We start from the raw sequence: 72,089 nt of genomic DNA on the forward strand, positions 1-72,089 counted from the left end.
TGGTTTTCATATAAGCCTTTGGCCTTCCGACCACTGTTATGTATACACTACTGTTACGTATACTATAGTGTTATCTATACTGTTATGTATACACTACTGTTACGTATACTATAGTGTTATCTATACTGTTATGTATACTCTACTGTTCTACTATAATGTTATGTATATTCTACTGTTATGCATTTTTATTTCTTTACCAGGCAAGTCAGTTAAGAACTGTATGCTCTACTAATATACTCTACTGTTATGTATACTACACTGTTGTACTCTACTGTTATGTATACTATACTGTTATAATATACTGTTATGTATACTCTATTGTTATGTATACTCTACTGTTATACTATAATGTTATACATACTATACTATTATACGATACTGTTATATATACTATTCTGTTATATTATACTGTTATACTCAACTGTTATACTATTCTGTTATGTATACTATACTGAGCAAGAGAGAGAGAGTTAAAGAGAGAGAGAGAGAGAGAGAGAGAGAGAGAGAGAGAGAGAGAGAGAGAGAGAGAGAGAGAGAGAGAGAGAGAGAGAGAGAGAGAGAGAGAGAGAGAGAGAGAGAGAGAGAGAGAGAGAGAGAGAGAGAGAGAGAGAGAGAGCGAGAGTGTGGGTGTGTATTTATGCAATATACTTCTGCATTCAACTTAATTGTCCCCTGTAAAACATATTATCTGTGAACAGTTACTAAATGAACAAATCCTCATGCTGATTGTTGATCTTTACTGAGAGGTAAATATCAGTGACAATTATTATAAAAAAAAAAAAATTGTGATTAATGATAAATTCATTCATATTTTTTTAATTAGTAGGTTTTGTTACCTTTTTTATTTATTTTTATTTATGTATTGCATATTGTTTTTTTATGATGTTGTATGTATACTCTACTGTTATACTCTACTGTTATACTCTACTGTTATACTCTGCTGTTATACTCTACTGTTATACTCTACTGTTCTACTATACTGTAATGTATACACTACTGTCACGTACTGTATACTCCTATGTATACTCTACTGTTATACTCCACTATTATGTATACTATACTGTTCTACTATACTGTTATACTCTACTGTTATACTCTGCTGTTATACTCTACTGTTATAATCTACTGTTATGTATACTATATGGTTATACTGTTCTACTCTACTGTTATGTATACACTACTGTCATGTACTGTATACTCCTATGTATACTCTACTGTTATACTCCACTATTATGTATACTATACTGTTCTACTATACTGTTCTACTATACTCTTATACTCTACTGTTATGTATACACTACTGTTATGTATAGTTCTATGTCCCGTGTAGCTCGGTTGGTAGAGCATGGCGTTTGCAACGCCACGGTTGAGGGTTCCATTCCCACGGGGGGGCCAGTATGAAAATGTATGCACTCACTAACTGTAAGTCGCTCTGGATAAGAGCGTCTGCTAAATGACTAAAATGTATGCTCTACTAATATACTCTACTGTTATGTATACTACACTGTTATGTATACTCTACTGTTATACTATAATGTTATACATACTATACTATTATACGATACTGTTATATATACTATTCTGTTATATTATACTGTTATACTCAACTATTATACTATACTATTATGTATACTCTACTGTTATGTATACTCAACTGTTATACTCTACTGTTATACTATACTGTTATGTAAACTTTACTGTTATGTTCTACTGTTATGTATACTATTCTGTTATGTATATTCCACTGTTATGTATACTATAGTTTTATGTATACTCTACTGTTATGTATACTATAGTTTTATGTATACTCTACTGTTATACTTGTCACGCCCTGACCTTGAGAGCCCTGTTATTCTCTAGTTAGTTTGGTCAGGGTGTGAATGTTGACATATCTATGTTATATATTTCTATGTTGGCCGGGTGTGGTTCCCAATCAGAGGCAGCTGTCGATCGTTGTCTCTGATTGGGGATCATACTCTGGCAGCCATTTTGCCTACCTAAGTTTTGGGATCTTGTTTCTGTTTCTGCTTGTTGGATGTTTAGCCTTTAGAACTTCACGTTCTGTTGGATTTTGTTATTTTGTTGGTGTTTCTTAAAATAAATGACTATGTACGCATACCACGCTGCACCTTGGTCCGACCATTTATACAACGAACATGACAATACTATACTATTATGTGTACTATACTGAGCGAGAGAGAAAGAGTTAAAGAGAGAGAGTGATAAAGTGTGTGTGTGTGTATTTATGCAATATACTTCTGTATGCAACTTAATTGCCCCCTGTAAAACCTGATATCTGTGAACAGGTATAAGCTGAGTTACTAAGAAATCCTCCTGCTGATTGTTGATCCTTACTGAGAGGTAGATATCCGTGACAATTAATATTTAATTATTTTGTCATTACTGGTCAATTTATTTATACATTTATAATTAGCAGGTTTTGTTATCTGTTTTAACAAACCTTTTTTATTTTTAAGTATTGTATATTGTTGTCTGGTTTTCTTGCAAGCCCTTGGCCTATACTGTTATACTCTACTCTTATGTATACTCTACTGTTATACTATACTCTATTGTCATGTACACAATACAGTATTTTTTTTTACTATACTGGTATGTATACTTACTGATATGTATACTCTACTGTTATGTATACTCTGCTGATATACTATACTGTTCTACTCTACTGTTATGTATACACTACTGTTATGTATACTATACTAATATACTCTACTGTTATTTACATTTTAGTCATTTAGCAGACGCTCTTATCCAGAGCGACTTACAGGAGCAATTAGGGTTAAGTGCCTTGCTCAAGGGCACATCGACATATTTTTCACCTGGTCGGCTCTGGGATTAGAACCAGCGACCTTTCGGTTACTGGCACAACGCTCTTAACCACTAAGCCACCTGCCGCCACTTTTATACTATAATGTTATGTTTACTATATTGTTATTCTATATAGTTCTACTCTACTTTTAGACTATACTGTTATGTATACACTACTGTTTTGTATACTCCTATGTATTCTCTACTGTTATATTCTACTGTTATACTATACTTTTATGTATACTATAGTTGTATGTACACGCTACTGTTACACTATACTGTTATGTATACTATACATAGAGAGGGAGAGGGAGAGAGAGAGAGAGAGAGAGAGAGAGAGAGAGAGAGAGAGAGAGAGAGAGAGAGAGAGAGAGAGAGAGAGAGAGAGAGAGAGAGGGAGAGGGAGAGAGAGAGAGGGAGAGAGAGAGAGAGAGAGGAGAGAGAGAGAGAGGGAGAGAGAGGGAGAGAGAGAGAGAGGGGAGAGAGAGAGAGAGAGAGGGAGAGAGAGAGAGAGAGAGGGAGAGAGAGAGAGAGGGAGAGAGAGGGAGAGAGAGAGAGAGGGAGAGAGAGAGAGAGAGAGAGAGAGAGAGAGAGAGAGAGAGAGAGAGAGAGAGAGAGAGAGAGAGAGAGAGAGAATTTTTGCAAAATACTTCTGCATGCAACTTAATTGCCCCCTGTGAAACCTAATATCTGTGAACAGGTTCCCGCTGAGTTACTAAATGAACAAATCCTCATGCTGATTTTTAATCCTTACTGAGAGTTAATTATCAGTGACAACAAATTAAAAAAACCCTCCTGAGGTAGATATCCGTGACAATTATTATTACTTTTTTATTTAATACTGATCAATTCATTTATACATTTTTAATTAGTAGGTTTCGTTATCTGTTTTAACAAACCTTTTTTATGTTTGTACTTATGTATTGTACAGTGGAGAAAAAAAGTATTTAGTCAGCCACTATTTGTGCAAGTTCTCCCACTTAAAAAGATGAGAGAGGCCTGTAATTTTCATCATAGGTACACGTCAACTATGACAGACAAAATGAGAATTTATTTTCCAGAAAATCACATTGTAGGATTTTTAATGAATTTATTTGCAAATTATGGTGGAAAATAAGTATTTGGTCAATAACAAAAGTTTCTCAATACTTTGTTATATACCCTTTGTTGGCAATGACACAGGTCAAACGTTTTCTGTAAGTCTTCACAAGGTTTTCACACACTGTTGCTGGTATTTTGGCCCATTCCTCCATGCAGATATCCTCTATAGCAATGATGTTTTGGGGCTGTCGCTGGGCAACACAGACTTTCAACTCCCTCCAAAGATTTTCTATGGGGTTGAGATCTGGAGACTGGCTAGGCCACTCCAGGACCTTGAAATGCTTCTTACGAAGCCACTCCTTCGTTGCCCGGGCGGTGTGTTTGGGATCATTGTCATGCTGAAAGACCCAGCCACGTTTCATCTTCAATGCCCTTGCTGATGGAAGGAGGTTTTCACTCAAAATCTCACGATACATAGCCCCATTCATTCTTTCCTTTACACGGATCAGTCGTCCTGGTCCCTTTGCAGAAAAACAGCCCCAAAGCATGATGTTTCCACCCCCATGCTTCACAGTAGGTATGGTGTTCTTTGGATGCAACTCAGCATTCTTTGTCCTCCAAACACGACGAGTTGAGTTTTTACCAAAAAGTTCTATTTTGGTTTCATTTGACCATATGACATTCTCCCAATCCTCTTCTGGATCATCCAAATGCACTCTAGCAAACTTCAGACAGGCCTGGACATGTACTGGCTTAAGCAGGGGGACACGTCTGGCACTGCAGGATTTGAGTCCCTGGCGGCGTAGTGTGTTACTGATGGTAGGCTTTGTTACTTTGGTCCCAGCTCTCTGCAGGTCATTCACTAGGTCCCCCGTGTGGTTCTGGGATTTTTGCTCACCGTTCTTGTGATCATTTTGACCCCACGGGTTGAGATCTTGCGTGGAGCCCCAGATCGAGGGAGATTATCAGTGGTCTTGTATGTCTTCCATTTCCTAATAATTGCTCCCACAGTTGATTTCTTCAAACCAGCTGCTTACCTATTGCAGATTCAGTCTTCCCAGCCTGGTGCAGGTCTACAATTTTGTTTCTGGTGTCCTTTGACAGCTCTTTGGTCTTGGCCATAGTGGAGTTTGGAGTGTGACTGTTTGAGGATGTGGACAGGTGTCTTTTATACTGATAACAAGTTCAAACAGGTGCCATTAATACAGGTAACGAGTGGAGGACAGAGGAGCCTCTTCAAGAAGAAGTTACAGGTCTGTGAGAGCCAGAAATCTTGCTTGTTTGTAGGTGACCACATACTTATTTTCCACCATAATTTGCAAATAAATTCATTAAAAATCCTACAATGTGATTTTCTGGATTTTTTCTCTCTCAATTTGTCTGTCATAGTTGACGTGTACCTATGATGAAAATTACAGGCCTCTCTCATCTTTTTAAGTGGGAGAACTTGCACAATTGGTGGCTGACTAAATACTTTTCCCCCCACTGTATATTATTTGTTTGTGGTCTGGTTTTCTTGCAAGCCCTTGGCTTTCTAACCACTGTTCTGTATACTCTACTGTTATACTATACTCTATTGTCATGTACACGATACTGTTTTTTTTTTTTACTATACTGGTATGTATACTTACTGATATGTATACTCTGCCGTGATGTATACTCTACTGATATACTATACTGGTATGTATATTATACTGTTCTACTCTACTGTTCTACTATACTGTTATGTATACACTACTCCTATGTATACTCTACTGTTATACTCTAGTGTTATACTCTACTGTTATGTATACTATACTGTTATACTATACTGTTATGTATACTATACTGTTCTACTATACTGTTATGTATACACTACTGTTATGTATACTCCTATGTATACTCTACTGTTATACTCTAGTGTTATACTCTACTGTTATGTATACTCTACTGTTATACTCTACTGTTATGTATACTATACTGTTATACTATACTGTTATGTATACTATACTGTAATACTATACTGTTATGTATACTCTACTAATATACTCTACTGGTATACTCTACTGTTATGTATACTATACTAATATAATATACTGTTATACTCTGCTGTTATACTCCACTCCCTCCCTCTCCCTACACAGAGAGGGAGAGGGAGGGAGGGAGAGAGAGAGAGAGAGAGAGAGAGAGAGAGAGAGAGAGAGAGAGAGAGAGAGAGAGAGAGAGAGAGAGAGAGAGAGAGAGAGAGAGAGAGAGAGAGAGAGAGAGAGAGAGAGACATTTTTGCAAAATACTTCTGCATGCAACTTAATTGCCCCCTGTGAAACTAATATCTGTGAACAGGTTCCCGCTGAGTTACTAAATGAAGAAATCCTCATGCTGATTTTTAATCCTTACTGAGAGTTAATTATCAGTGACAACAAATTAAAAAACCCTCCTGAGGTAGATATCCGTGACAATTATTATTACTTTTTTATTTAATACTGATCAATTCATTTAGACATTTTAAATTAGTAGGTTTTGTTATCTGTTTTAACAAACCTTTTTTATGTTTGTACTTAGGTATTGTATATTGTTTCTTTGTAGTGTGGTTTTCATATAAGCCCTAACCACTGTTATGTATACTCTACTGTTATGTATACTCTACTGTTATACTCTACTGTAATGTATAGTATAGTTTTATGTATACTATACTGTTATTTATACTCTACTGTTATACTATACTTGTATGTATACTCCACTGTTATGTATACTCTACTGTTAAAGAGAGAGAGAGAGAGAGAGAGAGAGAGAGAGAGAGAGAGAGAGAGAGAGAGAGAGAGAGAGAGAGAGAGAGAGAGAGAGAGAGAGAGAGAGAGAGAGAGAGAGAGTGTGTGTATTTATGCAATATAGTTCTTTATGCAACTTAATCTCCCCCTGTACAACCTAATATCTGTGAACAGGTTCCCGCTCAGTTACTAAATGAAGAAATCCTCCTGCTGATTGTTAATCCTTACTGAGAGGTAAATATCAGCGATAACCAATGAACAACCCCCTTCTGAGGTAGATATCCGTGACAATCATTATTACATTTTTTTTGTATTACTGATCAATTCATTCATAAATGTTTAGTTAGTAGGTTTTGTTATCTGTTTTAACAAACCTTTTTTATGTTTGTACTTAGGTATTGTACATTGTTTTTTTGTGGTGTGGTTTTCATATAAGCCCTTAGGCTTCTAACCACTGTTATGTATACTCTGCTGTTATGTATACTCTACTGTTATACTATACTGGTATGTATACTCTACTGTTATACAGTAGCTTGTGAAAGTATTCACCCCCCTTGGCATTTTTACCATTTTGTTGCCTTACAACCTGGAATTAAAATTGATTTTTTTGGGGTTTGTATCATTTGATTTACACAACATGCCTATCACTTTGAAGATGCAAAATATTTTTTGGGGTCAAACAAACAAGAAATAAGACAAAAAAACTGAAAACTTGAGCGTGCATAACTATTCACCCCCCCCCCCAAAGTCAATACTTTGTAGAGCCACCTTTTGCAGCAATTACAGCTGCAAGTCTCTTGGGGTATGTCTCTATAAGCTTGGCACATCTAGCCACTGGGATTTTTGCCCATTCTCCAAGGCAAAACTGCTCCAGCTCCTTCAAGTTGGATGGGTTCCGCTGGTGTACAGCAATCTTTAAGTCATACCACAGATTCTCAATTGGATTGAGGTCTGGGCTTTGACTAGGCCATTCCAAGACATTTAAATGTTTCCCCTTAAACCACTCAAGTGTTGCTTTAGCAGTACGCTTAGGGTCATTGTCCAGCTGGAAGGTGAATCTCCGTCCCAGTCTCAAATCTCTGGAAGACTGAAACAGGTTTCCCTCAAGAATTTCCCTGTATTTAGCGCCATCCATCATTCCTTCAATTCTGACTAGTTTCCCAGTCCCTGCCGATGAAAAATCATCCCCACAGCATGATGCTGCCACCACCATGCTTCACTGTGGGGATGGTGTTCTCAGGGTTATGAGAGGTGTTGGGTTTGCTCCAGACATAGCGTTTTCCTTGATGTACCAGAGTACCTTCTTCCATATGTTTGGGGAGTCTCCCACATGCCTTTTGGCGAACACCAAACATGTTTGCTTATTTTTTTCTTTAAGAAATTGCTTTTTTCTGGCCACTCTTCCGTAAAGCCCAGCTCTGTGGAGTGTACGGCTTAAAGTGCTCCTATGGACAGATACTCCAATCTCTGCTGTGGAGCTTTGTAGCTCCTTCAGGGTTATCTTTGGTCTCTTTGTTGCCTCTCTGATTAATGCATTGCCTGGTCCGTGAGTTTTGGTGGGTGGCCCTCTCTTGGCAGGTTTGTTGTGGTGCCATATTCTTTCCATTTCTTAATAATGGATTTAATGGTGCTCCGTGGGATGTTCAAAGTTTCTGATATGTTTTTATAACCTAACCCTGATCTGTACTTCTCCACAACTTTGTCCCTGACCTGTTTGGAGAGCTCCTTGGTCTTCATGGTGCAGCTTGCTTGGTGGTGCCCCTTGCTTAGTGGTGTTGCAGACTCTGGGGCCTTTCAGAACAGGTGTATATATACTGAGATCATGTGACAGATCATGTGACACTTAGATTGCACACAGGTGGACTTTATTTAACTAATTATGTGACTTCTGAAGGTAATTGGTTGCACCAGATCTTATTTAGGGGCTTCATAGCAAAGGGGGTGAATACATCTGCAATCACCACTTTTCCGTTATTTATTTTTTAGAATTTTTTGAAACAAGTTATTTTTTTCATTTCACTTCACCAATTTGGACTATTTTGTGTATGTCCATTACATGAAATCCGAATAAAAATCAATTTAAATTACAGTTTGTAATGCAACAAGGGGGATGAATACTTTTGCAAGGCACTGTACTATACTGTTAATGTCAATTGTTTAAAAATGGCCTTTTTGTCTTTGTGCAGATTGCCATGTCTCATCGATTAAATGAAAATTAAAGCTTGTTCAAAGTATCTCTCCTTTTCAAACAAGCATTGCAGAGCTGGTTACAATTTAAATTTCATCCCCCAGAAAAGATAGAACAAATATTACAGCAAATATTATGGCTGAACTCAAATGTGCTGGTTGATTAAAAAAAACCCAGTATTTATGGAAAATATATTTGAAAAAGGTATTTTGTTTTTAAAGGATATTGTATATTGGGATGGTAGAGTTATGTTTCGGAATTGTATGGGAATGTCTGCTCAGTCCAAGATTACAACCAACTGATTACAGCATTACCCCAGAAATGGAGGAGGCAGGTGGCAGCTGGAGGAGGTAGGGAACTGGTCTGTCTGCCCAATATAAAGGATCAAAACTGGCGGAGGAATAAAAATAGCATATATAGGAAAGTATACCAGTTTCATTTGAGGACCAGGATGTTGACAGCTGTGCCATACAGATTGCAAAATAGCTGGGAAGAGATTTTTGATGTACCGATTCCAATGTACAGGGTGTACGAATTGATATATAAAAGGACACAAGATTCAGGACTTCGTGCCTTTCAGCTAAAATCATTGTACAACATTTTTGCCACCAATTGTTGAATATTTGCGGCATACAATCATCGCAGCTCTGCAGATTCTGTTGTTAAGATACAGAATCGATACACTATTTGTTTTGGTATTGCCCTCAGTTAGCCTGTTTCTGGTCTCAGGTTCAGGAATGGCTGAAAAAGGATAACATTAATCTAAAATTGAAATAGCATTGTTGGGATATCTGGAGAGACCTAGTCAGTCAAATACTAATATACTAATACTCTTAGTAAAATTATTTATCTTCAACTCGCAATCTGTGGACTCTATTTGATTAGATAGATTCAAATTGTATGTTAAACATCACAGCATAGTTGAAAGATATACTGTATGGCGCGTGAAAATCCGAAGAGGGTGGCCAGGCAGAGATAGGTGGGATGGGCTGAGGGAGGCTGAGGGGTGGGATGGGCTGAGGGAGGCTGAGGGTTGGCATGTGGAACTGGAGAGAAGTGGGAGTGGGGTTGCTGGGGATAGAATGACGGTCAAAGATAAAAGTCTAAAATGAAGTCACCAAAAAAAAATCAAAAGTATGTTCGAATGACACTGAGAGGCAGTGACATCTTGGATGGTTGGTGGCATGTGGGTTGGGAGTTTGGACCGGTGGCCGACAGGTCGCTGGTTCGGGTCCCCATTTTGACTTGGTGGGAGATCTTTTCGACGTGTTCTTGGCTCTTGACACTGGTTGTTCCTGTGGGTCGCTCTGGACGGGAGATGGTTAGATTAAAACGTGCTTTTCAAGAAGAATGATTTGCATATATTAACATATTTCTGTATGTGTCAGTCAGTGTGTGTGCATGTGCGCGTGCTCATGTTACTGTGTCAATGTCTTAGTGTTTTATGTACGGATTTTGTGTTATCTATATGACTCCAACACCAGTGTTAAACAAAGCTCAGTCTATTACCATTAACAATCTTCCTAGGGCATTTATAAATGAAACTAGGCGATTGAATCAAAGCAATTAAATCAAATCAAATTGTATTCGTCACATGCTTGGTAAACAACAGGTGTAGACTAACAGTGAAATGCTTACTGACGGGTCCTTCCCCCCCAACAACACAGAGAGAACAGGAGAAATAACAGAAAGATAATAACACGAGAGTGGATTTTTAACGAATCTGAGTTCTAATAGAACCAAATTAAAAGGAATATGATGATAAAATACCAAGGGGGGAGATAACATGAACAAAACAATGGCATTGTGAGAAAAAATGAATATGATTAAGAGTGTAGAAAAGGGGCCAATTTAATGGAAAATGCTCACTGACTTAATAATCAGTCATTCCATTCTGTTCATTTCTCCACGCTCTGATTGTTTGTTTCAAGAGATAGAGACAGAGAGAGAGACAGAGAGAGAGAGAGAAAGAAAGAGAGACAGAATGAGAGAGGCAGTGCCAGCTCCCATCTCTCTCCCCTCTGATTAATTAGCTTGAAGTTGTTCATGTTAGTATTAACTGTGATAAGACCTGCAACAAACACAACACAATTACACAGACAGACAGCCCCCCCAGACAGCCTCCTGATGGAAAACGTCCAACGTTATCTCTCTCTCTCTCTCTCTCTCTCTCTCTGTGTAAAACATTTAGCATTATCTGTGTTTGGTCTGATTGGACAGGTGTAATGAGTGTAGTTACTGCTCTCTGTGCTTCACGGCACAACAACCCACCAAGCTCCTTATTTATCAGCACACAGACCAGCCAACCAACCTTCTCAAGTTGTTTTTATCGATGATGGGGTGGGATATAGGAGTTGTGACCTCATGTTAAAATCTCATCTACAGACCACAGCTGAGATGGAAGGAAACCTCTGAGCCCTGAGTCACATTACATTAACATTTTAGTCATTTAGCAGACGCCTAGTCGGCTCTGGGATTAGAACCAGCGACCTTTCGGTTACTGGCACAATGCTCTTAACCACTAAGCTACCTGCCGGCAAAAGCCAGAGAGAAATCGATAAACCCTACCTCCCTCTCCCCACTCTGTCCTCTCAAATCTCGGAGAAATCTAAGGCCTACCTCCCTCTCTCCACTCTGCCCTCACAAATCTCAGCCAATAACAGGGATTTGTGGGTACATACGACTCCTCTTCGGTGTGTGTGTAGTGTGTAGTGTGTAGTGTGTTTTGTGTGTGTGTGTGTAGTGTGTTGTGTGTTGTGTGTGTGTGTGTTGTGTGTGTTGTGTGTGTGTGTGTGTCACGGTTTCTGCCGAGGCTGCTCCTTCTCCTTGTTCGGGCAGGCTTCGGCGGTCGTCGTCCCCGGAGTACTAGCTGCCACCGTTCGTGTTTTCTGTGTTCGTTTGGTTTGGTCTGTTTTGTACACCTGTTTCTCATTTTGTCTTGATTATGTGTCCTTTTAGTTCTCGTTGTTTCTGTCTTGTGGTTGTGTGTAGTTGTTCGTTGTCAGCAGGTGATTCTATGTCTAGTTTGTGCTCATTTTGTCTAGTGAGAGTTCCGCACATTTGTGCGTGTTTGTTATTTACGCTTAGTGCGTTATTTTCCTTGTGCCTCCGGCTCTGTTTATAGCCGTTCTTTCTGTGGACTCTATTAAAGCTTTTGGACTACTTCTGCATCCTGCATCTGATTTCCACACCACCCCTACGCCAGCTCTGACAGAACTACACACCTACTCATGGAATCAGCAGGAGCAGCAGCAGCGACCAAGTCATGGGAGGAGCGCGTCCGCGGACAGGATGACAGGATAGCTCAAATCACCAACGCTCTGCAGGGAGTAATGAATACCCTGCATCGCCTGGAGACCAGTTGGGCACCCACGCCTCCTCCCACATTACCACCAGCACCGGTCAGTCCATTAGTCCACGCTCCGGAACCCAGTGGGATTCGGCTCTCGCTCCCGAGGGCGTATGATGGTACCGCTGCCGGGTGTCAAGGTTTCCTCCTACAAGTTGAACTCTACCTCGCCACCGTACACCCGGTGCCCTCGGGACACGAGAGCGTTTCCGCCCTCATCTCCTGTCTCACCGGCAAGGCGTTGGAGTGGGCCAACGCCGAATGGAGGAGAATAGACCCCGCGACGATCACCTATGCGGAGTTCTCCCGTCGCTTCAGGGCTGTATTCGATCATCCACCTGAGGGGAAGGCGGCGGGAGAACGTCTATTCTACCTCCGACAGGGGAAGAGGAGCGCCCAGGAGTTTGCACTGGAGTTCCGGACTCTAGCGGCAGACGCAGGGTGGAATGAGCGGGCCCTCATAGACCACTTCCGCTGCAGCCTACGGGAGGACGTCCGTCGTGAGTTGGCCTGCAGGGACACCACCCTCACGTTTGACCAGTTGGTGGATATGGCCATTCGCCCTAGACACCCTGCTGGCCACCCGCGGACGTCCTGAGTGGGGGTCGTCCATTCCACCCTCCAGCACCTCCGAGCCTAGTCCTATGGAGCTCGGGGTGCTGGCGCTAGAGAGGAGAGGAGAAGGAGCCCCAGGGGGACCAACCCCTGTACCAACTGTGGCCGTGGAGGACACACTGCGGCCAGGTGCTGGGGGGTCTCCTAGGGGACGAGACGGCAGGCCACGCACTAGGGAGTCCTTCCAGGTGAGTAGGCGCCCCACTTACCCAGAGCTCTCTGTTGTGCACCTAACCATACCTGTTTGCTTCCCACAGGTTGCACCTCGTTCCCAGCATAAGGCGCTAGTAGATTCAGGCGCAGCTGGGAATTTTATAGATCGGAGATTTTGTGCAGAGTTAGGGATTCCCCTCCTTCCTGTCAATAATCATTTCCCTGTACATGCTCTAGATAGCCGTCCGTTGGGATCGGGGTTGATTAGGGAGGTCACAGCTCCACTTAGGATGGGGACGCAGGAGGGTCATGAGGAGACTATACAGCTATATCTTATTGACTCTCCTGCATATCCGGTGGTGCTGGGGCTTCCCTGGTTGATTACCCATAATCCCTCTATTTCGTGGCAACAGAGGGCTCTTAAGGAGTGGTCTGCTCAGTGCGTAGGGCGATGTCTGGGCGTTTCCGTAGGGGCGACCTCGGTGGAGAGTCCAAACCAAGTGCCCGCATTGCACATTCCCCCCGAGTATGAGGATTTAGCACTTGTGTTTAGTAAGGCGAAGGCAACGCAATTGCCACCACATAGACAGGGGGATTGTGCGATAGACCTCCAGGTAGGAGCTGCGCTTCCGCGGAGCCATGTGTATCCTTTGTCTCAAGAGGAGAAGAGAGCTATGGAGACTTACATAGCCGAGTCTCTGAGACAGGGATACATACGGCCCTCCATTTCCCCTGCGTCCTCAAGTTTCTTTTTTGTGAAGAAAAAGGATGGAGGTTTGCGCCCGTGTATTGATTACCGCAGTCTCCATCAGATTACTGTGAAATACAGTTATCCACTCCCTCTGATTGCGACTATGACGGAGTCTTTACACGGGGCACGGTTCTTCACAAAATTGGACCTCAGGAGCGCATACAACTTGGTGCGTATTAGGGAGGGAGACGAATGGAAGACAGCGTTTAGTACCACCTCGGGTCATTACGAGTATCTCGTCATGCCATATGGGTTAATAAATGCTCCTTCAGTCTTCCAATCCTTCGTAGATGAGATCTTCCGGGATATGCAGGGGCAAGGAGTGGTCGTGTACATTGACGACATTCTGGTGTATTCTTCTACTCGAGCCGAGCATGTAGCCCTGGTGCGCCGAGTGTTGAGGAGATTGTTGGAGCATGACCTATATGTCAAGGCAGAGAAATGTCTGTTTTTCCAGGAGTCTGTCTCCTTTTTGGGTTATCAGTTGTCTGCGTCAGGGGTTAAGATGGAGGTTGACCGTGTGTCAGCCGTGCGTAATTGGCAAACTCCAACTACTGTTAAAGAGGTGCAGCGGTTCTTGGGCTTTGCGAATTACTACAGGAGGTTTATCCGGGGTTTTGGACAGGTGGCAGCTCCCATAACGTCTCTTCTAAAGGGAGGTCCGGTGCGCTTGCAGTGGTCTGCTGAGGCGGATAGGGCTTTTGGGAGACTGAAGGATCTGTTTACCTCGGCGCCGGTGCTGGCGCATCCGGATCCCGCGCTACCATTCCAGGTCGAGGTAGACGCGTCTGAAGCCGGTATAGGGGCCGTGCTCTCGCAACGGTCTGGCACGCCACCGAAACTCCGCCCCTGTGCTTTTTACTCTAAAAAGCTCAGTCCGGCGGAGCGAAATTATGACGTGGGGGACAGGGAGTTGCTAGCCGTGGTCCAGGCCCTAAAGGTGTGGAGGCATTGGCTTGAGGGGGCTCAACACCCTTTCCTCATTTTGACCGACCACCGAAACCTGGAGTACATCCGGGCAGCTAGGAGACTGAACCCTCGCCAGGCTAGGTGGAACATGTTTCTAACCCGGTTCGTTTTTAAGATCACGTACATCCCTGGGTCCCAGAACGGTAAGGCAGATGCCCTGTCCCGGCGGTATGACACGGAGGAGAGGTCCGTTGAGCCCACGCCCATACTCCCGCCGTCTTGCCTGGTGGCACCGGTGGTATGGGAGGTCGATTCCGAAATCGAGCGGGCGGTGCGTACCGATCCTAGCCCTCCACAGTGTCCTGCGGGTCGGACGTACGTTCCGCTCGAGGTTCGGGATCGACTTATATATTGGGCTCACACGTCACCCTCCTCTGGACATCCAGGGATTGGCCGGACGGTGCACTGCCTTAGCGCTAAGTACTGGTGGCCAACGTTAGCCAGGGATGTGAGGGTTTATGTTTCCTCCTGCTCGGTGTGTGCCCAGTGTAAGGCACCCAGACACCTGCCCCGGGGTAAGCTACAACCCCTGCCCGTTCCACAACGACCCTGGTCTCACCTCTCGGTGGATTTCGTTACTGACCTTCCCCCTCCCAGGGAAATACCACCATCCTGGTCGTTGTGGATCGGTTCTCGAAGGCCTGTCGTCTCCTTCCCATGCCGGGTCTCCCTACTGCCCTACAGACCGCTGAGGCACTCTTTACTCACGTCTTCCGGCATTACGGGGTCCCCGAGGATATAGTGTCTGATCGAGGCCCCAGGTTTACCTCTCGAGTCTGGAGAGCGTTCATGGAGCGCTTGGGGGTCTCGGTGAGCCTTACCTCGGGGTACCACCCGGAGAGCAATGGGCAGGTTGAACGGGTAAACCAGGATGTGGGTAGGTTTCTGAGGTCGTATTGCCAGGGCCGGCCGGAGGAGTGGGCGAGGTATGTTCCCTGGGCCGAGATGGCTCAGAACTCCCTTCGCCACTCCTCCACCAGACTCACTCCTTTCCAATGTGTACTAGGGTACCAGCCGGCTCTGGCACCTTGGCATCAGAGCCAGATCGATGCTCCTGCGGTGGATGAGTGGGTGCGGCGCTCGGAGGAGACATGGAACGCTGCTCACGTACATCTGCAGCGGGCCATCCATCGACACAAGGCGAGCGCCGATCTCCACCGCAGTGAGGGACCGGTGTACGCACCGGGAGATCGAGTCTGGCTCTCGACCAGAAACCTGCCCCTCCGCCTGCCCTGCCGGAAGCTGGGTCGGCGGTTTGTGGGGCCTTTTAAAGTCCTGAGGAGGTTGAACGAGGTGTGTTACAGATTACAACTTCCTATTGATTATAAGAATATTAACCCCTCGTTCCATGTGTCTCTCCTCAGGCCGGTGGTAGCTGGTCCACTCCAGGACTGTGAGATAGCAGAGACTCCTCCGCCCCCGCTGGACATCGAGGGGGCCCCGGCGTACACAGTTCGGTCCATCCTGGATTCGAGACGCCGGATGGGGGCTCTCCAATATCTCGTGGAGTGGGAGGGGTACGGTCCGGAGGAGCGGTGCTGGGTGCCGAGGAGAGATATCTTAGACCCGTCTCTTCTGACTGAGTTCCATCGGGGTCATCCCTCGCGCCCTGCTCCGCGTCCTCCTGGTCGTCCCCGAGGCCGGGGTCGGCGCACGGCTGGAGCCGCACGTCAAGGGGGGGGGTACTGTCACGGTTTCTGCCGAGGCTGCTCCTTCTCCTTGTTCGGGCAGGCTTCGGCGGTCGTCGTCCCCGGAGTACTAGCTGCCACCGTTCGTGTTTTCTGTGTTCGTTTGGTTTGGTCTGTTTTGTACACCTGTTTCTCATTTTGTCTTGATTATGTGTCCTTTTAGTTCTCGTTGTTTCTGTCTTGTGGTTGTGTGTAGTTGTTCGTTGTCAGCAGGTGATTCTATGTCTAGTTTGTGCTCATTTTGTCTAGTGAGAGTTCCGCACATTTGTGCGTGTTTGTTATTTACGCTTAGTGCGTTATTTTCCTTGTGCCTCCGGCTCTGTTTATAGCCGTTCTTTCTGTGGACTCTATTAAAGCTTTTGGACTACTTCTGCATCCTGCATCTGATTTCCACACCACCCCTACGCCAGCTCTGACAGTGTGTGTGTGTGTGTAGTGTGTCCGTGTGTGTGAGCTAGAGATGCATGTGTAATGTCTTGTTACTTCTGATAGCTGCAGCCTAGTCAATAATTGCTTTCCTCCCGCCTCGCCGGTGCCCTTTGACTGAGGAAGTGGGTTTTTCTACAAATAGCCAATCAGCCAACAGCTGGCAGCAGCTGCCATGGTAACACTATAATTACAAATTGATCAGCAGGTGAATAACCTCAGCATCGTTCTACCTCAGTAAAAATGTTCTGTTTCTGTCTCAGGAGAATCGTACCATCCAGGTGTGATAATAACAAACAACACCTGGTCCCAGATCAGTTTACGTTGATTTATAAGACCTGCATGGGTAAGTATAACCTGGTCCCAGATCTGTCTACGTTGATTTATAATACCTGCATGGGTATTTAGAAAGACATTGAAACATCATTAATCTCTCCAATGACTGGAAGAGAAAATTACTATTTTTTTGGGAGTGCTATAGTGCAAAGGCAGCCGGACAAGCAGGATTGATTTGTCACTGTGGAGTCTAGTGTCGTAAACCTGGAGGGGCCCTGGGGTGTCAACAATATCCATTGGCTAGAGGAGAGGAAGAGAGACTCTGTGTGTGTTTCTGTGTGCCTGTGTGTGTGTGTGTATGTGCATGTGTATGTGTGTGTGTGCGTGTGTGTTTGCGCATGGTGAATGATGCTAAGTTTCCATTGGATTGGCCTGTCACGGTCAGATCATTGACTGTCAATAGGGGACAGAGAAACAACACAGGAGTCAACCGGTCGGCAGTAAATCACCAGCTGTCTGTCTGTCTGTCTGTCTGTCTGTCTGTCTGTCTGTCTGTCTGTCTGTCTGTCAGGGCAGACCTTGGGCTCTGGATCTCTCTCCTCTTCTCTCTCTCTCTTTCCCTGTAACACTGTCCTCTATTCCCCTCTCGCTCTCTCTCTCGCTCCCTCTCTCTCTCGCTCTCGCTCTCTCTCTCTCTCTCTCTCTCTCTCTCTCTCTCTCTCTCTCTCTCTCTCTCTCTCTCTCTCTCTCTCTCTCTCTCTCTCTCTCTCTCTCTCTCTCTCTCTCTCTCTCTCTCTCTCTCTCTCTCTCTCTCTCTCTCTCTCTCTCTCTCTTTCCCTGTAACACTGTTGTTACGAACCCCGTGGCTCTAAACATCTAGGGTGGATGGACATGAGACCCGTAACATAAATTCATGCAAATTATAAGTGTGGCATGGAATAGTGAGAACAAATAAGACACAACTACCATGAACTACCGTCAAACACAAAGTGTTTATTACTAAACACACGGTAAAGGTTTGGGAAAAAGGGGCTGAGCAGGACCCAAGAAATGAAACAATAATGTAAAACCCCCTAAACTGATCTAGCCTGCCTAAAGAACCGCTAGGCTACTGCTACCATACAAAAATACAGTGGGTGGTCCGCTCAGGTCTAACTGGTGTTTATAGACAGATTTCTTCCTACGGGTAATGTACGCCCAAGGGCAACTAGCTTAAACTCCCCTTTTCCCAAAAACACACAAAACTACTAAACAGGGTACTCAGCAATTAAATAAGTACACAGGATACACCAGTATCCACACTCAGGTAAAGAAATATTTTCTAATAATGTTACCAATAGGGTAACCAACAACTTAGTGCGTACACAACACACAGGACACCACCGTGTCCATACTCACATATGGCAAAAAGTCTCTCTCACTTGCAACAAACACAAGTCTGGTTTTATACAATGGGCTGTGTGATTCAACAAACGAGTAACAGGTGGTGCTATTCACAGGCATGTTCACTGATTGGTCCAATCAGCAGACACCTCAACGACCACCAATCAGGAACATACAGGACACCTGTGATTAGGGCAGAAAGAGTAGAAACACACAAAAACACAGGATACCTGTATCCGTAACACTCCCCACCCTTAAAAGAGCAAACCAAAATGGTTTGCGACACACGACCATCACAACACCCAAAATTCAATAATCCTCCTGCCGGGATAACAAAAAAAAACCTAGATCATAACACACGAGACAAAGCATCTGCCAACACATTATCTAACCCCTTTTTTGTGGCGGATCTCCAAATTATAATTTTGCACGACAAGTGCCCAACGCATAAGGCGTTGTTTCTGGTTGTACATCCGGTGGAGAAAAACTAAGGGATTATGGTCAGTATACACTACCACTGGTAATGCACTGGAACCAACATAAACTTCAAAGTACTGCAGAGCTAACAACAAAGCTAGAGCTTCTTGTTCAATGGTGGAATAGTTTGTCTGACATTTGTTAAATTTCCGTGAAAAATAACAGACAGGATGGTCCACTCCACTCTGGTCTTGCTGCAGTAGAACAGCACCAGCACCTCTGGCACTTGCATCTACCTCCAGTTTAAACGGCCGCTCAAAATCTGGCGCAGCAAGAACAGGAGTACTACACAAGAGTGCTTTAGCAGTGTTGAAAGCAGTACAACAATCTTCAGACCATACAAATTTTCTCGCCGGACTGAGCAAATCCGTTAATGGAGCAACTACCGCAGAGAAATTTTTACAGAAACTACGGTAGTAGCCAACCATCCCTAAAAAACGGCGTAGCTCTCTTCTGGTGGTAGGTGCGGGAAATGCGTTTATAGCTGAGACCTTGGCATCTACAGGGCGCACCTGACCATGGCCGACCTGTTTACCCAGATAAGTAACAGTGGCCTTCCCAAACTCGCACTTTGCTAAGTTCAGGGTTAGAGAAGCGGTTGCTAGACGTTCACACACTACCCTTAGAGTGTTAACATGATCAGACCACTCAGTTGAATAAATGACCAGATCATCAAGGTAAGCACTACAATTAGGAACTCCAGCCAATACTGTGTTAACCAGGCGTTGGAAAGTGGCTGGTGCGTTCGCATCCCAAATGCCATGACAGCATATTGTAGGAAGTGATCTGGGGTCACAAAGGCAGAGATGTCGGAGGCACGTGGGGTTAACGGCACCTGCCAGTAACCTTTTAGAAGATCTAGTTTGGTTACATAAGTAGCAGCACCAACCGTATCAATACAGTCATCCAGTCTGGGTAACGGGAACGAGTCGGGCACTGTGACAGCATTGACTTTCCGATAGTCCGTACATAATCTGGATGTCCCATCAGGTTTAGGAACCAGAATGCACGGAGAACTCCAAGGACTTGAACTTGGCATAGCCAGGTTATTCTCCAGCAAATAACCGACCTCACCCCTCATTATCTTTCTCTTAGCGACGTTGACACGATAAGGATGTTGCTTGATAGGTGCAGCGTTTCCAACATTAATGTCATGTTCTAACACATTTGTACATGTAGGAACATCATTAAAAAGACATGGAAAGCTGTGTAACAGTCTCACAATATCATCTGACTGTCTGTCCGTTAAATGAATCAGGCTTGACGGGAGAGACAGCAGCATCTCTGAATTGGGCAATCTAGCACACTGCTGCTGAGTATTGCGCAACTCCAAACCATCTCCGTCCACATCATTAACATGACCTCCCACTACAGCCGTAGCAGCAACAGAGACAGCCGACTCGGCCAGTTTCTCTGGACTGTCTACCTGAGTGACGGGTCTGTTGTGGTATGTCTTCAACATGTTAACGTGGCACACACGAGATTGGCGTTTTCTATCAGGAGTCTGTATCACATAGTCAGTTTCAGTTAGTTTCTTTTCAATGACATAAGGCCCAGAGAAACGTGCTGACAATGACGCTCCTGGCACAGGCAACAACACAAGAACTCGGTCACCTGGCTGCAGTGAACGAGAAACAGCCTGTGTGTCATAGTGTCGTTTCATCCGTTTCTGTGAGGAAGACAGCGCTTCCTTTGCTAGAGCACAGGCAGCATGTAGGCGCTCACGAAAGCGACTAACGTAGTCCAACACATTTTCTTTCACACACAACTCTTGTGACAAAAACTGATCCTTAAGGACTTTCATAGGTCCTCTCATAGTGTGTCCAAACACCAGTTCAGCTGGGCTGAACCCTAGGGATTCCTGTACTGTCTCACGGACAGCAAACAATACTAGAGGAACTCCCTCATCCCAATCTTTCTCAGATTCCAAGCAATATTTACGGAGCATAGACTTCAGGGTCTGATGCCAACGTTCAAGCGCACCCTGAGACTCTGGGTGATATGCGCTTGACACACGGTGTGTAACTGACAAGGATTTTAACACTTGTTTGAAAAGTTTAGAAAGGAAATTCGTACCCTGATCAGTTTGTATCACCTTAGGTAATCCAAAAGTTGAGAAGAATTTGATCAACGCTTTACTCACCACCGGAGCAGTAATCCTTCGCAGAGGAATGGCCTCTGGGTACCTGGTGGCCACACACATAATTGTCAACATAAACTGGTTACCAGATTTTGTTTTCGGTAATGGTCCAACACAATCAACCATCACATGTTCGAATGGTTCACCTATGGCCGGTATGGGACAAAGAGGCGCGGGGAAATAACCTGGTTCGGTTTCCCAACTACTTGACAGGTGTGGCAAGTCCGACAGAACTGAGCCACATCTTGTTTTAAGCCAGGCCAAAAGAAATGTCGCAAAACTCGATCATAAGTCTTGGTGACTCCCAGATGTCCGGACCACTGGTGATCATGAGCGAGGGATAAAACATTTTGTCGAAAGGCTGTAGGAATCACTATTTGGTAAACAGCATTCCAATCTCCGCCAGCGTCAACATGGGAGGTCCATTTACGCATGAGGAGATTACCATCAATGAAGTATGCCATGTTTTTCTTCTTTAGCTCGTCCTCTGAGACAACACTAGAAAAACATTTAGCCAAGCTAATGTCAACCTGTTGGTTAGCGATCAGCTGCTCACGAGTAACTGGTAACTGTATTGCCTCAGCAACAAGTTCCATTTCCTTCTTCCTTTCTCTGGGCTGTTGGTCAGACTGCACCAGCTTACCAGAGGTAGCACCCGAACTATCCTCTGGGTCACACTCTCTGAATAGAATCGTGTCTGACAAATCTACCACTTCACCCACTTGTCGTGCTTGAGCACGTGTGACAGCACAAGCGGGGAACACATCTGGATAACCCTGTGCCAGCTCCTCGGAGAGAGACTGGTCACTTTTATCCAATACCTCCAATATGGGTATTACCTTTCCTCCGGCAATATCGTTGCCCATTATAAAGGTCACCCCTTTTACTGGCAACATCGGACGTACGCCAACTCTGAACAATCCACTGACTAACTCAGAGTGTACGTTCACAAAGTGCAATGGCACTGGGACGAAACCCATTTCAATTCCTTGTACTAACACACTGGAACCACAATATGTATTATTAGACAAGGGTAACACATCAGCTAGTATGAACGACTGCGCCGCACCAGTATCTCTGAGGATTCTAACTGGACGCTGAGACGCTTCATCATCTGATATAGAAACAAACCCCTCAAAAATGAACGGTTCATAACTGTGATCTGGGACAGGGACTTTCAAACCACATTCACTATGAGGCTTCTGTCTTGATTCCGGCCTTACAACCGTACGAATCAGCCCAACACCCGTTGGCGGCCTGGCGTGCTGAGGCATCCCCTGTTTGCGTTTTAGCAGAAAGCAATCATTAACTATATGTCCCACCTTATGACAATAGAAACAGTGACGCACATCTTTTGGGCGTGCTGGATGTACTGCTGGTCGACTAGGACTAGAAGTTAGCAACTCCGCAGCCCTGCTCTCCGTACGAGCCGAAAACACGCTCTTATGCGTCAACACAAACTCGTCTGCCAATACAGACGCTTCCGACAGTGAGGATACTTTCTGTTCGTTCAGATAAACTACAATGCGTTCCGGTAAACAATTTTTAAACTCTTCTAACAAGATTAACTCCCGTAGAGAGTTAAAATCAGTTACCTTACTAGCACTGTGCCATTTGTCAAACAGATTTCCTTTGTCTCTAGCAAACTCCACATAAGTCTGAGTAGGAGACTTTTTATGAGACCTAAATCTCTGTCGATATGCCTCAGGAACAAGCTCATAGGCACGAAGAACAGTAGCTTTGACCATCTCATAATTCAAACTGTCTTCAAGAGGTAGCGCTGCCAGAACCTCTTGGGCTTTACCTGTTAGCTTACACTGAAGTAATAGGCACCATACCTCGTCGGGCCATTTCAATGCTACCGCTATACGTTCAAAAACACTGAAATAGGAATCAACCTCTGACTCCCTGAACACAGGTACCAAGGTGATCTGCCTACTAATATCAAACGTAGCAGATGACACAGCTGGTGAGGATGGCTCACTAGCAGGCATAGTATTAGCAGAGACTAACCTCGCTGTTTCTGCCTCTAGTTCCATTTTACGCATCGCCAGTTCTTGATCAAGCCTACGCGTCTCCAGTTCTTGATCAAGCCTACGCGTCTCCAGTTCTTGATCAAGCCTACGCGTCTCCAGTTCCATCTTACGCGTCTCCTGTTCTATCTTACGCGTCTCCTGTTCTGCCTTACGCGTCTCCTGTTCTGCCTCTAGCTCCATTTTACGCATCTCCAGCTTGTCTTGCCTGATTTGTGCCCGCTCTTCCGCCTCCATTTGGAGCCGCGTCGAGCGGACATCGATCCTGGCATCACTGTCAGTCAGTGGGGAGAGTGGGTCATAACGGGGCAATGTGGCTGGAGCCTTAGCCTCGTCCTCAGACACTGATGGGCTTACAGAAACATCAACCACATCCCCTACAGGAGCAGCAGACTCAGGCGGCGGTAACTCAAGCACTCGCTCGTTTAACAATATCGCTAGCACTACTTCCCCTAACTTCTGCTTTCACTATACCCCTCGGTATGGGTACAGAAAAGTGGTCAGCCAAAGCCTGTAGATCCACTCTACGACAATTCTCAAAAATCTCCCACGTAGGGTTTTCCAAAAATGCTTCCAAATCAAAAGTAGCCATCCTACTAACTACACGAGCCGTCGACTACTGAACACACACAAAAAAAAACAGGTAGTTACAGCTGCTAAGCTCAACACTGAACCAGACACTTACTAATTTGCACGAGTAGCATGGGATAGATCCCGGACGAGCCCCCACTTTATGTTACGAACCCCGTGGCTCTAAACATCTAGGGTGGATGGACATGAGACCCGTAACATAAATTCATGTAAATTATAAGTGTGGCATGGAATAGTGAGAACAAATAAGACACAACTACCATGAACTACCGTCAAACACAAAGTGTTTATTACTAAACACACGGTAAAGTTTTGGGAAAAAGGGGCTGAGCAGGACCCAAGAAATGAAACAATAATGTAAAACCCCCTAAACTGATCTAGCCTGCCTGAAGAACCGCTAGGCTACTGCTAGTCATACAAAAATACAGTGGGTGGTCCGCTCAGGTCTAACTGGTGTTTATAGACAGATCCCTTCCTACGGGTAATGTACGCCCAAGGGCAACTAGCTTAAACCCCCCTTTTCCCAAACAACACACAAAACTACTAAACAGGGTACTCAGCAATTAAATAAGTACACAGGATACACCAGTATCCACACTCAGGTAAAGAAATATTTTCTAATAATGTTACCAATAGGGTAACCAACAACTTAGTGCGTACACAACACACAGGACACCACCGTGTCCATACTCACATATGGCAAAAAGTCTCTCTCACTTGCAACAAACACAAGTCTGGTTTTATACAATGGGCTGTGTGATTCAACAAACGAGTAACAGGTGGTGCTATTCACAGGCATGTTCACTGATTGGTCCAATCAGCAGACACCTCAACGACCACCAATCAGGAACATACAGGACACCTGTGATTAGGGCAGAAAGAGTAGAAACACACAAAAACACAGGATACCTGTATCCGTAACACTGTCCTCTCCTCCCCTCTCGCTCTCTCTCTCTCTCTCCTCTCTCTCTCTCTCTCTCTCTCTCTCTCTCTCTCTCTCTCTCTCTCTCTCTCTCTCTCTCTCTCTCTCTCTCTCTTTCCCTGTAACACTGTCCTCTCCTCTCCTCCCCTCATTCTCTCTCTTTCCAGGTAACACTGTCCTCTCCTCTCCTCTCCTCTCCTCTCCTCTCCTCTCCTCTCCTCTCCTCTCCTCTCCTCTCCTCTCCTCTCCTCTCCTCTCCTCTCCTCTCCTCTCCTCTCCTCTCCTCTCCTCTCCTCTCCTCTCCTCTCCTCTCCTCTCCTCTCCTATCCTCTCCTCTCAATTCAAATCAATTCAATTCAATTCAATTTAAGGGCTTTTTTGGCATGGGAAACATATGTTAACATTGCCAAAGCAAGTGAAGTAGATAGTAAACAAAAGTGAAATAAACAATAAATATTAACAGTAAACATTACACTCAGAAGTTCCAAAAGAATAAAGACATTTCAAATGTCATATTATGTCTATATACAGTGTTGTAACAATGTGCAAATAGTTAAAGTACAAATGGGAAAATAAATAAACATAAATATGGGTTGTATTTACAATAGTTTTTGTTCTTCATTGGTTGCCCTTTTCTTGTGGCAACAGATCACAAATCTTGCTGCTGTGATGGCACACTGTGGTTTTTCACCCAGTAGATAAGGGAGTTTATCAAAATGGGGTTTGTTTTCTAATTCTTTGTGGGTCTGTGTAATCTGAGGGAAATATGTGTCTCTAATATGGTCATACATTTGGCAGGAGGTTAGGAAGTGCAGCTCAGTTTCAACCTCGTTTTGTGGGCAGTGTGCACATGGCCTGTCTTCTCTTGAGAGCCAGGTCTGCCTACGGCGGCCCTTCTCAATAGCAAGGCTTCGTCTGTACATAGTCAAAGCTTTCCTTAAGTTTGGGTGAGTCACAGTGGTCAGGTATTCTGCCACTGTGTACTCTCTGTTTAGGGCCAAATAGCATTCTAGTTTGCTCAGTTTTTTTTGGTTAAGTCTTTCGAATGTGTCAAGTAATTATCTTTTTGTTTTCTCATGATTTGGTTGGGTCTAATTGTGTTGTTGTCCTGGGGCTCTGTGGGGTCTGTTTGTGTTTGTGAACAGAGCCCCAGGACCAGCTTGCTTAGGGGACTCTTCTCCAGGTTCATCTCTCTGTAGGTGATGGCTTTGTTATGGAAGGTTTGGGAATCGCTTCCTTTAGGTGGTTGTAGAATTTAACGTCTCTTTTCTGGATTTTGATAATTAGCGGGTATTGGCCTAATTCTGTTCTGCATGCATTATTTGGTGTTTTACGTTGTACACTGAGGATGTTTTTGCAGAATTCTGCATGCAGAGACTCAATTTGGTGTTTGTCCCATTTTGTGAATTCTTGGTTGGTGAGCGGACCCCAGACCTCACAACCATAAAGGGCAGTGGGTTCTATAACTGATTCAAGTATTTTTACCCTGATCCTAATTGGTATGTCGGATTTTATGTTCCTTTTGATGGCATAGAAGGCCCTTCTTGCCTTGTCTCTCAGATCGTTCACAGCTTGGTGGAAGTTACCTGTGGCGCTGATGTTTAGGCCGAGGTATGTATAGTTTTTTTGTGTGCTCTAGGGCAACATTGTCTAGATGGAATTTGTATTTGTGGTCCTGGCAACTGGACCTTTTTTGGAACGCCATTATTTTTGTCTTACTGAGATTTACTGTCATGGCCCAGGTCTGACAGAATCTGTGCAGAAGATCTAGGTGCTGCTGTAGGCCCTCCTTGGTTGGGGACAGAAGCACCAGATCATCAGCAAACAGTAGACATTTGACTTCAGATTCTAGTAGGGTGAGGCCGGGTGCTGCAGACTGTTCTAGTGCCCTCGTCAATTCGTTGATATATACAGTGCATTCAGAAAGTATTCAGACTCCAGTGCTGCAGAGATGGTTGTCCTTCTGGAAGGTTCTCCCATCTCCTCAGAGGAACTCTGGAGCTCTGTCAGAGTGACCATCGGGTTCTTGGTCACCTCCCTGATCAAGGCCCTTCTCCCCCGATTGCTCAGTTTGGCTGGGGTGGCCAGCTTTCCAAATCATGTCCAATTAATTGAATTTACCACAGGTGGACGCCTATGAAGTTGCAAAAACATCTCAAGGATGGTCAATGGAAACAGGATGTACATGAGCTCAATTTCGAGTCACATAGCAAAGGGTCTGAATACTTATTTAAGTAAAGTATTTTTTAATTTTATTTTTCATAAATTAGCAAAATAATCTAAAACCCTGTTTTCGCTTTATCATTATAGGTTATTGTGTGTAGATTTATGAGGAAAAAAATAATTTAATCAATTTCAGAATAAGGCTGTAACGTATAAAAATTGTGGAAAAAGTCAAGGTGTCTGAATACTTTCCGAATGCACTATATTTTGAAGAGGGTGGAGCTTAAGCTGTATCCCTGTCTCACCCCACGGCCTTGTGGAAATAAATGTGTGTGTTTTTTGCCAATTTTAACCACACACTTTTTGTTTGTGTACATGGATTTTATAATGTTTTATGTATTTTCCCCAACACCACTTTACATTAATTTGTATAACAGACGCTCATGCCAAATTGAGTCAAAAGGTTTTTTGAAATCAACAAAGCATGAGAAGACTTTGCCTTTGTTTTGGTTCGTTTGTTTGTCAATTAGGGTGTGTGGGTTGAATACGTTTTGACATTTGCTCAGTACATTGTTTTCACTGAAGAAATGTACGAGTCTGCTGTTAATGATAATGTAGAGGATTTTCCCGAGGTTGCTGTTGACGCGTATCCCACGGTAGTTATTGGGGTCAAATTTGTCTCCACTTTTGTGGATTGGGGTGATCAGTCCTTGGTTTCAAATAGTGGGGAAAGATGCCAGAGTTAAGGATGATGTTAAAGAGTTTAAGTATAGCCAATTGGAATATGTGGTCTGTATATTTTATCATTTCATTTAGGATACCATCAACACCACAGGCCTTTTTGGGTTGGAGGGTTTGTATTTTGTCCTGTAGTTAATTCAATGTATTTGGAGAATCCAGTGGGTTCTGGTAGTCTTTAATAGTTGATTCTAAGATTTGTATTTGATCATGCATATGTTTTTGCTATTTGTTCTTTGTTAAAGAGCCAAAAAGATTGGAGAAGTGGTTTATCCATACATCTCCGTTTTGGATAGATAACTCTTTGCGTTGTTGTTTGTTTAGTGTTTTCCAATTTACCCAGAATTGGTTAGACTCTATGGATTCTTGAGCTGATTTCTGACGTGCTGTTCCTTCTTTTTCCGTAGTGTATTTCTGTATTGTTTTAGTGATTCACCATAGTGAAGGCATAGACTTAGATTTTCTGGGTCTCTATGTTTTTGGTTGGATAGGTTTCTCAATTTCTTTCTTAGGTTTTTGCATTCTTCATCAAACCATTTGTCATTGTTGTTAATTTTCTTAGGTTGTCTGCTTGACATTTTTAGATTTTATAGGGAAGCTGAGAGGTCAAATATACTGTTTATGTTTTCTCTCTCTCTCTCTCTTTCTCTCTCACCATCTCTCTCTCCTCCACTTTCTTTCTTCCCCTCTTCCTCCTTGTCTTCTCTACTCTCCATTACCCTGAAGGTGTGTCCCTGTCCAGTCCCCCAGTCTCAGCCCCTGCCCCAGCCTCTCTCCTCTCTCCCCTCCCTATCTGTCCCACCAGCCTCTCTCCCCTTCCTTTCTGTCCCACCAGCCTCTCTCCCCTTCCTATCTGTCCCACCAGCCTCTCTCCCCCTCTCCCCTTCCTATCTGTCCCACCAGCCTCTCTCCCCCTCTCCCCTTCCTATCTGTCCCACCAGCCTCTCTCCCCCTCTCCCCTTCCTATCTGTCCCCCCAGCCTCTCTCCTCTCTCCCCTTCCTATCTGTCCCACCAGCCTCTCTCCCCTTCCTATCTGTCCCCCCAGCCTCTCTCCCCCTCTCCCCTTCCTATCTGTCCCACCAGCCTCTCTCCCCCTCTCCCCTTCCTATCTGTCCCACCAGCCTCTCTCCCCCTCTCCCCTTCCTATCTGTCCCACCAGCCTCTCCCCCTCTCCCCTTCCTATCTGTCCCACCAGCCTCTCTTCCCCCTCCTCTTCCTATCTGTCCCCCAGCCTCTCTCCCCCCTCCCCTTCCTATCTGTCCCACCAGCCTCTCTCCCCCTCTCCCCTTCCTATCTGTCCCCCCAGCCTCTCTCCCCCTCTCCCCTTCCTATCTGTCCCACCAGCCTCTCCCCCTCTCCCCTTCCTATCTGTCCATCCAGCCTCTCTCCCTCTCCCCTTCCTATCTGTCCCACCAGCCTCTCTCCCCCTCTCCCCTTCCTATCTGTCCCCCCAGCCTCTCTCCCCCTCTCCCCTTCCTATCTGTCCCACCAGCCTCTCTCCCCCTCTCCCCTTCCTATCTGTCCCACCAGCCTCTCCCCCTCTCCCCTTCCTATCTGTCCCACCAGCCTCTCTCCCCTTCCTATCTGTCCCACCAGCCTCTCCCCCTCTCCCCTTCCTATCTGTCCCACCAGCCTCTCTCCCCTTCCTATCTGTCCCACCAGCCTCTCTCCCCCTCTCCCCTTCCTATCTGTCCCACCAGCCTCTCCCCCTCTCCCCTTCCTATCTGTCCCACCAGCCTCTCTCCCCTTCCTATCTGTCCCTCCAGCCTCTCTCCCCTCTCTCCCCTTCCTATCTGTCCCACCAGCCTCTCCCCCTCTCCCCTTCCTATCTGTCCCACCAGCCTCTCTCTCCCTCTCCCCTTCCTATCTGTCCCTCCAGCCTCTCTCCCCCTCTCCCCTTCCTATCTGTCCCCCCAGCCTCTCTCCCCTTCCTATCTGTCCCTCCAGCCTCTCTCCCCCTCTCCCCTTCCTATCTGTCCCACCAGCCTCTCTCCCCCCTCTCCCCTTCCTATCTGTCCCTCCACACTCTCTCCCTGGCATTATTTATCAGAACATTCTGTCTAGCCATAGTCATTATACAGAATAGAAAACTGTCCTAGAGGAGAAGAATAGATGTCAGCGGGATGCACTGCTATCAGCGGCTAATGAGCTCAACACCTACCTAGGTTTAGAGTTTGTACATGTGGATATGATCATAATTATTAATTGAATTTAAAGGAAAACATTGCAATTGATTCCTCACTCAATCAAACCAACTGATGACTTTGACATTTTCAAGACAGTAAATGTTTATCTCTGTATTGATATCCATGTGTCATATAACTGAAAGCAATGGAAACGTGGATCATGTTTGTCTCACACTGAGTAGATGTTATCACAACACAGGGACTGATGGGGGCTGGAAAACATCAGTGTCTCCTACCCTGTTGGGATCAAGCCCCTGTACCACCTCAACCTCCATGTCTCCATGTTTCATCAAATGAATCAATATAAAATATTATTAGATGAAACAGTAGGGCTGGGAGGGCTTTGTTGAATCATCCCAACTCGCACACGCACACGCACACGCACGCGCACGCACACACACACACACACACACACACACACACACACACACACACACACACACACACACACACGCACGCGCACGCACGCACACACACACACACACACACACACACACACACACACACACACACACACACACACACACACACACACACACACACACACACACACACACACACACACACACACACACACACACACATCATGGAATATTTCCCTGCACACACAGATATGAGAAGAGAGTTAGATAGATGCTGTGGCTGTCTACATTATGGGGGGAAGTGTGTGTCTTTGTGTCTATGTGTGTGTGTGTCTACAAGCTGGGGGGAAGTGTGTGTCTACAAACTTGAGGACTTTGAACTTATTTAAAATTTCCTCAGGCCTGGAATCCGTCTTTTAACACTCGCAGCTAAAAAGTCTAAACAGATTACCTATTATTTTTTCATTTATATTTTTTTATGCCCTTCTTTTTATATTCTGTCCCCTTCTTTTCTTGACTTGAAGAGGATTGCTTTTTGAATCGACATACGCAACAGACAGAGGTTGCGTTCCAAATGTCACCCATATTCCCTATACAGTGCACTACTTTTGACCAGGACCCATAGTGCACTCTATAGGGAATAGGGTGCCATTTGGGGTGACATTATTCTCAGGGCTTGGAACAGAAATGTTTATTAGACAGGACACAGTGTTTATTAGACAGGACACAGTGTTTATTAGACACAGTGTTTATTAGACACAGTGTTTATTAGACAGGACACAGTGTTTATTAGACACAGTGTTTATTAGACACAGTGTTTATTAGACAGGACACAGTGTTTATTAGACACAGTGTTAATTAGACAGACACAGTGTTTATTAGACAGGACACAGTGTTTATTAGACAGACACAGTGTTTATTAGACACAGTGTTTATTAGACAGGACACAGTGTTTATTAGACAGACACAGTGTTTATTAGACACAGTGTTTATTAGACAGGACACAGTGTTTATTAGACAGACACAGTGTTTATTAGACACAGTGTTTAATAGACAGGACACAGTGTTTATTAGACAGGACACAGTGTTTATTAGACAGACACAGTGTTTATTAGACAGGACACAGTGTTTATTAGACAGACACAGTGTTTATTAGACAGACACAGTGTTTATTAGACAGACAGTTTTTATTAGACAGACACAGTGTTTATTAGACAGGACACAGTGTTTATTAGACACAGTGTTTATTAGACAGGACACAGTGTTTATTAGACAGGACACAGTGTTTATTAGACAGACACAGTGTTTATTAGACACAGTGTTTATTAGACAGACACAGTGTTTATTAGACAGACACAGTGTTTATTAGACAGGACACAGTGTTTATTAGACAGGACACAGTGTTTATTAGACAGGACACAGTGTTTATTAGACAGGACACAGTGTTTATTAGACAGACACAGTGTTTATTAGACAGACACAGTGTTTATTAGACAGACACAGTGTTTATTAGACAGGACACAGTGTTTATTAGACACAGTGTTTATTAGACAGACACATTGTTTATTAGACAGACACAGTGTTTATTAGACAGGACACAGTGTTTATTAGACAGACACAGTGTTTATTAGACAGACAGAGTGTTTATTAGACAGGACACAGTGTTTATTAGACAGACACAGTGTTTATTAGACACAGTGTTTATTAGACAGACACAGTGTTTATTAGACAGACACAGTGTTTATTAGACAGACACAGTGTTTATTAGACAGGACACAGAGTTTATTAGACAGGACACAGTGTTTATTAGACACAGTGTTTATTAGACAGGACACAGTGTTTATTAGACAGACACAGTGTTTATTAGACACAGTGTTTATTAGACAGGACACAGTGTTTATTAGACAGACACAGTGTTTATTAGACAGACACAGTGTTTATTAGACAGACACAGTGTTTATTAGACAGAACACAGTGTTTATAAGACAGGACACAGTGTTTATTAGACACAGTGTTTATTAGACAGGACACAGTGTTTATAAGACAGGACACAGTGTTTATTAGACACAGTGTTTATTAGACAGGACACAGTGTTTATTAGACAGGACACAGTGTTTATTAGACACAGTGTTTATTAGACAGGACACAGTGTTTATTAGACAGGACACAGTGTTTATTAGACACAGTGTTTATTAGACAGGACACAGTGTTTATTAGACAGACACAGTGTTTATTAGACACAGTGTTTACTAGACAGACACAGTGTTTATTAGACACAGTGTTTATTAGACAGGACACATTGTTTATTAGACAGGACACAGTGTTTATTAGACAGGACACAGTGTTTATTAGACAGACACAGTGTTTATTAGACAGACACAGTGTTTATTAGACACAGTGTTTATTAGACAGGACACAGTGTTTATTAGACAGACACAGTGTTTATTAGACAGACACAGTGTTTATTAGACAGACACAGTGTTTATTAGACAGGACACAGTGTTTATTAGACACAGTGTTTATTAGAGAGGACACCGTGTTTATTAGACAGACACAGTGTTTATTAGACAGGACACAGTGTTTATTAGACAGGACACAGTGTTTATTAGACAGGACACAGTGTTTATTAGACAGGACACAGTGTTTATTAGACAGACACAGTGTTTATTAGACAGACACAGTGTTTATTAGACAGACACGGTGTTTATTAGACAGGACACAGTGTTTATTAGACACAGTGTTTATTAGACAGACACAGTGTTTATTAGACGGACACAGTGTTTATTAGACAGGACACAGTGTTTATTAGACAGACACAGTGTTTATTAGACAGACAGAGTGTTTATTAGACAGGACACAGTGTTTATTAGACAGACACAGTGTTTATTAGACACAGTGTTTATTAGACAGATACAGTGTTTATTAGACAGACACAGTGTTTATTAGACAGACACAGTGTTTATTAGACAGGACACAGAGTTTATTAGACAGGACACAGTGTTTATTAGACACAGTGTTTATTAGACAGGACACAGTGTTTATTAGACAGACACAGTGTTTATTAGACACAGTGTTTATTAGACAGGACACAGTGTTTATTAGACAGACACAGTGTTTATTAGACAGACACAGTGTTTATTAGACAGACACAGTGTTTATTAGACAGAACACAGTGTTTATAAGACAGGACACAGTGTTTATTAGACACAGTGTTTATTAGACAGGACACAGTGTTTATAAGACAGGACACAGTGTTTATTAGACACAGTGTTTATTAGACAGGACACAGTGTTTATTAGACAGGACACAGTGTTTATTAGACACAGTGTTTATTAGACAGGACACAGTGTTTATTAGACAGGACACAGTGTTTATTAGACACAGTGTTTATTAGACAGGACACATTGTTTATTAGACAGACACAGTGTTTATTAGACACAGTGTTTACTAGACAGACACAGTGTTTATTAGACACAGTGTTTATTAGACAGGACACAGTGTTTATTAGACAGGACACAGTGTTTATTAGACAGGACACAGTGTTTATTAGACAGACACAGTGTTTATTAGACAGACACAGTGTTTATTAGACACAGTGTTTATTAGACAGACACAGTGTTTATTAGACAGGACACAGTGTTTATTAGACAGGACACAGTGTTTATTAGACAGACACAGTGTTTATTAGACACAGTGTTTATTAGACAGGACACAGTGTTTATTAGACAGACACAGTGTTTATTAGACAGACACAGTGTTTATTAGACAGACACAGTGTTTATTAGACAGGACACAGTGTTTATTAGAAACAGTGTTTATTAGAGAGGACACAGTGTTTATTAGACAGACACAGTGTTTATTAGACAGACACAGTGTTTATTAGACAGGACACAGTGTTTATTAGACAGGACACAGTATTTATTAGACACAGTGTTTATTAGACAGACACAGTGTTTATTAGACAGACACAGTGTTTATTAGACACAGTGTTTATTAGACAGGACACAGTGTTTATTAGACAGACACAGTGTTTATTAGACAGACACAGTGTTTATTAGACACAGTGTTTATTAGACACAGTGTTTATTAGACAGACACAGTGTTTATAAGACAGGACACAGTGTTTATTAGACAGACACAGTGTTTATAAGACAGGACACAGTGTTTATTAGACACAGTGTTTATTAGACAGACACCGCGTTTATTAGACAGGACACAGTGTTTATTAGACAGACACAGTGTTTATTAGACAGACACAGTGTTTATTAGACAGACACAGTGTTTATAAGACAGACACAGTGTTTATTAGACAGGACACAGTGTTTATTAGACAGACAGTGTTTATTAGACACAGTGTTTATTAGACACAGTGTTTATTAGACAGACACAGTTTTTATTAGACACAGTGTTTATTAGACAGACACAGAGTTTATTAGACAGACACAGTGTTTATTAGACAGACACAGTGTTTATTAGACAGGACACAGTGTTTATTAGACAGACACAGTGTTTATTAGACAAACACAGTGTTTATTAGACACAGTGTTTATTAGACAGGACACAGTGTTTATTAGACAGGACACAGTGTTTATTAGACACAGTGATTATTAGGCACAGTGTTTATTAGACAGACACAGTGTTTATTAGACAGGACACAGTGTTTATTAGACAGGACACAGTGTTTATTAGACAGACACAGTGTTTATTAGACACAGTGTTTATTAGACAGACACAGTGTTTATTAGACAGACACAGTGTTTATTAGACAGACACAGTGTTTATTAGACAGGACACAGTGTTTATTAGACAGACACAGTGTTTATTAGACACAGTGTTTATTAGACAGACACAGTGTTTATTAGACAGACACAGTGTTTATTAGACAGGACACAGTGTTTATTAGACACAGTTTTTATTAGACACAGTGTTTATTAGACAGACACAGAGTTTATTAGACAGACACAGTGTTTATTAGACAGACACAGTGTTTATTAGACAGGACACAGTGTTTATTAGACAGACACAGTGTTTATTAGACAGACACAGTGTTTATTAGACACAGTGTTTATTAGACACAGTGTTTATTAGACAGACACAGTGTTTATTAGACAGGACACAGTGTTTATTAGACAGGACACAGTGTTTATTAGACAGACACAGTGTTTATTAGACACAGTGTTTATTAGACAGACACAGTGTTTATTAGACAGACACAGTGTTTATTAGACAGGACACAGTGTTTATTAGACACAGTTTTTATTAGACACAGTGTTTATTAGACAGACACAGAGTTTAGTAGACAGACACAGTGTTTATTAGACAGACACAGTGTTTATTAGACAGGACACAATGTTTATTAGACAAACACAGTGTTTATTAGACACAGTGTTTATTAGACAGGACACAGTGTTTATTAGACAGGACACAGTGTTTATTAGACACAGTGATTATTAGGCACAGTGTTTATTAGACAGACACAGTGTTTATTAGACAGGACACAGTGTTTATTAGACAGGACACAGTGTTTATTAGACAGACACAGTGTTTATTAGACACAGTGTTTATTAGACAGACACAGTGTTTATTAGACAGACACAGTGTTTATTAGACAGGACACAGTGTTTATTAGACACAGTGTTTATTAGACACAGTGTTTATTAGACAGACACAGTGTTTATTAGACAGACACAGTGTTTATTAGACAGACACAGTGTTTATTAGACAGACACAGAGTTTATTAGACAGGACACAGTGTTTATTAGACAGACACAGAGTTTACTAGACAGACAGTGTTTATTAGACAGGACACAGTGTTTATTAGACAGACACAGAGTTTACTAGACAGACAGTGTTTATTAGACAGGACACAGTGTTTATTAGACACAGTGTTTATTAGACAGACACAGTGTTTATTAGACAGGACACAGTGTTTATTAGACAGACACAGTGTTTATTAGACACAGTGTTTATTAGACACAGTGTTTATTAGACACAGTGTTTATTAGACAGACACAGTGTTTATTAGACAGGAAACAGTGTTTATTAGACACAGTGTTTATTAGACAGACACCGCGTTTATTAGACAGGACACAGTGTTTATTAGACAGACACAGTGTTTATTAGACAGACACAGTGTTTATTAGACAGACACAGTGTTTATAAGACAGACACAGTGTTTATTAGACAGGACACAGTGTTTATTAGACAGACAGTGTTTATTAGACACAGTGTTTATTAGACACAGTGTTTATTAGACAGACACAGTTTTTATTAGACACAGTGTTTATTAGACAGACACAGAGTTTATTAGACAGACACAGTGTTTATTAGACAGACACAGTGTTTATTAGACAGGACACAGTGTTTATTAGACAGACACAGTGTTTATTAGACACAGTGTTTATTATACAGGACACAGTGTTTATTAGACAGGACACAGTGTTTATTAGACACAGTGTTTATTAGACACAGTGTTTATTAGACAGACACAGTGTTTATTAGACAGGACACAGTGTTTATTAGACAGGACACAGTGTTTATTAGACAGACACAGTGTTTATTAGACAGGACACAGTGTTTATTAGACACAGTGTTTATTAGACAGACACAGTGTTTATTAGACAGACACAGTGTTTATTAGACAGGACACAGTGTTTATTAGACACAGTGTTTATTAGACACAGTGTTTATTAGACAGACACATTGTTTATTAGACAGACACAGTGTTTATTAGACAGACACAGTGTTTATTAGACAGACACAGAGTTTATTAGACAGGACACAGTGTTTATTAGACAGACACAGAGTTTACTAGACAGACAGTGTTTATTAGACAGGACACAGTGTTTATTAGACAGACACAGAGTTTACTAGACAGACAGTGTTTATTAGACAGGACACAGTGTTTATTAGACACAGTGTTTATTAGACACAGTGTTTATTAGACAGACACAGTGTTTATTAGACAGGACACAGTGTTTATTAGACAGACACAGTGTTTATTAGACACAGTGTTTATTAGACACAGTGTTTATTAGACACAGTGTTTATTAGACAGACACAGTGTTTATTAGACAGACACATTGTTTATTAGACAGACACAGAGTTTACTAGACAGACAGTGTTTATTAGACAGACATACAGTGGGGGAAAAAAGTATTTAGTCAGCCACCAATTGTGCAAGTTCTCCCACTTAAAAAGATGAGAGAGGCCTGTAATTTTCATCATAGGTACACGTCAACTATGACAGACAAAATGAGGAAAGAAAATCCAGAAAATCACATTGTAGGATTTTTAATGAATTTATTTGCAAATTATGGTGGAAAATAAGTATTTGGTCAATAACAAAAGTTTCTCAATACTTTGTTATTTACTCTTTGTTGGCAATGACACAGGTCAAACGTTTTCTGTAAGTCTTCACAAGGTTTTCACACACTGTTGCTGGTATTTTGGCCCATTCCTCCATGCAGATCTCCTCTAGAGCAGTGATGTTTTGGGGCTGTCGCTGGGCAACACGGACTTTCAACTCCCTCCAAAGATTCCAAGATGTTTATTAGAGAGGACACAGTGTTTATTAGACAGACACAGTGTTTATTAGACAGACACAGTGTTTATTAGACAGGACACAGTGTTTATTAGACAGGACACAGTATTTATTAGACACAGTGTTTATTAGACAGACACAGTGTTTATTAGACAGACACAGTGTTTAATAGACACAGTGTTTATTAGACAGGACACAGTGTTTATTAGACAGACACAGTGTTTATTAGACAGACACAGTGTTTATTAGACACAGTGTTTATTAGACACAGTGTTTATTAGACAGACACAGTGTTTATGAGACAGGACACAGTGTTTATTAGACAGACACAGTGTTTATAAGACAGGACACAGTGTTTATTAGACACAGTGTTTATTAGACACAGTGTTTATTAGACAGGACACAGTGTTTATTAGACAGACACAGTTTTTATTAGACACAGTGTTTATTAGACAGACACAGAGTTTATTAGACAGACACAGTGTTTATTAGACAGACACAGTGTTTAGTAGACAGGACACAGTGTTTATTAGACAGACACAGTGTTTATTAGACAAACACAGTGTTTATTAGACACAGTGTTTATTAGACAGGACACAGTGTTTATTAGACAGGACACAGTGTTTATTAGACACAGTGTTTATTAGACACAGTGTTTATTAGACAGACACAGTGTTTATTAGACAGGACACAGTGTTTATTAGACAGGACACAGTGTTTATTAGACAGACACAGTGTTTATTAGACAGGACACAGTGTTTATTAGACACAGTGTTTATTAGACAGACACAGTGTTTATTAGACAGGACACAGTGTTTATTAGACAGGACACCGTGTTTATTAGACAGACACAGTGTTTATTAGACAGGACACAGTGTTTATTAGGCACAGTGTTTATTAGACACAGTGTTTATTAGACAGACACAGTGTTTATTAGACAGACACAGTGTTTATTAGACAGACACAGTGTTTATTAGACAGACACAGAGTTTATTAGACAGGACACAGTGTTTATTAGACAGACACAGAGTTTACTAGACAGACAGTGTTTATTAGACAGGACACAGTGTTTATTAGACAGACACAGAGTTTACTAGACAGACAGTGTTTATTAGACAGGACACAGTGTTTATTAGACACAGTGTTTATTAGACACAGTGTTTTTTAGACAGACACAGTGTTTATTAGACAGGACACAGTGTTTATTAGACAGACACAGTGTTTATTAGACACAGTGTTTATTAGACACAGTGTTTATTAGACACAGTGTTTATTAGACAGACACAGTGTTTATTAGACAGACACAGTGTTTATTAGACAGACACAGAGTTTACTAGACAGACAGTGTTTATTAGACAGACATACAGTGGGGGAAAAAAGTATTTAGTCAGCCACCAATTGTGCAAGTTCTCCCACTTAAAAAGATGAGAGAGGCCTGTAATTTTCATCATAGGTACACGTCAACTATGACAGACAAAATGAGGAAAGAAAATCCAGAAAATCACATTGTAGGATTTTTAATGAATTTATTTGCAAATTATGGTGGAAAATAAGTATTTGGTCAATAACAAAAGTTTCTCAATACTTTGTTATATACCCTTTGTTGGCAATGACACAGGTCAAACGTTTTCTGTAAGTCTTCACAAGGTTTTCACACACTGTTGCTGGTATTTTGGCCCATTCCTCCATGCAGATCTCCTCTAGAGCAGTGATGTTTTGGGGCTGTCGCTGGGCAACACGGACTTTCAACTCCCTCCAAAGATTCCAAGATGTTTATTAGAGAGGACACAGTGTTTATGTCACGATCGTCTACCAATGAGGAGGACCAAGGCGCAGCGTTGAATGCGAACATTTTATTTTATCAAGATGATCACACGATCAAAACAACAAAAACGAAACGTGACGTCCCTGGTTACATAAACCAACTAACACGGAACAAGAAACCACAAACACAAAGTGAAAAGACCGACAGTTAAATATGGCTCCCAATCAGAGACAACCAGCTGACACTCGTTGCCTCTGATTGGGAGTCACTCAGGCCAACATAGATATACAAACATAGACTTACACACCCTGGCTCAACATAACATAGTCCCCAGAGCCAGGGCGTGACAGTACCCCCCCCCAAAGGCGTGGACTCCGACCGCGCCAAACAACCACAACAGGGGAGGGACCGGGTGGGCACTCCGCCTCGGCGGCGGATCCGGCTCCGGACATGACCCAGGCCCGGGTTGTGTTGGACTGCCGACGTGCACCCCTGGCTTGGTGCGTGGAGGAGGAACGGGCCTTACCAGGCTGACGACGCACACCGTAGGCTTGGTGCGTGGAGCAGGGACAGGCCGGACTGGGCTGACGAAGCACACCACTGACTTGGTGCGGGGAGCAGGAACGGGCCGGACCGGGCTGACGAACCGCACCCCTGACTTGGTGCGGGGAGCAGGAATGAGCCGGACCGGGCTGACGACGCGCACCACTGACTTGGTGCGGGGAGCTTGGATGGGCCGGACTGGGCTGGCGACGCGCACCACAGACTTGGTGGGAGTGGCAGGAACAGGCCGGCCCGTACTGGGAACACACACCACTGGCCCTACGTGGGGATCAGGAACAGGCCGGACCGGACTGGCAACACACGCCAGTACCTCTCGCCGTGCCTCTACAACCTCCTTCCCCCTGGTGACCAGTGACTCCCGTAACCTGGCGGCCTCCTCTGCCAACCCGCTGGACCGCTCTATCGCGGCCTCCTGCTGCCCCGACGTCGTGAGCCCCCCCCTAAAAATGTTCTGGGGGTCTCTCCTCCCCGTGGACCAGGCCTCCATCGTTCTCGCCAGACTCTCACCCCACTGCTCCAAAGTCCAACCTCTCTCCTCTTCTCTTGGCTTGGCCCAGTCGAGACTCCTACTCCACTGCTCCCAAGTCCATCCTCTCTCTTCTTCACGCTGCTTGGTCCTGTTATGGTGGTTTCTTCTGTCACGATCGTCTACCAATGAGGAGGACCAAGGCGCAGCGTTGAATGCGAACATTTTATTTTATCAAGATGATCACACGATCAAAACAACAAAAACGAAACGTGACGTCCCTGGTTACATAAACCAACAAACACGGAACAAGAAACCACAAACACAAAGTGAAAAGACCGACAGTTAAATATGGCTCCCAATCAGAGACAACCAGCTGACACTCGTTGCCTCTGATTGGGAGTCACTCAGGCCAACATAGATATACAAACATAGACTTACACACCCTGGCTCAACATAACATAGTCCCCAGAGCCAGGGCGTGACAGTTTATTAGACAGACACAGTGTTTATTAGACAGACACAGTGTTTATTAGACAGGACACAGTGTTTATTAGACAGGACACAGTATTTATTAGACACAGTGTTTATTAGACAGACACAGTGTTTATTAGACAGACACAGTGTTTATTAGACACAGTGTTTATTAGACAGGACACAGTGTTTATTAGACAGACACAGTGTTTATTAGACAGACACAGTGTTTATTAGACACAGTGTTTATTAGACACAGTGTTTATTAGACAGACACAGTGTTTATGAGACATGACACAGTGTTTATTAGACAGACACAGTGTTTATAAGACAGGACACAGTGTTTATTAGACACAGTGTTTATTAGACAGACACCGCGTTTATTAGACAGGACACAGTGTTTATTAGACAGACACAGTGTTTATTAGACAGACACAGTGTTTATTAGACACAGTGTTTATTAGACATACACAGTGTTTATAAGACAGACACAGTGTTTATTAGACAGGACACAGTGTTTATTAGACAGACAGTGTTTATTAGACACAGTGTTTATTAGACACAGTGTTTATTAGACAGGACACAGTGTTTATTAGACAGACACAGTTTTTATTAGACACAGTGATTATTAGACAGACACAGAGTTTATTAGACAGACACAGTGTTTATTAGACAGACACAGTGTTTATTAGACAGGACACAGTGTTTATTAGACAGACACAGTGTTTATTAGACAAACACAGTGTTTATTAGACACAGTGTTTATTAGACAGGACACAGTGTTTATTAGACAGGACACAGTGTTTATTAGACACAGTGTTTATTAGACACAGTGTTTATTAGACAGACACAGTGTTTATTAGACAGGACACAGTGTTTATTAGACAGGACACAGGGTTTATTAGACAGAAACAGTGTTTATTAGACAGGACACAGTGTTTATTAGACACAGTCTTTATTAGACAGACACAGTGTTTATTAGACAGGACACAGTGTTTATTAGACAGGACACCGTGTTTATTAGACAGACACAGTGTTTATTAGACAGGACACAGTGTTTATTAGACACAGTGTTTATTAGACACAGTGTTTATTAGACAGACACAGTGTTTATTAGACAGACACAGAGTTTATTAGACAGGACACAGTGTTTATTAGACAGACACAGAGTTTACTAGACAGACAGTGTTTATTAGACAGGACACAGTGTTTATTAGACAGACACAGAGTTTACTAGACAGACAGTGTTTATTAGACAGGACACAGTGTTTATTAGACAGACACAGAGTTTACTAGACAGACAGTGTTTATTAGACAGGACACAGTGTTTATTAGACACAGTGTTTATTAGACACAGTGTTTATTAGACAGACACAGTGTTTATTAGACAGGACACAGTGTTTATTAGACAGACACAGTGTTTATTAGACACAGTGTTTATTAGACACAGTGTTTATTAGACACAGTGTTTATTAGACACAGTGTTTATTAGACAGACACAGTGTTTATTAGACAGACACAGTGTTTATTAGACAGACACAGAGTTTACTAGACAGACAGTGTTTATTAGACAGACATACAGTGGGGAAAAAAAGTATTTAGTCAGCCACCAATTGTGCAAGTTCTCCCACTTAAAAAGATGAGAGAGGCCTGTAATTTTCATCATAGGTACACGTCAACTATGACAGACAAAATTAGGAAAGAAAATCCAGAAAATCACATTGTAGGATTTTTAATGAATTTATTTGCAAATTATGGTGGAAAATAAGTATTTGGTCAATAACAAAAAGTTTCTCAATACTTTGTTATATACCCTTTGTTGGCAATGACACAGGTCAAACGTTTTCTGTAAGTCTTCACAAGGTTTTCACACACTGTTGCTGGTATTTTGGCCCATTCCTCCATGCAGATCTCCTCTAGAGCAGTGATGTTTTGGGGCTGTCGCTGAGCAACACGGACTTTCAACTCCCTCCAAAGATTTTCTATGGGGTTGAGATCTGGAGACTGGCTAGGCCACTCCAGGACCTTGAAATGCTTCTTACGAAGCCACTCCTTCGTTGCCCGGGCGGTGTGTTTGGGATCATTGTCATGCTGAAAGACCCAGCTACGTTTCATATTCAATGCCCTTGCTGATGGAAGGAGGTTTTCACTCAAAATCTCACGATACATGGCCCCATTCATTCTTTCCTTTACACGGATCAGTCGTCCTGGTCCCTTTTCAGAAAAACAGCCCCAAAGCATGATGTTTCCACCCCCATGCTTCACAGTAGGTATGGTGTTCTTTGGATGCAACTCAGCATTCTTTGTCCTCCAAACACGACGAGTTGAGTTTTTACCAAAAAGTTATATTTTGGTTTCATCTGACCATATGACATTCTCCCAATCCTCTTCTGGATCATCCAAATGCACTCTAGCAAACTTCAGACGGGCCTGGACATGTACTGGCTTAAGCAGGGGGACACGTCTTGCACTGCAGGATTTGAGTCCCTGGCGGCGTAGTGTGTTACTGATGGTAGGCTTTGTTACTTTGGTCCCAGCTCTCTGCAGGTCATTCACTAGGTCCCCCGTGTGGTTCTGGGATTTTTGCTCACCGTTCTTGTGATCATTTTGACCCCACGGGGTGAGATCTTGCGTGGAGCCCCAGATCGAGGGAGATTATCAGTGGTCTTGTATATCTTCCATTGCCTAATAATTGCTCCCACAGTTGATTTCTTCAAACCAAGCTGCTTACCTATTGCAGATTCAGTCTTCCCAGCCTGGTGCAGGTCTACAATTTTGTTTCTGGTGTCCTTTGACAGCTCTTTGGTCTTGGCCATAGTGGAGTTTGGAGTGTGACTGTTTGAGGTTGTGGACAGGTGTCTTTTATACTGATAACAAGTTCAAACAGGTGCCATTAATACAGGTAACAAGTGGAGGACAGAGGAGCCTCTTAAAGAAGAAGTTACAGGTCTGTGAGAGCCAGAAATCTTGCTTGTTTGTAGGTGACCAAATACTTATTTTCCACCATAATTTGCAAATAAATGTGATTTTCTGGATTTTTTTTTCTCAATTTGTCTGTCATAGTTGACGTGTACCTATGATGAAAATTACAGGCCTCTCTCATCTTTTTAAGTGGGAGAACTTGCACAATTGGTGGCTGACTAAATACATTTTTTCCCCACTGTAGCTGTTTGTCTTCTACATCTTGTCCTCTAACCAGTGATTTACATATTATTCCCAGATTCCATGTATTTTTTTTTAGGACATGCAACAGGACACTCCCCTCTCTAGTTCTATTGATTTCGACTTGATATCAATATGAGTTGTTGACAAATAAGTGTTGCATTTCTCTTTCTGTTTTGGCGACCCCCCAAATCAAACTGCATCACTCCAAAATGTAGCTAGTCGTCTTCAGCAGGTTGTCCTCTAACAAGTGATGTAACAATATTTCCAGTTTCCATGTGGTTTTTGAGTTGTGTTAGTTTCAGCAGAGCATACAACCTGATTTCCCCCCTTATCAATATGAGTGATTAATTGCCGCTTGTCAAAACAACAGGGTTTTTGGTGCATATGCAGTTTATAAGGTTTGTACAAGTACTATGATTACTATTGTGGCACATGTATTTGTAGATAGTACATTTTATGTTTATGTTTTAAATATATCACAAACTGTTTATAAATTATTGATTTGGACACTTCAAAATGATGTTTTGACATTGGGCTGTTTATTAAAAGTTATTGTCAATGGGAAGCAGCGACAGCATCATTTTCAGCTTATGTTTTAGGAAGTGCCTTCAGAAAGTATTCAGACTCCTTCCCTTTTTCCACATTCTGTTACGTTCCAGCCTTATTCTAAAATAGATTCAATCAGTTTCAACATCAATACCCCATAACGACAAAGCAAAAACAGAAATACCTTATTTACATAAGTATTCAGACCCTTTGCTATGAGGCTCAAAATTGAGCTCAGGTGCATCCTGTTTCCATTGATCATCCTTGAGATGTTTCAACAACTTGATTGGAGTCCACCTGTGCTAAATTCAATTGATTGGACATGATTTGGAAAGGCACACACCTGTTATAACAGGTTCCCTTGGAGAGTTCATCAATGAGCTTGACGCCTTGATAAGTTCCTTTCCTGAGGATGGCTCACCCCTCACAGTTTTGGGGGATTTCAACCTCCCTACGTCTACATTTGACTCATTTCTCTCTGCCTCCTTCTTTCCACTCCTCTCCTCTTTTGACCTCACCCTCTCACCGTCCCCCCCTACTCACAAGGCAGGCAATACGCTTGACCTCATCTTTACTAGATGCTGCTCTTCTACTAATCTCACTGCAACTCCCCTCCATGTCTCCGACCACTACTTTGTATCCTTTTCTCTCTCGCTCTCCTCCAACACTACTCACTCTGCCCCTATACAGATGGTAATGCGCCGCCGCAACCTTCGCTCTCTCTCTCCCACTACTCTCTCCTCTTCCATCCTATCATCTCTTCCCTCTGCTCAATCCTTCTCCCTCCAATCTCCTGATTCGGCCTCCTCAACCCTCCTCTCCTCCCTTTCTGCATCCTTTGACTCTCTGTGTCCCCTATCCTCCCCGGCCGGCTCGGTCCTCCCCTCCAGCTCCGTGGCTTGATGACTCACTGCGAGCTCACAGAACAGAGCTCCGGGCAGCTGAGCGGAAATGGAAGAAAACTAGACTCCCTGCGGACCTGGCATCTTTTCACTCCCTCCTCTCTACATTTTCTTCATCTGTTTCTGCTGCTAAGGCCACTTTCTACCACTCTAAATTCCAAGCATCTGCCTCTAACCCTAGGAAGCTCTTTGCCACATTCTCCTCCCTGCTGAATCCCCCCCCTCTCTGTGGATGACTTCGTCAACCACTTTGAAAAGAAGGTTGACGACATCCGATCCTCGTTTGTTAAGTCTAATGACACTGCTGGTCCTGCTCACACTGCCCTACCCTATGCTTTGACTTCTTTCTCCCCTCTCTCTCCAGATAAAATCTTGCGACTTGTGACTACAGGCCGCCCAACAACCTGCCCGCTTGACCCCATCCCCTCCTCTCTTCTCCAGACCATCTCCGGTGACCTTCTCCCCTACCTCACCTCGCTGATCAACTCATCCTTGACCGCTGGCTATGTCCCTTCCGTCTTCAAGAGAGCGAGAGTTGCACCCCTTCTCAAAAAACCAACACTTGATCCCTCTGATGTCAACAACTACAGACCAGTATCCCTTCTTTATTTTCTTTCCAAAACTATTGAGCGTGCTGTCTTTAGCCAACTCTCTTGCTATCTCTCTCAGAATGACCTTCTTGATCCAAACCAGTCAGGTTTCAGGACTCGTCATTCAACTGAGACTGCTCTTCTCTGTGTCACGGAGGCTCTCCGCACTGCTAAAGCTAACTCTCTCTCCTCTGCTCTTGTCCTTCTAGACCTGTCTGCTGCCTTTGATACTGTGAACCATCAGATCCTCCTCTCCACCCTCTCCGAGCTGGGCATCTCCGGCGCGGCTCACTCTTGGATTGCGTCCTACCTGACCGGTCGCTCCTACCAAGTGGCGTGGCGAGAAGCTGTCTCCGCACCACGTGCTCTCACCACTGGTGTCCCCCAGGGCTCAGTTCTAGGCCCTCTCCTGTTCTCGCTATACACCAAGTCACTTGGCTCTGTCATATCCTCACATGGCCTCTCCTATCATTGCTACGCTGACGATACACAACTAATCTTCTCCTTTCCCCCTTCTGATAACCAAGTGGCGAATCGCATCTCTGCATGTCTGGCAGACATATCAGTATGGATGACGGATCACCACCTCAAGCTGAACCTTGGCAAGACGGAGCTGCTCTTCCTCCCGGGGAAGGACTGCCCGTTCCATGATCTCGCCATCACGGTTCACAACTCCGTTGTGTCCTCCTCCCAGAGTGCGAAGAGCCTTGGCGTGACCCTGGACAACACCCTGTCGTTCTCCGCTAACATCAAGGCGGTGACCCGATACTGCAGGTTCATGCTCTACAACATTCGGAGAGTACAACCCTGCCTTACACAGGAAGCGGCACAGGTCCTAATCCAGGCACTTGTCATCTCCCGTCTGGATTACTGCAACTCGCTGTTGGCTGGGCTCCCTGCCTGTGCCATTAAACCCCTACAACTCATCCAGAATGCCGCAGCCGGTCTGGTGTTCAACCTTCCCAAGTTCTCTCACGTCACCCCGCTCCTCCGCACACTCCACTGGCTTCCAGTTGAAGCTCGCATCTGTTATAAGTCCATGGTGCTTGCCTATGGAGCTGTGAGGGGAACGGCACCTCCGTACCTTCAGGCTCTGATCAGTCCCTGCTCCCAAACGAGGGCATTGCGTTCATCCACCTCTGGCCTGCTGGCTCCCCTTCCTCTGCGGAAGCATAGTTCCCGCTCAGCCCAGTCAAAACTGTTCGCTGCTCTGGCACCCCAATGGTGGAACAAGCTCCCTCACGACGCCAGGACAGCGGAGTCACTCACCACCTTCCGGAGACATTTGAAACCCCACCTCTTTAAGGAATACCTGGGATAGGATAAAGTCATCCTTCTACCCCCCCAAACCCCCCCCCCCCCCTAAATTTTTTTTATTGTAAAGTGGTTATCCCACTGGCTATAGGGTGAATGCACCAATTTGTAAGTCGCTCTGGATAAGAGCGTCTGCTAAATGACGTAAATGTACATGTAAATGTTACAGTGGGGGAAAAAAGTATTTAGTCAGCCACCAATTGTGCAAGTTCTCCCACTTAAAAAGATGAGAGAGGCCTGTAATTTTCATCATAGGTACACATCAACTATGACAGACAAAATGAGAAAAAGAAAAACCAGAAAATCACATTGTAGGATTTGTAATGAATTTATTGGCAAATTATGCTGGAAAATAAGTATTTGGTCAATAACAAAAGTTTCTCAATACTTTGTTATATACCCTTTGTTGGCAATGACACAGGTCAAACTTTTTCTGTAAGTCTTCACAAGGTTTTCACACACTGTTGCTGGTATTTTGGCCCATTCCTCCATGCAGATCTCCTCTAGAGCAGTGATGTTTTGGGGCTGTCGCTGGGCAACATGGACTTTCAACTCCCTCCAAAGATTTTCTATGGGGTTGAGATCTGGAGACTGGCTAGGCCACTCCAGGACCTTGAAATGCTTCTTACGAAGCCACTCCTTCGTTGCCCGGGCGGTGTGTTTGGGATCATTTTCATGCTGAAAGACCCAGCCACGTTTCATCTTCAATGCCCTTGCTGATGGAAGGAGGTTTTCACTCAAAATCTCACGATACATTGTCCCATTCATTCTTTCCTTTACACGGATCAGTCGTCCTGGTCCCTTTGCAGAAAAACAGCCCCAAAGCATGATGTTTCCACCCCCATGCTTCACAGTAGGTATGGTGTTCTTTGGATGCAACTCAGCATTCTTTGTCCTCCAAACACGACGAGTTGAGTTTTTACCAAAAAGTTCTATTTTGGTTTCATCTGACCATATGACATTCTCCCAATCCTCTTCTGGATCATCCAAATGCACTCTAGCAAACTTCAGACGGGCCTGGACATGTACTGGCTTAAGCAGGGGGACACGTCTGGCACTGCAGGATTTGAGTCCCTGGCGGCGTAGTGTGTTACTGATGGTAAGCTTTGTTAATTTGGTCCCAGCTCTCTGCAGGTCATTCACTAGGTCCTCCCGTGTGGTTCTGGGATTTTTGCTCACCGTTCTTGTGATCATTTTGACCCCACGGGGTGAGATCTTGCGTGGAGCCCCAGATCGAGGGAGATTATCAGTGGTCTTGTATGTCTTCCATTTCCTAATAATTGCTCCCACAGTTGATTTCTTCAAACCAAGCTGCTTACCTATTGCAGATTCAGTCTTCCCAGCCTGGTGCAGGTCTACAATTTTGTTTCTGATGTCCTTTGACAGCTCTTTGGTCTTGGCCATAGTGGAGTTTGGAGTGTGACTGTTTGAGGTTGTGGACAGGTGTCTTTTATACTGATAACAAGTTCAAACAGGTGCCATTAATACAGGTAACGAGTGGAGGACAGAGGAGCCTCTTAAAGAAGAAGTTACAGGTCTGTGAGAGCCAGAAATCTTGCTTGTTTGTAGGTGACCAAATACTTATTTTCCACCATAATTTGCAAATAAATTCATAAAAAAATCCTACAATGTGATTTTCTGGATTTTTTTCCTCAATTTGTCTGTCATAGTTGACGTGTACCTATGATGAAAATTACAGGCCTCTCTCAACTTTTTAAGTGGGAGAACTTGCACAATTGGTGGCTGACTAAATACTTTTTTATCCCACTGTATATAAGATCCCACAGTTGACAGTGCATGTCAGAGCAAAAAACAAGCCATGAGGTTGAAGGAATTGTCCGTAGAGCTCCGAGACAGGATTGTGTCGAGGCACAGATCTGGGGAAGGTTATCAAAACATTTCTGCAGCATTTAAGGTCCCCAAGAACACAGTGGCCTCCATCATTCTTAAATGGAAGAAGTTTGGAACCACCAAGACTCTTCCTAGAGCTGGCCGCCCGGCCAAACTGAGCAATCGGGGGAGAAGGGCCTTGGTCAGGGAGGTGACCAAGAACCCGATGGTCACTCTGACAGAGCTCCAGAGTTCCTCTGTGGAGATGGGAGAACCTTCCAGAAGGACAACCATCTCTGCAGCACTCCACCAATCAGGCCTTTATGGTAGAATGGCCAGACGGAAACCCCTCCTCAGTAAAAGGCACATGACAGCACGCTTGGAGTTTGCCAAAAGGCACCTGAAGGACTCTCAGACCATGAGAAACAAGATGCTCTGGTCTGATGAAACCAAGATTGAACACTTTGGCTTGAATACCAAGTGTCACGTCTTGAGGAAACCAGGCACCGCTCATCACCTGGCCAATACCATCCCTACGTTGAAGCATGGTGTGGGGATGTTTTTCAGCTGCAGGGACTGGGAGACTAGTCAGGATCGAGGGAAAGATGAACGGAGCAAAGTACAACGAAATCCTTGATGACAACCTGCTCCAGAGCGCTCAGGACCTCAGACTGGGGCGAAGGTTCACCTTCCAACAGGACAACGACCCTAAGCACACAGCCAAGACAACGCAGGAGCGGAATCGGGACAAGTCTCTGAATGTCCTTGAGTGGCCCAGCCAGAGCCCGGACTTGAACCCAATCGAACATCTCTGGAGAGACCTGAAAATAGCTGTTAAGTGACTCTCCTTATCCAACTTGACAGAGCTTGAGAGGATCTGCAGAGAAGAATGGGAGAAACTCCCCAAATACAGGTGTGCCAAGCATGTAGCGTCATACCCAAGAAGACTCGAGGCTGTAATCGCTGCCAAAGGTGCTTCAAAAAAGTACTGAGTAAAGTGTCTGAATACTTATGTAAATGTGATATTATTGTTTTTTATTTCATTATGGGTATTGTGTGTAGATTGATGATGGGGGAAAACAATTTAATACATTTTAGAATAAGGCTGTAATGTAACAAAATGTGGAAAAAGTGAAGGGATATGAATACTTTCCGAATGCACAGTAAATGGAACTTTCAACATGAATTCCATTAGTTTTCTACTTAATTAGGTAAAAACTGCTGAATGAGTCCAAAAACATGATGACATTGATTTATTTTGATGATCTACCAGAAATTATGAAAACGTGTTTGACTATACTAAGGCACATACAGTATATTTAGCTGTAACAAACAAGATAAACATTTCTCATCTGCTATAACAATACAGTAATTAAAAAAACAAGCTACTAATGGCTGACAGGCAAAATGTGGCACAACGACGTCAGGAAACACAAGGAAACAAATACTGTACTCACAGTTCTTGCATTCACGCATCGTGAAGGATAAAACAGTTAGAATAATACTTTTTTGAAAACCAGAGATTCTATGCACAGCCACAGGCGGCGAGCTGAATGAGTTTAGTGGACACTGCAAGCCTATGCTAGCTGTGACGTCATCAGTCACTTTTAATGGGACAGGTTTTCTTAAAGGTGAATAAAACAGAAATGGATCAAAGATTTATTAATTTATTAATGTTGTTGTATTGTACTGGAACTTATGACAACAAACTATCATTTATTGGGTTCAATTAAGAAAATAGGTTCTAATAGGATTCTGATTGGGGTGACAAGATCCTACAAGACTTATTAAAAACCTACAGGATCCAATCGGATTACTTTTGCTTCCCAATAGGAAAAAAACGTAGTCCAATAGGATTCTGAAAGAGGTATCACAAATTCCTATAGGATTGTGAGAATCCTATAGGATTCTATTGGAAAAATCACTAATCCTATAGGATATTTTGACTAGGGATACATGCAATAATCTATGAGCAGAATTACTGTTTTACCTCAATTAGCCAGTTTTGAAAGCGACTGTTTTTCTGAAAGCTGTGCTCCGCCATTTTCCCAACGTTTTCCCCCACTTGGGCCAGCCCCCTAGCAATTCGAGTTCCAGCCAATGAGCTTCAGCCCCTCACCATTTGATTGACAGCTAGCAAGAATCATACACAGCAAAGCGAGAAAGAGAGAGCAATGACGTGGTGCACATATCTACACATCTATCTGTGATGAAGTACGCAATTTTCCAAGGACCACGTTTGACTCGTGGGTGCTACTTTCAGAACTACCGGCTAAAAAGTATACCAAAGTACCCGGAGACTCTCTTGAACTTCCCCATGGTCAAATTTGTTCTCATCTCCCCCAAAGGTCTTTGCCCTCGCATAGCAACAGCAGCATCTTCATGGCTATGATGATATGTGTTGTTGTTAGTTGCTTCACTATTCATTACCAAACACGACCATTCATATTGCTAAAGGGGTGGGTGAATGAATAAAATGCAGTGTTTAATGTATACTTCTTTTATCAGGTAAAATGTGTGCTGTGGATATCAGCAACATGGCTGCTTCCCAGATGGAATCCTGTTACCTGTATAGAACCCTGGGTTCTGGCACTATGCAGCATATACAGTTGAAGTCGGAAGTTTACGTACACCTTAGCCAAATACATTTAAACTCAGTTTTTCACAATTCCTGACATTTAATCCTTGTAAAATTTCCCTGTTTTAGGTCAGTTAGGAACACCACTTTATTTTAAGAATGTGAAATGTCAGAGTAATAGTAGAGAGAATGATTTATTTCAGCTTTTATTTATTTCATCACGTTCCCAGTGGGTCATAAGTTTACATACACTCAATTAGTATTTGGTAGCATTGCCTTTAAATTGTTTAACTTGGGTCAAACGTTTCGGGTAGCCTTCCACAAGCTTCCCACAATAAGTTGGGTGAATTTTGGTCCGTTCCTCCTGACAGAGCTGGTGTAACTGAATCAGGTTTGTAGGCCTCCTTGCTCGCACACACTTTTTCAGATCTGCCCACAAATGTTCTATAGGATTGAGGTCAGGGCTTTGTGATGGCCACTCCAATACCTTGACTTTGTTGTCCTTAAGCCATTTTGCCACAACTTTGGAAGTATGCTTGGGGTCATTGTCCATTTGGAATACCCATTTACCGACAAAGCTTTAACTTCCTGACTGATGTCTTGAGATGTTGCTTCAATATATCCACATAATTTTCCTTCCTCATGATGCCATCTATTTTGTGAAGTGCACCAGTCCCTCCTGCAGCAAAGCACCCCCACAGCATGATGCTGCCACCCCTGTGCTTCACGGTTGGGATGGTGTTCTTCGGCTTGCAAGCAATCCCCTTTTTCCTCCAAACATAACGATGGTCATTATGGCCAAACAGTTCTATTTTTGTTTCATCAGACCAGAGGACATTTCTCCAAAAAGTACGATCTTTGTCCCCATGTGCAGTTGGAAACCGTAGTCTGGCTTTTTTATGGCGGTTTTGGAGCAGTGGCTTCTTCCTTGCTGAGCGGCCTTTCAAGTTATGTCAATATAGGACTCGTTTTACTGTGGATATAGATACTTTTGTACCTGTTTCCTCCAGCATCTTCACAAGGTCCTTTGCTGTTGTTCTGGGATTGATTTGCACTTTTCGCACCAAAGTACGTTAATCTCTAGGAGACAGAACACGTCTCCTTCCTGAGTGGTATGACGGCTGCATGGTCCCATGGTGTTTATACTTGCGTACTATTGTGTATACAGATGAATGTGGTACCTTCAGGCGTTTGGAAATTGCTCCCAAAGATGAACCAGACTTGTGGTGGTGTACCATTTTTTTTCTGAGGTCTTGGCTGATTTCTTTTGATTTTCCCATGATGTCAAGCAAAGAGGCACTGAGTTTGAAGGTAGGCCTTGAAATGCATACACAGGTACACCTCCAATTGACTCAAATGATGTCAATTAGCCTACCAGAAGCTTCTAAAGCCATGACATCATTTTCTGGAATTTTCCAAGCTGTTTAAAGGCACAGTCAACTTAGTGTATGTAAACTTCTGACCCACTGGAATTGTGATACAGTGAATTATAAGTAAAATAATCTGTCTGTAAACAATTGTTGGAAGAATTACTTGTGTCATGCACAAAGTAGAAGTCCTAACCGACTTGCCAAAACCATATTTTGTTAACAAGAAATGTGTGGAGTGGTTGAAAAACGAGTTTTAATGACTCCAACCTAAGTGTATGTAAACTTCCGACTTCAACTGTAGTACAGTTGTAGGATCTTAATTTGATCACACTGTTGCAGGAGAACTTTCCTGCAATGCACGAAATGTACAACTTGTAGTGTATTTGAGGTTTAAAAAGGCTTTTTGAAGTTTGTAATTTCCACTTTCAAATTTCAGACTTGTTTACCCCATACGAAAAATGTATAAACCTATACAAAAATGTCCATTAATTATAATCTGCATAATAATTCACATTTCCTGTTCCTGCAGGATTATTTTCCTGCTTTAGAAAACTGGCTCAAATGAAGATCCTACATCTGTAGTGAGCAGGGAATATGGTGTCATTTGAGACACACCTGAAACATCATGTTCTATGTGACTCAACAGCATGACATCATTTCAATATCTACATTGGGAAGTGCTAGCCTGCCTGATTCTATATATATTTATATTGTTAAAACCAACTTGGCACGTATCTCCTTCTATTAAACTGAATGACTGACTTACTGACTGACTGGCTGACTGACTGACTGGCTGACTGGCTGACTGACTGACTGGCTGACTGGCTGACTGACTGTCTGGCTGACTGGCTGACTGACTGACTGGCTGACTGGCTGACTGGCTGACTGGCTGACTGGCTGACTAACTGGCTGACTGACTGGCTGACTGGCTGACAGGCTGACAGGCTGACAGACTGACTGACTGACTGACTGACTGGCTGACTGGCTGACTGGCTGACAGGCTGACAGGCTGACAGACTGACTGACTGACTGGCTGACAGACTGACTGACTGGCTGACTGGCTGACAGACTGACTGACTGGCTGACTGGCAACTCTAAATTGCAGTCGATGCATGAATGCTCCTTTGGGCTATCTCATCATGGTGTTTTCCTCCCTATTTACTGAGTATGTGTGTGTGTGTGTGTGTGTGTGTGTGTGTGTGTGTGTGTGTGTGTGTGTTTGTGTTTGTGTGTGTGTGTATGTGTGTGTGTGTGTGTGTGTGTGTGTGTGTGTACGTGTATGGGTGTGTATGTGTGTGTGTGTGTATGTGTGTGTGTGGTCAGGGTCATACAGGTTCATACAGGATGCAGTACAGTACTTGCAGCAAAGAGTGTGTGCTTGTGTGCATCCGTGTGTGCATGTTTGTGTGTGTGTGAGATCGTCAGATTGTCATTGCTGGTGTTAAACTTTTACGGTCAGACCATTTGTTAGATGGTCAGTCCATCTGATATCCTGTTAGATGGTCAGTCCATCTGATATCCTGTTAGATGGTCAGTCCATCTGATATCCTGTTAGATGGTCAGTCCATCTCATATCCTGTTAGATGGTCAGTCCATCTCATATCCTGTTCGATGGTCAGTCCATCTGATATCCTGTTAGATGGTCAGTCCATCTCATATCCTGTTAGATGGTCAGTCCATCTCATATCCTGTTAGATGGTCAGTCCATCTCATATCCTGTTAGATGGTCAGTCCATCTCATATCCTGTTAGATGGTCAGTCCATCTGATATCCTGTTAGATGGTCAGTCCATCTCATATCCTGTTAGATGGTCAATCCATCTCATATCCTGTTAGATGGTCAGTCCATCTGATATCCTGTTAGATGGTCAGTCCATCTGATATCCTGTTAGATGGTCAGTCCATCTCATATCCTGTTAGATGGTCAGTCCATCTCATATCCTGTTAGATGGTCAGTCCATCTCATATCCTGTTTGATGGTCAGTCCATCTCATATCCTGTTAGATGGTCAGTCCATCTCATATTCTGTTAGATGGTCAGTCCATCTCATTTCCTGTTAGATGGTCAGTCCATCTCATATCCTGTTACTTGAGTCATTTTCTATTAAGTTATCATTACTTTTATTCAAGTATGACAATTGTGTACTTTTTCCACCACTGGTCATATCTCACTCATTTCAAATGCCATTGGCTTCTCTCCATTGCTCCCTTCACATTCTAACAGCATTATAATTTCATGTGGTCTCGTTCAAATTCAAAACCTGTTCTGTCGCTCACCGTGCTATTTCTGTAAAAACGCCTGAGTCATAGAGGCATAGAGGCTAAATTAAATTCTACAGCCAGCTGTACCTCTCTCCAGGAGAGCAGAGGCAATGTTTTCCTACAGCAGCTACAAAAACACACATTATGACTAAACTTTATGACTTCTGAAAACCAATGAAAACCAAGTCATGAGCCAATGCCTCATGAATAATAATACAACGCCAAAGTGGAATAAAAAGTTACTGAGAGGAGGGACACACACACACACACATGATCACACTGTACACACACACACACACACACACATGATCACACTGTACACACACACACACACACACACACAAATGCTCACACTGTACACACTCTGATTTGCATTGTTTCTCATTCCAGAGGATGTGAAGTAGTACATCACTGCTTTCCTCCTCTGACCTCAGTGGGGACGGGGGGACGGGACTGCCTTCTTTTCTGACCTCAGTTGGGGGGGAACTGCCTTCTCCCTCTGACCTCAGGGGGGACTGCCTTCTTCCTCTGACCTCAGTTGGGGGGGACTGCCTTCTTCCTCTGACCTCAGGGGGGACGGGGACGACTGCCTTCTTTTCTGACCTCAGTTGGGGGGGGGACTACCTTCTCCCTCTGACCTCAGGGGGGACTGCCTTCTTCCTCTGACCTCAGTTGGGGGACTGCCTTCTCCCTCTGACCTCAGGGGGGACTGCCTTCTTCCTCTGACCTCAGTTGGGGGGAGGGCCTGCCTTCTTCCTCTGACCTCGGGGGGGACTGCCTTCTTCCTCTGACCTCAGGGGGGACTGCCTTCTTCCTCTGACCTCGGGGGGGACTGCCTTCTTCCTCTGACCTCAGGGGGGACTGCCTTCTTCCTCTGACCTCTGGGGGGGGGACTGCCTTCTTCCTCTGACCTCAGGGGGGGGGGGACTGCCTTCTTCCTCTGACCTCAGGGGGGACTGCCTTCTTCCTCTGACCTCAGGGGGGACTGCCTTCTCCCTCTGACCTCAGGGGGGACTGCCTTCTCCCTCTGACCTCGGGGGGACTGCCTTCTTCCTCTGACCTCAGTGGGGGGGGGATCATATTTTTATTCTGTTCTGATCTAACTTCCGTCTGGCACCTTTGGTCTTGGTTTTTACTTGAGCACTATCTCCCCCCCCACTGCCTTCTTTTCTGACCTCAGTTGGGGGGGGACTACCTTCTCCCTCTGACCTCAGGGGGACTGCCTTCTTCCTCTGACCTCAGTTGGGGGGGGGACTGCCTTCTCCCTCTGACCTCAGGGGGGACTGCCTTCTTCCTCTGACCTCAGTTGGGGGAGGGCCTGCCTTCTTCCTCTGACCTCGGGGGGGACTGCCTTCTTCCTCTGACCTCAGGGGGGACTGCCTTCTTCCTCTGACCTCGGGGGGGACTGCCTTCTTCCTCTGACCTCGGGGGGGCTGCCTTCTTCCTCTGACCTCAGGGGGGACTGCCTTCTTCCTCTGACCTCAGGGGGGACTTCCTTCTTCCTCTGACCTCAGGGGGGACTGCCTTCTTTTCTGACCTCAGTTGGGGGGGCGGGGGACTGCCTTCTTCCTCTGACCTCAGGGGGGACTGCCTTCTTCCTCTGACCTCAGGGGGGACTGCCTTCTTCTTCTGACCTCAGGGGGGACTGCCTTCTTCCTCTGACCTCAGGGGGGACTGCCTTCTTCCTCTGACCTCAGGGGGGACTGCCTTCTTCCTCTGACCTCAGGGGGGGGGACTGCCTTCTCCCTCTGACCTCAGGGGGGGGGGACTGCCTTCTCCCTCTGACCTCGGGGGGGGACTGCCTTCTTCCTCTGACCTCAGTGGGGGGGGGATCATATTTTTATTCTGTTCTGATCTAACTTCCGTCTGGCACCTTTGGTCTTGGTTTTTACTTGAGCACTATCTCCCCCCCTCTCCCCTCCCTCTCTCACCCCCTATTTCCTTCCCTCTCCCCCTCCCTCCCTCCTTTCACTTCTCTGATTACCTGACACTGTCTTCTCTCAGGATAGAAGAGAGAGTGACAGATAGAATGTTCATCACCAAACCACCAATTACACATTTTAGTGTCTGGGATCAGAGCGAGATCCATAGGGGTGGTCTACGTCCCAAATGGTACCCTATTCCCTAAGGGCCCTGGTCAAAAGTAGTGCACTACGTAGGGAACATGGTGGGACACACACAGTACAGTAAGGGTCTAGTTGTCCTGCATTGAATGAAAGACAGCTGTCACCTGCTATAGAGTTCTGTTCATCTGCTACGAGTGTGATTGATGGTGTTGTAAACCTTAGTGCTTTAGACTTTCTCTTTCATTGACTTGTATTGTGCTGTTGTCCTGTGTGTGTGTATGTGTGTGTGTGTGTTTTTGGTTTTACTATCCTTGTGGGAACCAGAAGTCCTCAGGATAGTAAAGAAGTGGGGACATTTTGCCAGTCCCCAAAAGGAAAATGGCTATTTTTGGCTTAGGGGTTTGGTTTAAGGTTAGAATTAGGGTTAGGGTTAGAATTAGGGTTAAGATTAGGGTTGATTTAGTTAAGGGTTAGGGAAAATAGGATTTTGAATGGGAATTAATTGTTTGGTCCCCACAAGGATAGTAAAACAGACCTCTCTCTCTCTCTCTCTCTCTCTCTCTCTCTCTCTCTCTCTCTCTCTCTCTCTCTCTCTCTCTCTCTCTCTCTCTCTCTCTCTCTCTCTCTCTCTCTCTCTCTCTTTGATTAAAAACAATTTTTACATACTTATTTATCATTATTCATGATATAACTTTCTCTGAAAATCTTTCAATATTTGTTAGTGGCGCAGTTGTTTTGTCAGTTTGTGTACAAATCTATTTCATCTAAATATACAGTTGAAGTCGGAAGTTTACATAAACTTAGGTTTTTCAACCACTCCACAAATTTCTTGTTAACAAACTATAGTTTTGGAAAGTCGTTTAGGACATCTACTTTGTGCATGACACAAGTAATTTTTCCAACAATTGTTTACAGACAGATTATGTCATTTATAATTCACTGTATCACAATTCCAGTGGGTCAGAAGTTTACATACACTAAGTTGACTGTGCCTTTAAACAGCTTGGAAAATTCCAGAAAATGATGTCATGGTCTTAGAAGCTTATGGTAGGCTAATTGACATTTTTTGAGTCAATTGGAGGTGTACCTATGGATGTATTTCAAGGCCTACCTTTAAACTCAGTGCCTCTTTGCTTGACATCATGGGAAAATCAAAAGAAATCAGCCAAGACCTCAGAAAAAGAATTATAGACCTCCACAAGTCTGGTTCATCCTTGGGAGCAATTGTCAAACGCCTGAAGGTACCACGTTCATCTGTACAACCAATAGTACGCAAGTATAAACACCATGGGACCACGCAGTCGTCATACCGCTCAGGAAGGAGACGAGTTCTCTCTCCTAGAGATGAACGTACTTTGGTGCGAAAAGTGCAAATCAATCCCAGAACAACAGCAAAGGACCTTGTGAAGACGCTGGAGGAAACAGGTACAAGAGTACCTATATCCACAGTAAAACGAGTCCTATATCGACATAACCTGAAAGGGCGCTCAGCAAGGAAGAAGCCACTGCTCTAAAACCGCCATAAAAAAGTCAGATTACGGTTTGCAACTGGACATGGGGACAAAGATCATACTTTTTGGAGAAATGTCCTCTGGTCTGATGAAACAAAAATATAACTGTTTGGCCATAATGACCATCGTTATGTTTGGAGGAAAAAGGGGGTAACTTGCAAGCCGAAGAACACCATCCCAACCGTGAAGCATGAGGGTGGCAGCTTCATGCTGTGGGGGTGCTTTGCTGCAGGAGGGACTGGTGCACTTCACAAAATAGATGGCATCATGAGGAAGGAAAATTATGCGGATATATTGAAGCAACATCTCAAGACATCAGTCAGGAAGTTAAAGCTTGGTCGTAAATGTGTCTTCCAAATGGACAATGACATTTTAGTCATTTAGCAGACGCTCTTATCCAGAGCGACTTACAGTTAGTGAATACATATTTTTTTTATACTGGCCCCCCATGGGAATCGAACCCACAACCCTGGCGTTGCAAACGCCATGCTCTATCAACTGAGCTACATCCCTGCCGGCCATTCCCTCCCCTACCCTGGACAACTGTGCGCCGCCCATGAGTCTCCCGGTAGCGGCCGGCTGCAACAGAGCCTGGATTCGAACCAGGATCTCTAGTGGCACAGTTAGCACTGCGATGCAGTGCCTTAGACCACTGCGCCACTCAGGAGCCCAAGCATGACCCCAAGCATACTTCCAAAGTTGAGGCAAAATGGCTTAAGGACAACAAAGTCAAGGTATTGGAGTGGCCATCACAAAGCCCTGACCTCAATCCTATAGAACATTTGTGGGCAGAACTGAAAAAGCGTGTTCGAGCAAGGAGGCCTACAAACCTGACTCAGTTACACCAGCTCTGTAAGGAGGAATGGGCCAAAATTCACCCAACTTATTGTGGGAAGCTTGTGGAAGGCTACGCGAAATGTTTGACCCAAGTTAAACATTTTAAAGCAATGCTACCAAATACTAATTGAGTGTATGTAAACTTCTGACAGACTGGGAATGTGATGAAAGAAATAAAAGCTGAAATAAATCATTCTCTCTACTATTATTCTGACATTTCACATTCTTAAAATAAAGTGGTGATCCTAACTGACCTAAGACAGGGAATATTTACTAGGATTAAATGTCATGAATTGTGAATTAAATGTCAGGAATTGTCAGGAAAGTGTTCCCTCTGAGTTTAAATGTATTTGGCTAAGGTGTATGTAAACATCCGACTTCAGCTGTATCTCTCTGGTCATAACCATTCTATCTTGTTTAGCTGTGCATTCTGCGCTGTTTTTCACTATATGTTTTGTTTTGCACTCCAATGCAGACCGACCAGGAAGCAGCAACGAACCATCAGTGTTAATGACTCATGAGAGAGGAGATGAGAGGAGCAGCCTTCCACCATGTTGTTTTGTAGTTACGGGTCCATTTCAATCTAAAAATACTCAAATATTTTCCAGTCTTTAAACATTAAACAAAAAGCTGATCCGATTGTCTCGGTTGTGTAAGCATTTGGTAATTTTTCATCCAGCTCTTTTGAAACAGTTTTTAGGAATTCAATAGGACAATGTTCTCATGCATTTCAGAGGATTTAGACTAGAGAGAGCATTCACAAACACACTGTATCACAGAAACACACTGTATCAAACATGTTTTTTTAGCAATTCAATAGCAGCATTTTGCTATGCATGACAAACAGCTTTAAGATAGAGAATTTACAAACAACAGGAGGGGAATGAGGCATCAGATTCAGAGCCTGTTGATTCTCATGCCTCTGTGTTCTGTCTATAATGGTACGACCACTGTTGAGAATTGCTGAGCGCATGCATTCTGTTAAGAACAAATTCTTATTTACAATGACGGGCTACACCGGGCCAAACCCGGACAATTGTGCGCCGCCCTATGGGACTCCCAATCACGGCCGGTCGTGATACAGCCTGGAATCGAACCAGGGGGTCTGTAGTGACGCCTCAAGCACTGAGATGCAGTGCCTTAGACTGCTGCGCCACTTGGGAGCCCAATATATACACACATATACATACATAACAATACATATACATTTCCTTTTTAAGAATACATTTCCCTTTATTACTTTTCAACCCCACCACCCCTTCCCTAATTGGAGTAAACTAATGAACAACAACGCTTAGGCCTCTACTTCCAGCTTATACATACTATATACATTTTATAGACACAGTCAATTTTACAATAATTATATTTTGTTAGTTTTTACTCCTGAACTTCCTCTACCCTCAACCTCTCCGATCATTTTCATGATGTCCATCCGGTTTGCTTGTATATGCCATATCTTTCTAACTGTGCTCTTTCACAAAAGCTCTCAACCTATAACCTAAATACGTATTATGGACACAGTATGTGTCACGACTTCCGCCGAGGCTGCCTCCCCTCCTTGTTCAGGCAGGTTTCGGCGTTCGGCGTCACCGGCTTACTAGCTACTGCCGATCCATTTATCATCACTCCATTTGTCTTGTCTTATCAATCACACACACCTGGTCCTTATTCCCTCATTAGTCATTGTATAAGTGTTCCCTCTGCTTCCTTGTCTGTGTGGGTGATTGTTTGTAGTGAGCTGTGTGTAGCTCGGTTGAGCTACCCTTACCTTGTAGTTGCCAGGGTAGATGGTGGTCCTCTGTAGCTCAATTGGTAGAGCATGGCGCTTGTAACGCTTTGGATAAAAGCGTCTGCTAAATGACATATTATTATTATTATTATAGATTTCCCCCTGTGCCTATGTATTACTGAATGTCCGTTACAGTGTATTTGCCAGGGATGATAGTTTCCCCTGTGCCTGTTTCGTTGATTGCTATTTGAGCACATTTGTGTGTCAACGAAGGAATAAACTCTGTATTCGGTGATTACCCTCCATCGCCTGACTCCTTTCATCACACTCATCACAGAATCACCCACCCGCTATGGAGTCAGCGAGAGAGACGCACATGCCTGGAGTCGTGGAACGGGTCCAGGAGCATTCAACTATGCTAGCCAGCTTGGGTGAAGCGATGGATCGGGTTCTTCAGGTCGTCCAACACCTGGAGAGGAGAGAGCCTGATCCGTTGAGACCAGCTGGTCAACCGGATCCCGCCACCTACACCCCAGCACCCGGAGGGATCCAGATATCCCGACCACGGGAGTTCGACGGGACAGCGGCGCTGTGCCAAGGATTCCTTCTCCAACTGGAACTCTACTTCTCCAGCATCCGGCCGGTCCCATCGGAGCGGGAAAAGGTGTCCACCCTCGTCTCCTGCCTCTCGGGGAAAGCCCTGGAGTGGGCCAACACGGTGTGGAACGAAGGAAGAGCCGCGTTGGAGAACTACGGGGAGTTCGCTCGCCTCTTCCGGGCGGTCTTCGATCACCCGCCCGAGGGTCTAGTGGCGGGCGAGCGGCTGGTCCACCTGAGGCAGGAGACGAGGACTGCGCAGGACTTCGCATTGGAGTTTCGAACTCTGGCAGCTGGGTCCGGGTGGAACGAGCGGGCCCTGATCGACCATTTCCGGTGCCATCTGCGAGAGGACGTCCGACGGGAGCTAGCTTGCCGTGACACCATGTTGTCCTTCTCGCAACTGGTGGACATGGCCATTCGTTTGGACAACCTGCTGGCAACCAGCGGACGTTCTGGAGCAGGAGGTCTGCCCGTTTCCATCCCGGCCGACTCGGATCCAGAACCGATGGAGATGGGTGGAACTGCTAGCCGAGAGAGCGGAGGACGACAGCGCCAGTGCCACACTGGTGGCGCGTAGGGACATTTCACCACACGTTTTCGTCAACGCTCTTCTGGGTTTGGAGGCGGCAGGGAGGGCACTCTTGCATCACCCCAGGTATCAAACACCCACACTCGTTCAGAGCCCTCTGCTGCGCACTGTAAAATACACATCTCCTTTCTTGAGCACAAGAAGTTCCCCAGTGTAAGGCGCTAGTCGATTCAGGTGCAGCTGGGAACTTTATGAACAGGGCATTCACACACCGTATAGGCATTCCATTGATTCCCCTATCCATTCCACGCCCCATCAGAACACTTGATAGTCGACCATTAGGGTCCATGTTGGTTAAGGAAGTTACTGCACCAGTCACAATGATTACCCAGGAGACTCATTGTGAGCAGGTTACTTTTTCCATTATTGAGTCTCCTGCTTTCTCTGTTGTATTAGGTATCCCTTGGCTAGCACTCCACAATCCCACCTTCTCACGGGGTGGTCGCGAGAGTGTCAGGGTAGGTGTTTCCGTTGGTGCAACCACGGTGGAAAGTCCAGACAGTACCTCCACCGTGCGCATTCCCCCTGAATACCTCGATCTGGCGCAAGCGTTCTCTAAAACGCAGGCGACTAAATTACCACCTCATCGGGCGGGGGATTGCACGATAAACCTCTGGGTAGACGCTGTACCTCCCAGGAGTCATTTATACACCCTGTCACAGGCTGAAACGGTGGCTATGGAAACATATGTCACCGAGTCCCTGCGCCAGGGGTATATACGTCCCTCCACTTCACCTGCCTCCTCAAGTTTCTTCTTTGTGAAGAAGGACGGAGGTCTGCACCCGTGCATTGATTATCTACCACTGAACAGGGAGACGATAAGATTTAGTTATCCTCTCCCCCTCATTCCTTCAGTGATTGAATCAATGCATGGGGCGCGCTTCTTCACCAAATTAGATTTCAGGAGTGCGTACAACCTGGTGCGTATCCGAGAGGGAGATGAGTGGAAGACAACATTCAGCACAACCACGGGGCATTATGAATACCTGGTGATGCCCTATGGTTTGATGAATGCTCCCTCAGTTTTCCAGTCCTTTGTGAACGAGGTGTTTCTGGACATGCTTGGTCACGGTGTAGTGGTCTACATCGATGACATCCTGGTGTATTCCACTAGGCGTGCCAAGCATGTGTCCCTGGTTTGTAAGGTGCTGGCCCGACTGTTGGAAAATGACCTTTATGCTAAGGCAGAGAAGTGTTTTTTTTTCCAGCAGTCCGTCTCCTTCCTTGGATACCGCATTTCCACCTCAGGTGTGGAGATGGAGGGACATCGCATTTCAGCCATGCGTAATTGGCCAACACCAACCACGGTTAAGGAGGTGCAGCGCTTCCTTGGCTTTGTCAACTATCATCGGAGGTTTATCCGGGGCTTTGGCAAGGTCGCAGCTACCATTACCTCCCTGTTGAAGGGTGGGCCATCCCAGCTCTGCTGGTCTGCTGAGGCTGACCTGGCCTTCAGCAAACTGCGGGGTTTGTTCACCTCAGCCCCAGTACCGTTCGTAGTGGAGGTGGATGCGTCTGAGGTTGGGATAGGAGCTGTCCTGTCTCAACCCTCGGGTACACCACCCAAGCTCCACCCCTGTGCGTTCTTCTTGAAGAAGCTCAGCCCGGCGGAGTAGAACTACAGCGTTGGTTATCGGGATCTGTTGGCTGTTGTCCGAGCCTTGTCCGTGTGGAGGCATTGGCTCGAGGGGACAAAACACCCTTTCCTCGTCTGGACGGACCACAGTAACCTGGAGTACATCTGTGCAGCGAGGAGGCTGAATCCTCGCCAGGCCAGGTGGGCCCTATTCTTCACCCGGTTTGATTTCACTCTATCATACATTCCGTGTATGAAGAACGTGAAGGCAGACGCACTGTCCCGGCTGTATGACACAGAGGAGAGGCCCAGCGACAACACCCCCATACTCCCGGCCTCCTGCATTGTGGCGCCGGTAGTATGGGCGATGGACGCGGATATAGAGCAGGCAAGTACTGCAGCCCATCTGGACACTGAGGTGGAGAGGGATCCGCACGGATCCCTCTCCATCTCAGTGTCCAGATGGGCTGCAGTACGTGCCTGCTCTTATCCGTGATCGTCTGATCTACTGGGCACACACGTCACCCTCCTCTGGTCACCCAGGTATCGGCCGTACAGTGCGCTGCCTGACCGGAAAATACTGGTGGCCTACCTTGGCTAAGGACGTGAGGGTGTATGTCTCCTCCTGCTCAGTGTGCGCCCAGAGTAAGACACCTAGGCACCTCCCAGCGGGTAAGCTACAACCTTTACCAGTACCACAACGACCATGGTCTCACCTAAGTGTTGATTTTCGAACTGATTTTCCCCTCTCCCAAGGTAACACCACCATCCTGGTCGTTGTGGACCGCTTTTCTAAAGCCTGCCGCCTCCTTCTTCTGCCCGGTCTCCCCACGGCTCTGCAAACTGCGGAGGCCCTGTTTACACACGTCTTCCGGCACTACGGGGGTACCAGAGGATATAGTGTCTGACCGAGGTCCCCAGTTCACGTCCAAGATCTGGAAGGCGTTCATGGAATGTCTGGGGGTATCGGTCAGCCTGACCTCTGGGTTCCACCCCGAGAGTAATGGGCAGGTGGAACGGGTAAATCAGGACGTGGGTAGGTTCCTGCGGTCCTACTGCCAGGACCGGCCGGGGGAGTGGTCGGTGTTCTTGCCATGGGCAGAATATGCCCAGAACTCTCTCCGCCACTCCTCCACTAACCTAACGCCTTTCCAGTGTGTTCTAGGTTACTAACCGGTTCTGGCACCGTGTACCAGAGCCAGACCGAGGCTCCTGCGGTGGATGACTGGTTTCGGCGCGCGGAGGAGACGTGGGATGCTGCCCATGTTCACCTCCAACGCCGTGCTTGTCAGAAGGCCAATGCTGACCGCCACCGCAGTGAGGCCCCCGTCTTTGTACCGGTAGCTAGGTGGAGCTACCCTTACCTTGTTGTTGCCAGGGTAGATTTTCCCCTGTGCCTATGTATTACTGGATATCCGTTACAGTGTATTTGCCAGGGATGATAGTTTCCCCTGTGCCTGTTTCGTTGATCGCTATTTGAGCGCATTTGTGTGTCAACGAAGGAATAAACTCTGTATTCGGTGATTACCCTCCTGCGCCTGACTCCTTTCATCACACTCATCACAGTATGCTTACATTATTAGTTATCTTGTTGTTATTAGTTGTTGTTAGTTGTTATTAGTCCCATCTTACAACTCCATTCAACACCTCCCATCTATCTATTAACACCATCGATATTTGATTTCTATTTGCCATATAAAGTTCTGAACCTTTTCTATTCTCATTGTTTCTAAAGATTCTAAATTGAAAATAAACATTTTTGCTAAAAGTATTATTATATTATTGATCGATTGACTGTGACTTTTCAGATCACCCAGTAATGCTATCTGCAGGGTTAGCTCCAGATAAATATTGCAATCCTTTAGCCTTTCCTAGACCTGTGTCCAAAAACAAGCTACAAATGGACAGTACCAAAACAAATGATCTAATGATTCTGTTTCTTCGCAGCAAAATGTGCAGAGCTGGGAAGATTGTATCCCCCATATAATTAACATTCTATTGGTAGCAAGAATTTTATATAATAATTTAAATTGAAAGATTCTAAGTTTTGAATCCAGCGTCGTTTTGCGTATCAGTTCATAAGCACTATGCCATGGGATCGGTACGTCAAAAATCTCTTCCCAACTATTTTGCAATCTATATGGGACGGCTATCAATCCTTTGGTCCTTAAATGAAACTGGTATACTTTTTTGTTTATCACAGATTTCTTTAACCAATTATGTTCTTTAATGCAAGGCCGACAGACACGTTCCTTACTTTTTCCCCCTTCCATTTTCCTCTTCCATTTTTGAGGTAATGCTGCAATTATTTGGTTGAAGTTTTGGGTAGAGCAGACATTTCCATATGTTTTTGTTAGCTGCATGTGCAACATAACTCCACCAGTCCTACCAATGATATTTACGAAGATTATACCTTAAAAAAATTTTTTTATGTCAAACCACAATATTTGTTGCATTATTTGTTCTGTTGTTTCTGGAGGATTAAATTGAAATTGCAACCAACTTTCTATGGCTTGTTTTAGAAATAGTGATATTTGGGAGCTTGTTTCCTTTTCAAATAACTGAAAGTGAGAGGTAGTAATCTGAATAAAGGGAAAAAAGCCATTCTTGAACATTGGGTGAGACAATCTTACTAATTTCCTAGAGAACCAGTTCGGATTTAAGTATAACTGTCACGGTTCCCTAAGACAGAACCCAGAAGCAGACCAGGACAAGGAGAGTTGAACGAAGGTGAGTGTTTATTACAGATTCAAAAGGTGCAGATTAATCCAGGAGACGGAGCGGGTGGCGGAGATGAGTAGGTGGAGGTGAAGTGGCAGATTAAACGATGGCACGGCAGGGGTTGGGTGAAGGTTCCGGGAGAATGATGTTCATGGCTAACGATCCGGCAGGGAATGGATGTTAGACCAGAGCCTAAGAAGGGTGATGATCAGGACCAGGTGTGCAGATTGCTGATGGGATGCAGGTGCGGAAATCAAGAGAGCTCCCCGGAGCGTTCCAGCACCCTCGGGAAACTGGAGATCACGAGCAGAACAACTAGACCACAGACAGGACCCGACTCAGACTGCCGGGATCGTTACAGTACCCCCTCCGACGTAACGCCACCGGGCGGACTCCCGGAGCGCCAGGATGGAGGCGGTAGAAGTCACTGATGAGGTCAGCATCTAGGATCTGTCGCCGCGGAATCCAACTCCTCTCTTCAGGACCATACCCTCCCAGTCCACGAGATACTGGAAACCCCGGCCCCGCCGTCTGGAATCCATGATGCGTCGCACCGTGTAGGCAGGACCACCTCCGATCATCCGAGGAGGAGGAGGAGGAGGAGGAGGCGGAGGAGGCAACAGAGGACTGAGGAAAACAGGCTTGAGGCAGGAGACATGAAAGGTGGGATGGACTCTGAGCGTCCTCGGGAGTTTGAGTCGAACTGCCACCGGATTGATCACCTTCTCCACCACAAACGGACCAATGAACTTCGGTAACAACTTCCTAGACTCAGTCCGTAAAGGAAGATCCCGTGTGGCCAACCAGACCCTATCTCCGATGGTGTAGGTGGGAGCGGGGATCCGGCGACGATTCGCCTGGAGCTGATACCGGTCCGAAACTCTAAGGAGTGCCTTTCTGGCCCGATGCCAGGTCCGGTGGCAACGACGAATATGGGCCTGAACAGAAGGCACTGAGAGCTCCTTCTCCTGAGAAGGGAACAAGGGAGGTTGGTAGCCATACAGGCACTGGAAGGGAGACATCCCAGTGGCAGATGTAGGGGGAGAGTATTGTGGGCATACTCAACCCAAGGCAACTGAGAGACCCAGGAGGTGGGGTTGGAAGAGGCCAGGCAGCGTAGCGTGGATTCCATCTTCTGGTTGGCTCTCTCCGCCTGACCATTAGATTGGGGGTGAAACCCAGATGTGAGACTGACTGTAGCTCCAATGGCCAAACAGAAGGACTTCCAGACAGCAGAGGTAAACTGAGGGCCACGGTCGGAAACGATATCACTGGGCAAACCGTGGACCCTGAAAACCTCCCCTAACCAGGATCTCGGACGTCTCCGAGGCAGAGGGAAGCTTGGCAATTGGCACAAAGTGGGCGAACTTGCTGAATCTGTCCACGATAGTCAGAACGACCGTGTTCCCCTCAGAAGCGGGCAACCCAGTGACAAAGTCCAGGGCCAGATGCGACCATGGTCGCCGGGGAATAGGAAGGGGGTGAAGTAGTCCAGAGCTGGGCCGATTGGTACTCTTATTCTGCGCACACACTGGACAGGCAGCAACATAACCCCGAGTATCCTCGGCCATGGCAGGCCACCAAAAACGTCTGCGAAGAAACGCCATCGTCCGAGCCACGCCAGGGTGACAAGCCATCTTGCTGGCGTGGGACCATTTGAGGACCGCAGGCCCGAACCGACTCAGGCACAAACAACCGACCGGGTGGACCGTTACCGGGACCGGGCTGCGTCCGAAGGGGCCGCCATCACCTCCTCCTCAATCTTCCACCTAACAGCTCCCACGACGCAGTTCCGGGGAGAATTGTCTCGGTCTTGGACCCACTCTCCTCCGTCTTGGAGAACATCCGAGACAAGGCGTCCGCCTTGCCGTTCTTAGATCCAGGTCGGAACGTCAGGGAAAAATTGAATCGTCCGAAAAACAACGACCACCTGGCCTGACGGGAGTTGAGACGTCTAGCCGATTGCACGTAAGCAAGATTCTTGTGGTCAGTCCAGACAATAAACGGTTGCTCCGCCCCTCCAACCAGTGGCGCCACTCCTCCAAGGCAAGTTTCACCGCGAGAAGCTCCCGGTTACCCACATCGTAATTCCTCTCCGCAGGCGAAAGGCGACGAGAGTAGTAGGCGCAGGGGATGGAGTTTACTGTCCGTGGAGCATCGCTGCGACAGGATGGCGCCAACTCCCACATCAGACGCGTCCACTTCAACGACGAACTGACGGGCCGTGTCCGGTTGAGAGAGAATCGGTGCGTTGGTGAATCGCCTCTTCAAATCCAGAAACGCTCGATCCGCCTCCGGATTCCACTTGAAGCTCCTGATACTGGAAGTCAAGGCAGTTAACGGAGCGGCCACACGGCTGTAATCCCGGATGAATCTGCGGTAGAAATTCGCAAACCCCAAAAATCTCTGGAGCTGCAATCTCGCACCGGGCTGGGCCCATTCCAGAACCGCTCTAACCTTCTCCTGGTCCATCCTAATCTCTCCCCTGGAGATGATGTACCCGAGAAAGGATGTTGTGTGGGCGTGAAACTCGCACTTCTCGGCCTTCACGAACAGGCGATTCTCCAACAATCGCTGCAGAACCTGCCGGACATGCTGGACGTGGTCGGAAGGTTCCTTCGAGAAGATCAGAATGTCATCCAGATAAACAAACACAAAGAGACCGATCATATCTCTCAGGACGTCGTTCACCATACTCTGGAATACCGCTGGAGCATTGGTCAGTCCAAACGGCATCACCTGATACTCGAGTGACCCATCGGTGTATTGAAACCCGTCAACCACTCGTCTCCCTCTCTGATCCGGACCATGTGATACGCATTGCGTAGGTCTAGCTTGGTGAACACCGTAGCACCCTGTAAGGAGTCGAAGGCAGAACTCATCAAGGGCAGGGGATACTTGTTCTTGACCGTGATGTCATTCAACCCCCGATAATCAATACACGGTCGAAGAGAGCCATCCTTCCTACCCACAAAGAAGAATCCTGCCCCAGGGGGTGATGACGAGGGACGAACGAGACCAGCCGCTAGGGACTCCTTGATGTAGGTCTCCAAAGCCTCACGTTCAGGTCGGGAGATACTGTATAACCTTCCCTTGGGGTAGACAGCTCCAGGGAACAGGTTGATGGCACAATCATATGGTCGGTGGGGAGGGAGTGACAGAGCCTTCTGCTTACTGAACACTTCCCCAAATCGTGATATGTCTCGGGAACCAGGGACAAATCTGGGGGGTTTAGCCTCAACCACCTGACTGGGAACCGAATGGGGACAGGCAGTCTTGAGACAGTTAGCATGACAATCAAGGCTCCAACTCGTTACCTTGCCCGTCACCCAATCGAACGTGGGATTGTGTTCCTTCAGCCAGGGGTATCCAAGGACCAGAGGAACATGGGAAGACGGCAGAATGAAGAATGAAATCATCTCCGAATGATTCCCCCGACAACAGCATCTTAACCGGTTCAGTCCTCATCGTGATACGTGCCAGACTACTTCCGTTCAGAGTGGTCGCTTCAATGGCTTCCGGCAATTGCTCCTTGGAAAGCCCCAGCTGTTCCACCAACTCGGCATCAAGAAAGCTTCCATCGGCACCTGAATCGACAAAAGCGTTAATCGCTAAGCTCTGATTCCTGTTCACAAGGGTAGCCGGGAAACGGGGTCTGACAGAGGTACTGAGAGGTTGAAACTGGCTCGCTAAAAGTCCTCCCAACTTTAGCGAGCCGGGCAGTTTGACGACCGCCGGGAACAAGTGGAGATGTAATGTCCCGAGCTACCACAGTAGAGGCAACAGTTGGTCTTACGTCTATGTTGACGCTCCTCCTTGGTTAACCCGTGCCGCCCCACTTGCATGGGTTCAGAATCGGGAGAGAGAACCTCTCCACTAATCCTTTGTGGTGGAGAATGATCGACGTGTTCTGGTCCACCACCCGACCCGACTGGGAACTGAGAAGCTGATCGATTGGACGGACCCCATTGCTTCTCCCTCCTTCGCCTCTCGGACTCGATTATCCACCCGAATAGACAAGGCTACCAAGCTGTCCAGGTCACTAGGCTCCGGATAGGAGATCAACTCATCCTTGAGCTGCTCCGACAGACCCTGGTAAAAGGCCGCTTGCAGAGACTCCTCATTCCACCCACTCTCCACAGCCAACGTCTTGAACTCGATCACGAAGTCGGCCACGCTGCGAGTTCCTTGGCGAAGCGAAAACAGGCGCCTAGCTGCGTCCCTCCCTCGGACGGAATGGTCGAAGAGCTTCCTCATCTCGGCCGTGAACCCCTGGTATGAAGCCATGCAGGGATCCTGTCGTTCCCAAACGGCTGAAGCCCACTCCAGCGCTCGACCACGCAGCAACTCAATCACAAAGGCTATCCTAGCCTTGTCTGTGGCATAAGAGTAGGGCTGTAGATCGAACACTAATCCACACTGCATAAGGAAGGAACGGCATCTTCCCAGCTCCCCCTCATATTTATCCGGCGTCGGAACCTTGGGCTCACGGAAGGACACAGCTCCAGAAGCGGCAGGCGAGATGGGTGAAACCGGTAGTGGATCCTCCACCGAAACTTCGCGTTGGTTCTGGACCTCCGTCAGACCGGTAGAAAGGTTCCGAACTGACAACGCGATCTCCTGTAGTGCCGTGCTATGTTGTCCCAACATCTTCTCCTGATGGGAAATGGCATGGCGAACAGAGTCCAGATCCGCTGGGTTCATTAATGTCCGGATCGTTCTGTCACGGTTCCCTAAGACAGAACCCAGAAGCAGACCAGGACAAGGAGAGTTGAACGAAGGTGAGTGTTTATTACAGATTCAAAAGGTGCAGATTAATCCAGGAGACGGAGCGGGTGGCGGAGATGAGTAGGTGGAGGTGAAGTGGCAGATTAAACGATGGCACGGCAGGGGTTGGGTGAAGGTTCCGGGAGAATGATGTTCATGGCTAACGATCCGGCAGGGAATGGATGTTAGACCAGAGCCTAAGAAGGGTGATGATCAGGACCAGGTGTGCAGATTGCTGATGGGATGCAGGTGCGGAAATCAAGAGAGCTCCCCGGAGCGTTCCAGCACCCTCGGGAAACTGG

The sequence above is a fragment of the Coregonus clupeaformis genome, chromosome 36, assembly GCF_020615455.1.
Source record: "Coregonus clupeaformis isolate EN_2021a chromosome 36, ASM2061545v1, whole genome shotgun sequence".
In the NCBI taxonomy this organism is placed as follows: domain Eukaryota; kingdom Metazoa; phylum Chordata; class Actinopteri; order Salmoniformes; family Salmonidae; genus Coregonus; species Coregonus clupeaformis.